The following is a 72089-nucleotide window of genomic DNA, read 5'->3' on the forward strand; positions in this document are numbered from 1 at the left end:
CCCTCCGTTCGTTTCATCTCGCAGGGCCCGTAGACAACGACGACGGCCCAACTGTAAAACGTTGCGGCCGCGCAATAATACGTTAACCGTTAAGCCGACTGTCTTCTCAATTCCCGGGTCTGTGTGGTCCCGCCATTGAGTCTTAACTCTTTGATGCATCGTGCACATATTCATTCGCTCTCGCGTCGCACAATGCCCATAGTGTCCATACACGGCATTGTGTGACCCGTGCGCGCCGAGCGTTAAACTCTCCAACACACGCGCAGCCACGCACACGGAGTGGACGGGCGAGCGAGCGAACGCGCGCGCGAACCAGCGCGTGGCGGTGTACGTGAGGCTTATAATGCGCGCAATAATTCACTAGAGGCAAAATATAAACTGCACAATTGTCTCGGAACGGATCGCGGGCTCGCGCGCGAATAAAGCGTCCGGTGAAATCGAGTCAAGGCGCGATTTTAGAGATTTTTCAAACGCGCGCGCTAGCTTTCTCCTACCGTTCTGATTTTCTCAAAATCGACCGTCGCTCATCCCGTTGCCATTTATCCGTTCAATCGACCGTTCCACGTCGTGCGACGCTCGGATCCCCGTCAAAACTGCGTTCCAGATCTTAACAGCGCTCGACGTGAAATTTCACATAACTCGATATTAAGTCCTTATACTTCTCCGAGCCATTATTCATCCTCGAGTAATTCTTCAGTGTTCTCTCTCTCTCTCTCTTCTTCCTTTTCATTTAATATCAGAGGTCGAGCTGTCGCTCATCTCCGCTCGTTTCTCTAATCCCGTTATACTCGGCCTTCTTCCATTCTCATCCTCCCTCCTGCCCTCCCCCACAACACCCGCAACACCCTCCTCCCGCCTTCTTCCATAAACGATTTCACAAATTCGATTCGCTGTCGCGAATTAAAATTCATCGGTCTGACTGGCACGCGTATCGCGCCTCCTCAAGCGCGGCGTAACACGGTGGCCTTTTATCGGTAATGAGATCCCGCCCACGCCAACATGCATTTATTCCTCCGAGGGCTGCAACGTGAATTAACGAGGCGTCATTGTCGCCGCTTTTTCTTGCCGCCGATGAAAAATGGATGGGGCCAACTTCCGAAACTCGGCTAGCTCCGCCGGATCTTCCGGACGCTAACGACTTTAATTCCGGCCCATTGCCGGCACGCACGCGCGCAATGACACGCATGTAGCGCGGTGCTGTGCCGAGCCGAACGGCGTCCTTTGCGACTCGTCGGGAAATTTCGACGAAATGCACAAGGCAGAATCGGAGGGGAATGCATCGTCTGAATTTATCGCGAAAGATTCGATACGTTTATTTCGTGATTCTCTAATTTATAAGATACTTGTGTCTAATTTTTAAGCGATATACTATGAGCACACAAAGCTCGGGCGGTAATTCACACATCCGAAATTTCGGCGGTCTCAGATAAGATAAAAATTTGACGATGCATTCCCGCTCATTTCCTCTCGTTTCTCTAATCCCATCGCCCGCCCGGTTTCCGTCCATTCCCGTCCACCTTCGTCGGCCATAAACGACATGAAAAAAAATTCGATTCTAGGCATTCCCGGATTAATTTAACCTTAGGTATACACCAGGCCGCATCCTTCTTGGATACCAGATGACGGGACGAGGAGATCTGTTCGCGCGTCGTAAATTTGTCCCAGCAGTTGTGGATTTTAACAGTTTGTTTCAAACCCTCGTGACTCCTTCTTTGCTTTCAGTTTATTGCTCCCTTCAGCAGGTTACGGTTTAAAAGCGGCCATAAATAGCCGTGACGATTTGTTTTCTGTTAGGCAAAGCCCGAAGACAATACGTCAAAGATTGTAGAACGTAGCTCAGAGAGAGAGTGCCTAATTTCAAATGTCAACTCACAATAGCCAGATGCTATAAAACCTTTTGAAGTCTCGCAGACAACAGGTAAGTTTACACACATCAGACAAAATCTCGAAAACTTGCGCGATAGAGAAGCAAATTCTTACAACGTTCTATAGATTAGAAGAATTACGAAAATGCTGTTGCAACTCTGGCTCTTTCTTTCTTATGTATATATTCTTCCATGTATAATACGTGGATTTCCGTTCGTTAAAAATATTTTACTATTGTAATATTTTTCTACTGGAAATTGCAAGATTTACGCAAAAATGATATTTTTAAGCCCTAAGATTCGATCTGACCGAATGAAGTCTTTTTCATTTATTAATTCGTCATTCACATATCGGTCGATTTCCGCTTAATATTCTTTTATTATAATTTTACACTCTCTTTCATTAACATATCGTTCTAATAGTTTTTTTATATATTTAATATTTTCATGTGTTGATTTTAATATTTTACTGACAAATAAAAATTTGTTAAAATTCAGAATCAAATTCAGCAGCTCAAAATCTACAAAAACAAAACGTACCGTTTTTATTTGCCTTTTACACTCCGGGAACGAAAATCGGCCTATTTTACGTATCGTCCCTTCTTACTATGTAGCAAATTTTTAACTTCCCGAAAAGCCTCGCGAGCCGAAGTTGCAGAGGACCGGCAATTCGGCGATCCGATGGGGACAATGTTAATCGATCTACGGGGTTACCTAGGGACGACTGTTGCGCGACGAAATCCTTTTAAAACGAGAACCTAACGAGACAGGAGAAAGAAAGAGAAAGAGGAAGAAAGAGAGAGAGACCCGCGACGTTAAGGGGCGACGTCGATTCTTCCTGACCGGTATGCACACCATCTCTCGGACGAGTGATATTCCAGCGCGCAAGATTTCGGGGCCCGTCAAAGAAGAAGCGGCGGAACGCTCGCAGGAGGAGGGAAAACCGGACGCGGGGCCGCGTCTCGTCGCTTTTCGGACGTGTTTCGGACAACACGCACACGGTTTGGCGCGTTCCCAAAGGCATCGACGGCGGCACTCGGTGCCCCCGGCCTGTCCCTTCGCGATTTCACCCTGATTCTGATGCAAATCGGGGTCAGTTACGGCGATGCGCGCCCTACCCCCCTCCGGCTACCTCCATTGAAATAACATTAATCTACTGCGGCAGCGAGCAGTAGCTTGCCACGTTCGATAATTCGTTCCTCCCGTGGAGGTAGCGGTGGAAAGACAGAGAGAGAGAGAAAGAGAGAGAGAGAACTGTGCAGCAAAGTCTTCGGCGTTCTCTCGCGTCCACGTCAATGGACCGACCCTCCTTAGTAGACCTCATTGTCACTTGTATGAGCGACCCGCCGACGAATAAATTACTCCCGGCCACCTCTCGCCTCGAGTGCAATAACACATAGGTCGATCGAATCGTGCTTGGGCGCCGTAGTTGGTAATTTTCATTCCAATGTCCGAGAAGTATTATAACACTCCGCGCGCATTCGACGGTGGCCACAATGACGCGAAACGTTACGTTATTTCAAACTGAATCGAATATCGCGTTGTTGAGCTACGGTCCGAATGCTGGAAAGGTGCCGGGAGAATGGGCTCCGCTAATACAATCGTAAATCCGTAAATTAAAAGCTATAAATCAGTTGTTGAAATTCACAGCGACAGTTTTGACGCGCTTTCCGGCGCCGGTGGTGAGAGACAGTGGAGGACAATTCGAGACGCGTTCAACGCCGTGAGATTTAAGTGGAATTTATTGCGATCTCGGTATTACCAGCATTATGCGCGAATGAATGCCCGACTATGCTTAGCACGCACGTATTAGGACACGCGTGCGATACCGTGGGTGTCCGAGGGATCGAGCGAGAGGGAAAAGAATTTACGGATTCTAAGAGCGCGCTGAATTGCAAGTTAGTTCGTTGAAACGCGAGAAACTGAGAAATTAATCGGAGACGAAGGCGAACCTGTCGTCTTGGCCGTGACAGTTTCAGATTCACGGTAATTAACAAATCTGTAAGCATGCGAAGGTAAGAGAAGAAAGCTCGTAAATATATCTCCGCTTTCCGAAGCTCGGACAAGGGACGGCCTCGTTTGCGCTTGTTGTAGCATTCGCAAGGCACGACTGCAAGAAGACGCATTGCCAGCACGCGTCGTGCGAATTTTTTCGTTCGGGGAATTCGTTTGCCAAGGTCGAGAGCCCAGGACGCAACTGCTTTCCAAGGATAATGGAGAGAAAACGAGCGACACGAGGACCGTTGAAAATTCGGAAAAGGTGCGAATCGGCTGCGCGAAGGGGTTACGCGAATTTCACACGGATCCGGAAAGGAATGAAAGGGGTGGCAACGGGCGAGAGTCGCGGTTACATTCATCGATTCTCACCTGCCGAACGACAAGTTAACGACGCGATGACCGTTAACCGGCTGCGGGACTCCCGTGAGGGCTGAAAGGGGATCGAGAAACAATGTAGATTCGTTGCCGGGGACGAAGCGAACGTTTTCCCCTTCTGGGGAAAAAATTCACCGTCTACGATCCAGCCACCGAACTTGCTTGAACCGAATTATTATTATTTTATGTTTTATGCGAACTTCCGTTTGGTTTATTCGAACTTGGCGACAGACCGAAGATTGTCATGTCGCATAGTATGCGACGACATGAAAATAGTGAGCAAAAGCGACACTTTTGTCAAATCCTGAGAATAACCAAAGCCACTTAAACAAAAAAAGCAACATCTTCCCAGGCTTATCTTTGAGTAACTTAACATATAGCGAGTTCTTTTTATGATACGACTTGAAAGTTCACAACAAAGACTAATAAGCGATCGGCAGCAGACGAGACGGCAAAAATCTGTGTGAAAGCCTATATTTCACAAATTTATCGGCGGCTCAAGAAAAAAGCGACTATAGTGATCCATTCCGAACAACAGCGAATGTTTTAATGACTCGAGAAAAAGTGGCAAGAGGCGACTTAAATGGCTGGATAGTATCACTGCTATTAGACGAAGAGGCGAGTTTGCACGCCTATTTTATTAAAAATATACAGAATAAAATTCCGTATGCTGAAGAGGGAGAGAAAGGACAGTCGTTGCATCCTGTCAGGTTTTCACTCGGCGCCGAGAAGTTTCGCTTTATAAACCGCGCGCTTTCGCTGAAAACACGCCGCCGTGGGTTTCGTCGCGCGTTGTAACGCGCATTTAACATGGCGAGCCGAAAGGGTAAACGCGCGCACGTCGCCGCCGAAGACGCGGCGCGTGATTCGTAACACGCAATATATCCTACGCTCCTTTGCATAATACGCATCTTATAGGGGCGCGCGGCACGAAACGCGGCCGCACCGCAGCTTGAAATATCACGCTTCGCCTGAGCTCAATGGGTCTCGGCGCGCTCGTATAGTTTACGAGCGCCGACGTGCGCTCTCTTTTTCCATTTCCGGACACCCGATAAAGAGAGAGAGAGAGAGAGAGAGAGAGAGAGACCTTTGTCGGGCTCACCTTTACGCCGAACTATCTCGACTTTAGCGCTGTTAAGGAGTTTAACAGCCTGCGCGACAGGCTCGCTAACTTTCCCGAAGAAAGAAGGGGACACTCCGAGGTTATTAGCCGAGGTTCGCATTGAAAACGCGAAAAGACAGCGGGAGGGTCCACCGTAAACGTGCAAATAATACCGTGATAATTCATTATCGCGATCCATTCGGAGGCTCGATTTGTCACTTATCTCATCCTGTGTCTCCGTGCCGGCTGTAAAACTCGCGGACGGCACTTTCCTCCCGTATCATTTATCCGATCCGGATGAAAACAAAAAAAAAGAAAAACAATCCCGAATATGTTTCTTCTTTCTTATCCCTGATCGTCGTCGCGGCACTCGTGATCTCGCGAAAAATTCGGCGAGCGCCGGAGAGCGAGTTTCTCCGGCCGGGATAATAGTTGTCAGTGGCGAGAGAGCCGCGACCTCGGGAGTCCTCGGGAGCGAGGAAAAAAATAAGTTATCGAGAGAGAGAGAGAGAGAGCGAGAGAGCTCTCGTCGCAATAATGGATCGCGCTGCACCCCGCTCTTCTCGGGGTATTATGTGCGGCCCACCATTGATAAGGCGCACAATCGGGGATTCCATTAGAAGGTATCAGGTCAGGATACAGGGTGAGCGAGCGTTGCCGCGGGGGTGGACAGAGAAGAAGGGGGTATCGGCGAGTTCGGACACGGGCTATCCATTACGAATCCGCCGGTAGAATTCTGTCCTATCAATCTTTGCTCGTTCCCTCCTCCCCCTTTATAACGGCCGCTATCTACCCATCTATCTATCCATCGGCTGGATGTCCGAAAGCGCGAATCAAGCGTTAATGCATGCCAAGTACCGAGGAGAAATTAATAGTCATCCCCCTTCGCGCCGTCTTTCTCGCACGTTTCCCGCGCGCTGCGATGTCCGAGCGGGCGTGCGCGAACGGCTGGAAAAATAAATTCCAGGCCGGACCGACGGCGGCGGCGGTGGTTGGTGGTGGTGGCGGTGATGATGGTGGGACCGCATCGGAAAGGGTTGGTTGTAGTGCGAGCACCGCGACGAAGGAATCGAGTTTGCACCGGGCGCGGTTGTCTGTACGGCAAAGCACAGTTTTAATCCTCAATACAATTAATTCCGCCGCGGTGGAAATCGCGCGTGGATATGCACGTATAAATTTGGACCGGCGCATACGCAAGCGCCTGGTTTCCCCTGTTCTTTTTTGCTCCCTTTGTTCAACTCAATTTATTTTCCCGTTCAATTATTCAGTTCATTTCTTCCATTCACGCCGGCTTCGATTTACTTATTCGATCGCGGGGCTTTGTTACAGCCCGTTCGTTTCGGTCACGAATGAAAACAATTTTCGATATTCCACGGTAGATAATATTATATAAGCCGCGAAGAATCACTAATAACGTGACCGACGTTTCCGACGCTCCGTCGAAATCGCAAATTCGTTCCGGGCATCCCCCGGTAGTGACCAGGTATACACAAATCGATCGCTGCGAGAATTAACACAGTCATCTTCCGAGCACCTACTTTGTGGAACTCCGCTCGGGTTCCCCGCAAAGTCGGAGGGTACCATTGCGGAGGATCATTAGTTAAGTGACCATATCGTAAGATCGGGGACGGGGGAGTACAAATGAGAAATATCTCCATCAATCCATTTTTCGCGAGTAGATTAATTCCTAAAAGCGGATCCAGAAGTAACAGATTGCTCGGCATCGATATTGCCACGTGGCGCTCGCGTATACCGGAGCGTTTCGGCAAATCTCACCATCTGAAGATATACTCATAAATCTCTCCTCATTCCGAAATTTTTCGATCGCACCCTGTTAGCATGAGAAGCATTCCAGCCCGGGTAGCATGATGAATTCTCCAAGTGATTCTTTAGGAAGTCATAGAAGAATACCGTAAGAATGATCCCGGGAGTTACATGTGCCGTGATCGGAACTCCTGATAACTTCTTGGAATATTCATGGAGAACGATTTCGTATCGACAGATATAAATATATCTGTACGTGAAATATCTGTATATTTTATGAATTCAAATAAAATCGTGTTTATAAGCAGAAAGAGAGGAATACGAAATACCTAGTAAACGTTAACTCTGAAACTGACGATGTCCTATTTTCTTCAGACGTCTTTTACAAATTCGTAGTGCCTGGATAAAAGTCCTCTATTGGCATTTTCTAGACGCTCGCTCCGAAATTTTCTTGAATCCTCTCCGGTTTCCACGGCGCGTAAGCGTATCCATAAAAATCTCGCGACTCGTTAGCCGGTGCTTTGGCCGCACCCGGTGCAACTGAAGCGCAACCTTACCAGTGAGAGACCACTGAGACAGACAGAGAGAGAGAGAGAGAGAGAGCACACAACCGCAGCGTGTAGCGCGTAGCATCGACTTTTGTCTCGCAGCGCTAAAGAAGCGAATGGAGCCCGCGATAAAGAAGCGGCTTCGTGAAAAGGGAGCGATATGAGACAACCGGGTGAAGCGAAGCAAGAGAGAGAACGAGAGAAAAGCGTGGACAAGGAGAAAAAGGCGGAAGAAGAGTTGCCGACTGCACGATAACGCAGTCGGCAGAGACGACTTCCTCTATGATGCGGCGCATAATTACGATATGTATGCGCATTACCGACATTACCGCATTAACGACGGCGTATATACGCGGCGCATTATATGGCCGTCCGCGTAACGGCGCCGCTGATGAATATTACAAATAACATTTGGATTTTCTGCATCCCCCTCCCTCCCCACCGTACCTTCCGCCACCGCCCTCGAACTCATTTTCTTCCTTCTGCTGCTGGAACGCGCCTAACCGTCCATACGTACGCATTATACACCGCAGCCATCCGCATCCCAGCACCCATCCATCCACCCACCCGCCCATCCATCCAGCCAACCATCCAGCCATTCGTCCGCGTCCGTGAAGAGGACGCCGCGGAAATTCCGAGTCTCCCGATTTCTATTGCGGCAACGAAGGCGTCCCTGTGTGCGCGAATGCACGAGCGCACCGCCATAACGCCGGCTTTATCCCACAAACTCATAATTAGACCGCCACGGCTGCTCGAATATCTTTCCTATTCCTCGCAAAAGTTTCAAACCCTCGACACCCCTGTTCCCCCACTCTCTCTCTCTCTTTCCTTCTTGTCCTCGTCGTCCTGGTGCGTTTCGCCTCTTTCAGCTTTTCAACCGCCGTATATCGTGGCGTAAACCCTCTTTCCTCCTCCCCTTCGTCCTACTCCTGCTTCTCTCCCCTCCTTCTCTTGCTACCGCGGGGAGCGTCGTTTCCCCTTTTCGGAATTTTTGGAAGGGTGGCCACATTGTCGCGCGAAAATGCCGGAATTAATGGAATCCGCGGGTAAATATTCGTCATGGAAAAATCGCCCCTCTCTTAAGCGACTTTCCGCGCGAGCTGCCGCGGCAATCGTTCGCTCCGACGAGCGATCTCCTCTCAATTATCTATCCGTGCGCGCGCGCGCGCGAAAGGAAATGCAAAGTAAGAAGACATCATATTTCGATTCTCAGGAACATAGCATGCACAGAGAGAGAGAGAGAGAGAGAGAGAGAGAGAATAGCCGGAATGAAACTCGAACAAGTGTTCTGCCGTTGCTTTATTTTTTACGATTCTAAGGCGAACTATTTAGATACCGCTCGTCACGATTGCTTTAGCAACGCGATCCTAGAGCTCCTTCTCCGCCGATCGTGACGCTATATTGCAATATCTGTAAAGGCGATCGGTTTCGCAGGTCGAAGCCCCGCCGATCGACAAAACCGATACCGCTAGACTGACAGTCCTTTCAGAAACGGGAAAAAAAAAAACAAACAAGTAACAAGAATAATACGTCTCTCCCGCCTTGCAGCAGTTGTAAATTAGCCCGTGTGTGATCAGCAACGAAATATTAGTGTAACACTTGCGAGATGGTGCGTTAATATAAGTCAAATTTTATCTCTGCAAAAAGGATAGATCTAATGTCTGCCGACTCGAATTAATCGCTAACTAATTCGGCATGTCGACCTGTTCGTTAGCCGGAGCGATCGGAGCGCCGACTGCACGCTAAGATCGACCTCGTCGATCGGCACGTCGTAGCGCAGACACAACTTTACGGCATTATTCGCGAACGGTTTCGTAACTCGCATCGCGAGGCATCGGAGGATCTCTCTTTCTTTCTCTCTCCCTCTCACTGACGGTGCCGATGACGCGAGTCGAACAGGGCCACACAGCATCCTAAACGCATCGGCTCGACACGTTTACGAACTGTTGCCACGCTAACGAACGACCATAAATAATGCCGTACCACGGCGTTGCCGGCGTACCCACCGGGGAAAGATGCCGGTTGATTTATTGCCGCGAGCGTTCTCCGGTGTGTACCGCCGGGCCTGATTGGTGCTCGCAGGTGTTGCATTCGCGAGGCAACACGCCAGCTCCTTCGGCCACGGCACGCTGTCAAGTCCACATGTTCTCCTGTCATCCGGAATCATCGATCGCCTCTCGTCCCCCTCCATCCTCCCCCTCTCGACACCACCCTCCGCCCCCACGGGCATTTTTCAGACGCCGAGAAATAATCGCCGGCCGACACGTCCGATCAGTTACTCGCTTGATGTTCAGTTGATACTCGGGTGATCGGGGATCTTTGATCACTCGAGTATCAACCGAACATCAAGCAATTACATGTTTACAGTATCGATCGCGTAACTTTTCTCCCAGGGCGGAGATGTGAAAAGTGAAACGTTTTTCACACCCTGGGAGTTAATCGTGAATCTTCTCTAGCGTGAATTCGTGAAAAGTGTAAATTGTCTGATTTGAAAACGTTTCTCTCTCCACTTTTCATGCTTCCGGCCTAGGGGAAAAATTGCGTGGTCGATATCTAGATGGCAAAGACGTTACGATCTTGGACGTTGATCGAATATAGACACAACGCGATAATAATTCCCCGATCCCTCAGCTCGCAAGTGTCTAAAACTCCCGGGTCGATCTCTGATTCGACGAATACCGAAAGTACCGTACGCCTGGAGATGCATCCTGGATGCATAACGACCGGTGAATTATGTTTCTCTGATTCCCCAGCTGAAACAACATTGCACGTGGCATTCGTACGAGCAAAACGGAACTTGGAATCAAATGGCCGGGTCCGATGTCAAATGTACGACTAGAACCAGGCCGCCTAAGATCCCAGCTTTCCCGTTACATCTCCGAACACTCCGGAATCCTCCGGAAAAAGTCCCCAGAGTGCAACGATTGCTGAAGCGTCGAGTTACTGTCGCATCGTGTCCACGTTCGATCAACGTCCAATGTCTAAGGTCTAATGCGCGATCTAAACATGTAAGTGGGTCCCCGAGTGCTGCATCGAGCACGGCGGGGAAGAAGACGAGGCGAGCGCGAGTCGACTTGCGCCACAGGTCGTTAATTAAAAACACGTGTAATAATGTTGCACCGCGACACGTTTCGAGGCGGTGTTGCGTCGTGCGCCGGGTTGGCCGGTCGGTCGCTCGGTTGACGAGCCGGCGGCTGTCAGATACGTCGCGATAGTGTCGAGCCTAGGGGCTCTCGATCGGATCTCGCGGCGGGGAAACGATAGCCGCTAATGTACGTCACGGCGAACAAGAGAAGCCACCCAGGGCGCGCGATACAGCGGGAAGAGACTCGGCTTCGCGCGCGGGCTCCGTTTTCTCACAATGCGCGCCTCTCGCGGCTCATGTCCGTCGCTCGTCCGTCTAGTTAAAGCGCGACCAGACGCGGCGAACGGCGCGACACGCCGCCAGGAATATCTGTCGAGTCTGTCGGATCCATCGGCACGCGTGATATAAATGACCTCGCGAATCGCGCCGCATAATGACGATGATTACTGCCGCAGCGCGTGAGCGCTCCGAGTGCCCGGAAACGCGCGGGCTGATCCCGAATTTTTCCCGCCGAGACGCGTCATTTCTTCGATCCGCGCGTGATCGATTTCGCAGACTCGCTTTCCGCGACGATTTCAGCGAGACGACCGAGCTAAGTGTCAGGATCCATCGCTAGAGATGTTGTGATACTACTGGTATGACACTAATATCGATATTTTTGTTTGAACAACGGGTATTTTGTATCGATATTTCCTCTCGATATTCCTATCAATACTGCTTACGTTTTAAACTTATCTTTTTTCATAACTTCTGTTACGTCAATTTTATGGTTATTTATGAATTGTTGAAGTAAAAGGATAGTATAGTTTTGACATGCGTGCGGAGTTGATTATGAGTGGATTTTACGCGTATATTGTCTTATTTCTACGTATATCGCAATAATTTTTTACACGTGATTTCTCGCTTCTGACGTCATAGAATAAGGACGTCATGATGTGGTTACAGAAGCCGTGACACATCCTTTTTAAGATTTTTAGATCACAAACCGTAAAAAATCTAGTGCAGAAGGTAGACATATTTCTATATCATAGTAAGATTATTATGCGCAAACATGTAAAACCCTTAAAAGTAGTTTTCAAGACAAAAACACTTCCTGGATTTTTAGATTTCCTTTAATTTTAAGATTTTGTTAAGTTACGAAACCGGTATCAGTATCGATGTTCTCGTTCTGACACTGATATCACTAATGATTTCGATTACTTTTGATTAGACGCCCGTTTTAATATTAATATCGACTTAATATTAATGCTTTCGTGATATCGCAGCATCGCTATCCATCATACTCAGGTACCCGTTTCTTAATGCTCTTTCGAGATATTTTGTTGCAATATAACGGTTGCGCACCGCGAGAAATATTCATTATAAATATTCAGGGGAATTTCTCTCAATAATCGGCTATAATTGCCAGACGTGCTAAGCATTCGCCTAGTGCTAAAAGACGCTGTACGCTTTATGACACCTGAAGCTGTCAATCACGCTCCCGCCTCAAAACTACGAAAAGTCGTTTCTAGTATTCCCCCTCGACCACCCCGCCACCTCCCCCCCCCGCCGTCCCCCGAATCAGAACCTGAGCGGAATCTGCTCTTGCGATTGAAATAACATTCAATAAACGTATCGATGCCTCGGGATCGTCTCGTGGAGCTTAACTTCCACGAGCGAGAAAAAAGGGGAAAAAAGATTGGGAAGGGGTTGTAGGGGGGGGGGGGGGAAGGGCGGAATCATAGACGGATTCGCCAATAGGAATTCCATACAATGCTAATTAAGGAAAGGGTTTATTCCCAGCCAAAGGGCACGAAAGGGAATTTGTAACACACGTGGGTCACAATAAGAGCGTTTATGGGGCACAATGTCCTGCCATCCTGTAGAAGGTTCGCTCGCGTTCCTTGCCCTCTTCGCTCTCCGCTTCCCCGCCCCTCGTGACCCCGTAAGTTATCCTGTGAGACATTTCTCCAGGACAATGCTATTTCTCTTTTTATCGACGCGGAGAAGTGTAACGGATCTCGACGAGAGGCGTTTTCTCGCTCCTCCGTCGATTTCCGCCACACGAGAAAGAGGAAGGGGATATTATCAGAAAATATTATTTCTGCATAATCGATCGGGGAGCGTGACACCTGGCGAATAAATTCGGAAACAACGAGTTGTCATTGGCAAAAGCGAACGAGAGGTGTCGAGTTACAATCCTTAAAACTGTCTGGGAAGATCGGAACGAAGATGTTGTATCAGCGTGAGAAAAGGACGTCGATTGTGCCGGTATTCTTTTGAACGAAGTAATCCTTCGAGAATTTCAAATCGACCTGATTTACTTTGGATTTTAGGTCGAATAAAAGAACGACATTGATTTCGTCAAGCGTGTGCGTCCTAAATCCCAATACAAAGTAAAACAAAACTATAGTTCATACATTGTTGAGAATAACGGGAAATTAAAAAATCGCGTCGTCGCTCGATTTCTCTCGATATACTTTACAATGCTCGTCCATTTCCTTCGCGCTTCCGGTGCGTCGTGCACGATCGTATATCTAATATTCCCAAGACAAACATTGGCCCGACAAGCGGCTCTGTCACGACGGAGACCCGCGTCCGCGATTTCGACTTTGAAGAAAACGCCACTTACGGCTCAACAGACTATCCGAGTGACTCTCTCGCGGACAAACGAGGGAGCGAGCGAGAGGGAGGATCATCTGCCGAAGACATCGGCCTGCGTCGTGAAGAAGACGGGGGGAAAAAGCCGCGAGAAATAAGGGTGTCGGAAGTCGCGGTGCGAGCCACCTCCTCTTCGTCTTGCACGAATACGAGTATACAAGTGTCAGGAACACGTGTCACCGGGATGCTCGAGCACCACTTTAAAGATGTCACCGCGTCGAAATTGCTCCTCGATACACTCGCCTTATAAGCTCGACGCGGCTATCAATAGAAGCCCGCTAATCGCCATGGTAATCCACGAGAATTCAATCGTCCCGTCGTGCGTTTTGCCGCTAAATCGAGCGTATTAATAATCGCGCGCCACGCTGATTTCACCGACATTTTCACCCGTGGCCATGGTTACTCTTCCCTTCAATTGTCATCATTTTCACCTCCGTGCAAGTGTCATTTTATGTTAATTATCTTATCGTTTGTGCGATGTTAAACGCCCCGGAGCAAAAATTCTCGTATCATTTATTAGCGCGCGTCAACTGTCAGCGTCATTTATTTACGAGCGACGCGGCAATCATTATGTTAACGTGCGAAGGCAAAATTTCTCGAGGCCGATGCCAAAGCCGACGCTGCTTCGTCACCTCGACGATCGCTGATCAAAGCGACGCGACTCTGCCGTTCTCTACGCTCGTATCGCTTCGTTATCACGCGTTGGGAAAACGCATTTTGTCGCGTCGGCGAGAAAAAAATCACTGTCCGTCGGCAAACAGGAGGAAGCAAGTCCCTCCTAACGTCCGCCGCTTTCTTCCCACCTCGATTAGGACGCGGAAGACAATGCGCGACGAGATCGGCGGATTTAAGTATCGGCGCAAACAACATTTTAATTTAAATCCCCGCGCGCGCCGTCATTGTGAAAATCGACGGTACGGATATGTAAATAGACCATCTCGACCACAGCGGATAATTATCCGTTTTTCCGGGCGAGATCTGTTTGTCGGGCACTCCTGCAACCCCAACTCACCGTCGCATTTTCCCCTCCTGATTCCACCCCCGCCCCCTCCACCTCCCACAATTCCTACCGCCTCCTTTTCCACTTTATCCGGGTGGTGATCACTTTTATTCCGAATCGGTACGGCGAGATTTCGTGATAGCATTGATTAAGATATCCAACGATGTCGACGTCGTCGTCGTCGTCGTCACAGGCATCCTTGATATCTTGATTTATTTTCTCTCGCGACGCCCCGCGTCGATTGTTCAGGATCCTCTTCGCGGCATCGACGCGAATTTGCATTCGGGATTGATGGAAGCCAAGAAGACGACGACGGGGGCCAAGAAGAAGAAGAAGAAGAAGAAGACGACGACGACCCGCCGCCCTCGGAAACGACGCTGACGTAAATCGGCTAAGCTCGACGTTTAATTTACTCTCGACGGGAGTATATCAACGACGATTACCGTGTGGATTGAGGATCCATCTCGACAGAGAGTACGATCCGCCCCCGAACAATTCTCGTCGCCGAATCGGGGCCGATCTCGTTCGCAATCATGATACCTTCCGCGCGATCCGTAAGAGACACGTAAACGTCACTGCGTGAGGTACGCTTAAAAAGATGTCCCGGCAAATACCATTCTCAGCGCCGAGTAATCGTGTTTACCGGATTTACCTCTGTAAAAGCAGCCGGGATTCGAGAAAAATTGCTCCGACGAATTGTTTCCCATCTCGGTGTAATCGGAAAAGCGACGCGTTTCGCTGCGATAAAACGCGAAATATTTCACAGATAATCCTTGGTAGAAATTTCATGCATTTTTTGAGCAGTTGCTGAATATTAACTTTTATCTGATAACCGGGAAGCAAAACTGTTTGGAATCCCAATCAAGATACTTTCCAGCAATTGATGTACACAAAAGATACGCAAAATCTGAATAAAAAATGTTGCGTTAAATTTAATATATTTCATATGTCTCAAAAGGTTCACTCAAATTTTTGCGTTAATTCAATACAAGGGGAATGTGTTGAAAAGTAACACAAATATTATGTCCAAAATTCATACATTAATTGATATTGAAGTATAAAACGTGTTATTTTGACACTTACACACGTTAAATTTCGACACAACAGAAAATATTGAGATAACATAAACGCAATATGTTAAATTAACGCACATGTTAAAAATTTAACACGAAAATTTTAACAAGGTCTAATTTTAACACAAGTACAATATGTTTTTCAATGTGTAAGCAGTAATCGGTGATGCGTATTCAGGAAAACTGCATATATTTCTACCAGGAATGAAGTAAACAAAATTTTCGAAAACTTGTTAACTTGTGAATTTGTGAATTTTTGCTTATTTCCTCTCGATAAATACTTCTGTGGCCGATGCATAGCGCGAGTGTAAGCGAAGAACAACGTCACTCGCGACGTTATTCGCGATATCCCTCGGTGTGACTCGGTTCGGATATAAAAACAAAAAAAAACAAGGAAAAAACTATCCGAGCGAACTTTCACCGTGACTGTCACCGCGATTCACTGGTGAATCGCAAATTGGCAGTTTATCGTGCACGCGTGTGTACGTGTGAAATAGCATCCGCGGCGGGATCGGAAAGCGATTGAACGGATTCGCAGGCGTGCAAATCGTAAATCGATTAGCAAAAGAGTCGAATGTAAAAGCAAATTGGGAGGCTTGTTTACCCCGGTTCGCCAAACCGGGTATTCCGCGGGGTATAACGGTGTAATGGCGTGTAACGAAAACAGCAGCGGTATTACCAGCGGGCACAATGTTTCCGCGCGCGGAGCTACGATCGCACATAGCGCGTCGCACAAAGCAAAGCCGCGCCAGTCGGGAATAGCAAATGTTTCCGAGTAAAAATTGGAAAAATTCGCACGTTAAGTTACAGGTTGTGTAATTTCACCGATTGACCGCGAATGCTCGTCGCGTTTCGGCTTCTCGCTGATTACTGATAATATTGCACCGATAACGATTACGTCGGCGATATTTTTCGATAAATTTCGCCTCCCCTTTATAAAATATAGATTCACAGGATCAGGTAAGCTTTGATGTAGCGTACATGGATGACACGCGCTACAAAATGTTTGGCAGACATTCGTTTGTAGACGCCGCCATCCCCGAAGAGGCGCCAGCGAAGCTGGTTTTCTCTCGAAAGAACCTAAGCTTTATTAAGCTTGGATACTGTATGATTTAGAGCCGTCCTAATTTATCACTGACGCCCATAAGGAGCGTGTTTCCGCATAGAAAATTTCGTGAGAACTAACTGAGACCCACTCCGATTTCCCAAAATAATTATGAATTCTAGTTTGGAAATCTACGCAGGTTCTGGCTAGAAGTATAATGTTTCAAGCCTTATACGGTTCTAAGCGGGAGACATTAAGAGATTCTATTTGGTCATCCCCAACGTTTCCCAAAGATTTCTCCTACTTTCTATTTTACATTGCGATTGAACGAAAAAATAATAAAAATATACAAATCACTTAAAGAAAAGAATTTTTTAACCCTTTTAGCGCCGGGCGAAAAAGAGGTGCTTATGCGAAGATAACCGGCCGAATTTTACGATTTTACTAGGATTTGGAAAAAGGCTCATAAAAACCAAACGAAAAGCAATATTTAAAAATTATTTATTTTAATTCTCTCGTAATGAAATTAGACTATTTATAACGTATTATAAATTTATTTTGAGATAGAGATCTCTCGCAATGCGAATAGTAAAGCGCTACAAGGTGCGGGCCGATGTATCGGCTCTGGCACTTTTCGCCAGTGCAGCGAGGGCCGATATATCGGCCTCCGGCACTAAAAGGGTTAAATATGAAACGGCTTTAATGATGTACGATGTCAATATTCAAGATTTTTCTATTAAAGGACCCATAAGAACCTATGAGAGTTACAATGAGAGGTAGATGAGAGAGACAAAATGTTAAGTTTATTCGTATTGCCGATCAAATTTCTCTAATTACGGAAAATAGTTATCGTTGACTCCCTATCGTTTAATAATGAGTTGAAGAAGTTCATAAGTACAGAGGATCTGAATTCGGCAGTACTTCATAAATGCTTTCTACGAAATAAATAACAATTATTAATATGAAGCAAAATAGACGAAAAAAATATTTATATTTGTTTTGAAACCCTAGATAACCCACAGTTCGGTAGTTAGCACACGTATACTCGCACCGTCAGGTCACCAGCATGCTCCCACAAAAAAAAAATGAATTCTGCCGATGTTTTCAGCTTCCATTATCTCCATTCTCCCTTTTTTCTAAGAGATCTCGAAGGGTCCCTTTCTCACGATTTTCGTTTTCAGAAAAAGCCACTTAACCTTTGGACTTTGAACTTAGAAACAAATAATATTGCTGATGACTTGTAAAAGATTCGATGTCTAATGGATGGACATGAGCGACAAAGCTTTCCACAAAAGAATTTCTTTCTTAAGATTCTTTCCCCCATAAATTCTCCGTTTTAAATCAGAACTACCTGATGGACATAGGTGCATTATTGTGGGAATTTTTCAAAACACAAACTGAACATTACGGACTCAGAGAACCGACTCTGCCTGATGTGATGAGGCACCAGCTACTGACAATAGAAACCCGACAGTGACAAAGAAAATAGAAAAGAATGGAGAATAATATAGCCAATAGTGTGTGGGTTTGTCAATGATGCGCTATTCAATAGAACCTGAATGAATGCAAACCGTCATTTCACACCTCCCAAAAGCCGCGGTTAACACCTCGCTGAACGCTAAACAGATTTACGTGCAGTTTACGGAAACTCGACAGAACCGCGTAAGGATTTGTCGCAGTGAGATTTTTTTTTCGCAAGAAGCAACTGTCGAAATGACATCGTGTATTAATAACGTCGTAAAGTTAGCGCCCGGCAGTTCTTTCGGGGCGTAATTTACGAGATCGTTTAGCGACGCGTTGCCATGCTACCCAAAACGGCAGGCTGATATTCAAATGGCAGCCTGGCACCGTTGCAGATTGGCTGCCGTGACGGAAAGAGCTTCTTTATCGTCCAGGTCGTGACAACGTTATTGGCTCCGACGAACCATTGAGACGACAGGAGTTAACGAATCAATCGCGATTCCTTCGACACCGCTATGAAACACGCCTACCGATAAATAATGCTTTATTACTTAGCGCGGCGCTACCAATAGTTCGCTCCTGCGGGCATATTAAATTAAATCGACGATATCGAAAGCCGTTCCAGCCGCCACGCCTCGATTAACGGCGACATTGCCTGGTAAAGGCCGATTCGCACGACACTGCATCACCGTTCGTCAAACACTTATTTCTTCTCGAACAAATATAACTTTACCGAAAAGGTGAGCACAATCTCTATATATATTTAATCCTTTCCTTCATTATTATATTTTGTTATACTTTAAAAATATCCGCTCAAAACATTTAATTCGACCTCGATTTCATATTGATCTTAATCAATTTTGAAAAACAAAACGTGGAAGGCAATCTTGAATTCCGCCGCGCGGACGTTCCCAAAAGCGTAGTTTTGGTAACGGCAAGCAGCGCGTCGCGAAAAAGCATCTTGCAAAGAAACATCATGTAATCCAGAGCTTAATATACGAGGATCGCGAGCTCGGCCAGCTAATAAATCGACCAGAATTACGCCCAGACCGTGGCTGATTCGGATGTTAATGCCGAGGGTGCGACCTAATATATAGTCGATGGTAATAATAAGCGTCGCCGACGTGGGTTTCGATGTCAATGGCATCAATTTTTCTCGCGGACGAGGAGCATTCGATTGTCAGCGAGTCGCTTTGAATTTCATAAGCGACAGGCTGTTACATTAACGGACGACGGTGACATCTGAATGTACTTTTCGCCTTCGGCAATCATTTATTTAAACGGTTAACGCGCGGCTAGAATCGCGATTGTTAACGACACGAGTCTGTATATGTGTGGGTACGCATATATTTATATACATCACGATTCTATATCGTAATATGTGACTTCTCGAGGCAAACTGAAAGAGTTCAGTTTCTCTCCTAAAAAGCAGCTATTTTTAATTATTAATTCAACTCGTGACTGTATAATGTCACCGATAGAACAGTTTTGTGAACATTTCCAGCAGTAGGTTTAATCCGTCCTTGTTAATCGGATATTTAACAATATCGATGCGACAACAACGAAATTCATAACAATTAAAGAACATTGATAGAAAATTAAAGCTATTTCCGGTGCCAAACATATTTGATAATAATAGCAGCATGTGTGTCAAGCTGTCACTAACACCATAGTAACGCTTATTAGAAAAACGGTTCTCCTGACTATTTTTGCGATTAAAATGAAGAAAAGGGCATATTCGACGCCGGAAATAACTATAATATTCTATTAGTGTGCTAAACGAAATGCGAGTATGTATTTTCACCTGGAGTACGTTCAAAAAATATTCTCTCTTCTCGGGAAAAAGTCAAGTCGGCAGTCGGTGGCACGCGATTAACGCCTCGGCTTTTCCGACGACGACGACGACAACGACGATGCGCGACGGAACAAACGGGGGCCCGTAACAAAGTCGGCGAGAAATTGGCGCGGTACAAGCGATTTGACATCGTCTATTCGGCCGATTGGCGCGACGTATGCCATTTCGACGACGCGCTCACACGGAGCCCGGGTCCACTGTCATGCAAAACCGCGACACGAATCTCGAATCCCGATACGATTGCCATTCGCACCGGCATTCGAACGTGAGGGGTGCGTCGCGAGGGGTACGGATTCGAGAAACCGAATCGAGTCGAATCGATGTTTCCACCCGGCGCAATGCGGCGCGGTTCCATCGCCGATGTAAACGCAACGATGATATTTCCTTTTTTTCCTCTCCCTTTCACCCTCCCGCCGCCACCCTCCTCCACCCCCACCGCGACAAGCCGGTAATGTTTAAGCAGTCCGTTGAATTTCCGCGTCTTTTCCGAATGAAATCGGACACGGTAACGAATAATTAATCAGCTTAAGTTTAACGGGGGAGGTCGTGGACGTGTTTTATTTACTACAATTTTGCTCAACAGTGGTATTTCTAAAGTGTTTGTACCGGCGGTTACGTTTAATCTTATAAATTATTGCGAATAAATCTCGTCGCCTGTTTTTACAAATTTAATTCGCAAGCACCGGCTATAAATTGATTCTTGAAATTTTTAACGATGCACCGGTGGGTTTAATCTTCCTTTGTTAATTGGATATCTAACGATATGAGGCAACAACGATGAGATTCATGATAATTAACGTATCTACGTATAGATACAAGCACACCTTCATCCGGTGTACATTTGAAAATAACATTTAAATAGCCGAGAGAGTTACATTGAAAGAGCCTCTAATATCACATTTGAAGGAAAAAGCGTCTTGTTTTCAACAAATATAAATCTATAATATTTATCTATAATCAATCATATTTTAATATCCTCGGAAAATGATAGGAAAATACCATGGTGATGAATTATGTGACACTCGGTTTATTGTCCCTCCAAGGTTTATTGTCCTCGTCATAGAACAAAGAAGTATTGTGCTGCGTTCTCATATATCGTGCAAACAAATATTACAATTCTCTCCCCCATGAGATTTGAAGAATCAATTGATTCTTTTGACAGCTTCCATTCCGCGTTAAGACATTATATTGAACAGCTGACTTATGTTTACCGTTTATTATTTGTTAATGCAATGTTAGAAGACTAATTATCTATTATCTACCGTAAGATTTAGACTCTGTAATTATAGGAAATATTATTGTTATTATTATTTTTATTAAATGTGCTGATGTGCGGATTAGACGCACTATAACGCTTAACCATTCATTTATACTTCAAAGACGACAGCGTAATTATTTGGACAATTTCAATACTCAAATTTGCTTTCAAAACGATGAAATTTGAATTTTCCATTAGTCTCTTTCGCGCACGTGTGTCACGCACTTGCCGATGTTCTGACTTTCCTCTAGGAGGAAACTCGTACAGAGAACCCTTTGGCATCGAAGAGTTTCAAGCATGCGGAGAGGCGGGTAACACGCAGGCTTATAGATTCACGATAAAAGATCCATATGAATAATTTTTAATCGGCCGTTAACGTTCCCCACTACGTAATTCGATACGCGCGCGCGCTCACAGGTCGATCGTGCGTTCGGGCCGGTTACGACAGGCATACCTGGCCAGGAAGACTTTTTGTTACTCGTAAACTATAACAGCTTCCGGAACTCGCGAACTTCCTCCAAGGAGTCGCGATACCGCGAAAAAGGAAAAAAAAGGGACTCAGAGTACAAAAAATTATGCAAATTCGGAGATTGCAAATTGAATTTTGTGACGATCCGTGCAATTGATGCAATTTGCAATTCGCGTTCTGAATATTTTCTTTTCGTCGAGGTGATATTTACGATTAAAAGTTTTGCAGTACTGATATAAAAAAATTAATTGACGTAAATCTAATATAATATACATATATGTTGGGGACAAGTGAATTATATTTGGGAAGCTGGATAAAACTACCAGGATCAAAAGATCAGCTTTTGCAAAAATAATTAAACAAAAGACAGAAAATCGGGAAAGAATCGCGAGTCGAATTGAAAAAATCAACGCGTGATTGTCAACGAGACGCGTTATATGTTTTATCCGAGAAATTGTATCGCGAGAGCAGGAAATATCAGTGAAAGAGAAGGAGCGGAACAGTGAGCAAGGAGTGACAAAGTAAGTTGATTGATGCGGGCAACAATACTTGAAGACTTGGCGTCCTAAATATTATAAAGAAGTCGCCGCCCCCAAATTTCGCTTTGTGTCTTTGTATTTGTAGTGCGGGATTTTTCCTTTTTACTTTTCACAATAGGATTTATTAAAAGGAAGATGCATTTATTGTTAGTATACAAAGGAAGTCCCCTTTTCCCAAATTCGTTCTGCCTCCTCTCTACGTAGCCGACCAGAAAATGTCGGGATACACCGTTGTTATATTTGTTGCTTTAGTTTAAAACTACACACACGAATGTATTAAATAAGTGCAGTTTCCGTTTCAATATACCATTAATAATATAGTAATATAGTAATTTGTTTTAATAATATACTATAACGCTTAAGTTACGAGAAGAAAATTGATTCGTGTGATAAAACCCTTACAAAGCTGGCCAGCTGAATCGAGCGTGAACAAATTTGCAGTGCATTACAAGGACGTACGTCAACATTACGTACCTAATTGACCTCAAGCCAGAGATTGTCGCGCACGATTCATTTTTTTCGAATCCCGCGCAAGTCCGATATTACTTTTCTCAGGAATGAAAAGGAATGTTGGCAAAGACGTGTTCCGAACAGACGACACTCGCACTTCCCGAATAGTAACCAAACAAGAGGTCACACCTGAGGGCTATCATTTTATTTTTTTTTTTTACAAAAGCGGCATTCAAAGCGCGAACCGAAAGGGAGATTCACGAGCCGTTTTGAACTTTCAGATGACCGACGAGAATTCCTCGCGACGAGAAGGGCGGAAGATCGGCGCCCGGCGGTCTGAGGGCGAGAAGGAATGCGCGTGGGGGTTTAGATTTTTCAGGCTATTAAATCCCCGTATCTCTCTCTCTCGGTAGCGCGCACGGTACCCTCAATGAAACCCGACACCTTCCACTCTCTCGCCCCAGGCGAAGAACATGACGCAGGTAGATCGGAGATGAAGAGAAGAAAGAGAGCACACACAATATGCGTGCACACGCGTACATGTGTGTTGTGTGCGCGCCCGTCACCTACACACGCACCTCAGCAGGTGTTAAGCCAAATCTACACCGGGACCGACACGCGTAGCACGCGAGACTCGCCAACGTGCATCGAACACCGTTCCCTCCGATTTCTGTGTATATGTGAGTGTGTAATTTATTAGTTTTCTATTAAACAGTAAATTCGCTGTAGTTAAAGTCTAAACTTTCCGAATGTCTTTCCAAAACGCGGGGAATTAAGTGTACGTACATATTTGTATAAAGATCCAATTCCTTCTGGATTGTTTAATATCGACATTCGAGAATAACAACCGTACGGCTATACGTTACAAAGTATTAGTACACGGAGAAAAATTTGACCGAATTACTTAACGATAGACTAATCAATCAAATGCGTTTTGCTTGAAAGAAACAGAATTTCTGATTATGAGAACCGAATTTGGCTCACCAGAAATTGTGTTTCCTTCAACCGAAACGCATTCGATTTCGCTCATCGTCAGGTAAGTTCGACCAAATTTTCTTTCGTATAATTCTTTTAATTCCACGCGTTATCAGAGCGTATGATTAGATTCCCAGACTAGAACTGTTAAAATACATCGGTCCACAGATTATCGTTCGCTGCAACACGTTCACGTGCGTATTCGCCAATCGCGGAATAAGGATAGCATCGGCGCAAATCTACCGGGCGATCTAGTCTGACTTAAATCCCCCGGAAATAAACGGATTACACCGATCGAATCGCATCTGTCGAGGAATAAAAGAAAAAGGTAAAAAACCATGGACGCGCTCGGGAAACGCCTCGTTCGGTCGCATTTATATGGCCGCGACAGTGGGCGGCTCTCGCATGCTTGCAACAATGCGATCGGATTATCCACCATCCTGTATATGGATCGCTTACACGATATATACAGGGTGATGCGTAACTACGCGTTCGTAAGTCGTATTGGAAATGAAAAGCGAAGCGCGCTCGGTGTTCACGGCGTCACAATCCGCGCCGTATAAAACGAGTGGTGGAACGTAAAGGTAACAATGCCGCAAAATGGATTACATACAGAGCGCAAAATAGAAATCGAAACAAAATGAATTCACTTGAAACAAATTTCAATATTCGTTTACATTCAGAGAGAGAGAGAGAGAAAAAAAATGTCACAAAGGGAATGTCTATTTTGCGAATAAGTTGGAACGTCTGACGATCATTCTCGATCGAGCCGACCGGTGTGTCTACGCCGAATTCGCCCTTATTTCCGACCCACCCTGTATGCGCCTACGCGAGTACGTGCAACTTTAAATCGTCCACGAGGGCGAGCCCGCTCTACAAAGGGGAAGTTATTCTCTGGTAGATCTCGTATCTGTCTCGATCCTCGCGGAAAAGCGTGCAACGACCCGGCAAAGTCCTCTCTTTTGCTCTTTGTGGCTCTTTGTGGTCGCCGCCCGGATTTTGCTCCTGTGCACTCGTAATCTTATTTACCAGGATCCGCGGAGATCCCGACGTATCATGCTCCATGGGAACGCTAATTTCATCGCGATGGCAATTCAAGGACTTACTTCGACCTCAAGCTGCCGTGTTGCCCGAAAGTTTCTCGCGATACAACTTTTCAGCTTTAGATTTTGATCAAATTATCGATAGTTCTTCCACCACGATTAATAAAAAATCATAAAATGCATCCCTCTTGAAAAAAAAAAAAAGTATATTTATATATGTGAAACATAGAACCGAATAAAAATGTATCTTCTTTCTTCAGTTAATTCACACCGATCTGTTTCTCGGTATAATTTTAACTCAAAAATTAACTTCAATTGAATTCACAAATATGGATGTTAATATTCGGTAATAATTTGAGGGCGAAAAGATCACTCATATTCAATAACTTAACTCTCTTCCTAGGAAAAGCCTAAAAGCTAATCGCTTAGTTTTCACCGACTTTCTCGTCACCGAATAGCACGCTGGTATTCGACAGTTTTCAAGTCGCGAAGCGAGTGTTCTCCACTCGCGAAGAATAAAGTTCCATTCGCCCTCAAGAAAATTAGTGAGAGTGCTAGTATCGACAGCTCTGCGACAGACGTCTTTCTCGTTATAATCGCTCCCTCTCCTTCTCTCTCTTCCTTTTTCTTTTTTTCTCCCTCCCAAGTAAATACTTTGAGAAGAGTCCGCTCTCCCCTCGTTTGCGGCATCGAATTACGATAGCCGGGCGATAACCCTGTTCCTGGGAATAAAAGCCAAGACAACGTATATCCACGCCCAGCCTTTTTCCAAGCAATCCTCCTAATCTGGAAGATGGTTCGATAACGTCAGTCAATTGGCGATCGACTGACTCGGACTGACTCCCCTTCTTTCCTCCGGCCTCCTATTGTGGGAAAATGTACCGGACAATTGTATACCAGACGGCCCGTCCATTGTGCCCCGCTAAATGATAGTCTCTAGGCTTCTCAGATTGCATTCCGCGTAGCTGTCGGTGACTCGACTTCCTTTATTCGATCGTAAGATATTCCGGGATTCTGGAAGAGGAGCTTTTCGCGCATCTGCCAGTGAACACTGTTACATTTTAGCACCTCCGACGTTTTATATGAAAGGAAATTGTATCGTAAGTTTTCCTTCTTTTGTTTTCTTGGTTTTCGAAACACCTGGCAAGCGAGAAATATATCGGGACTGCCATTTCTGATTACGCGTATGTTGAGCAATTATAATTTTTAGTGGGAATTGAAAACTAAGTACGAGGCCAAACAAAAGCTAAATTAGTCAAATTAACGAAATTTCAGTTGTACCACATGAACAGCTAGTTTTTAGCTGCGGAAGCTAATTTTTTTCCGCGCGGGACTCTTCGGTGTGACTCGGTTAACATGTCAACGAGTCTTATAAATATGCATTATAATTAACGTGGATAAGTGAGATCACGATGTACCAATCACAAATCACTAACACCGTCTTTACGAACGTACTGTCGGTCACCGAAGGTGACGAAAGGTAAACGACGCGTGTCAGCGCGGCGAGATGTGACATCGCGAGGAACCGTAGGTGGGAGGGGGCTCGGATAGGGGATCGGAAAACGCAAGGATTCATCCGCGAGTACCGGCTCCTCTTTGCAAGCTGCGATTTATTTGCCCGGGCTAAAAGCTTAGAGAGTTTCCCCGCCGCCTATTGCACGCTGGGAATGCCAACCGGCGGTGTATTCTGTATTCGCGTCCTCACATTCTCATCTATCAATTCCACGAAAGGGTGTTCCTGGAGGGGGGGTCGCACGTGAGAAGACGTCGCGCCGGTGCGTTCGCGAGTTTCGCCGACGTCACCGTGTCGCCAGAGGTGGATTATTCCCCGTGGTCCGCAGAACCACAGTCCGTTTCACGTGTGTCGATGCGTCTCGCGCGAAAGTAAAAAAGGAGAAAAGCAAAATCGCCGGCGGCGGTTTCGTTCGCGTTTTGCGCGTAAAAAGTGATCGGGAATCTTCGCGAGTTCGGCGACAGACAAAAGCGAATCGGCCGAGTGAAAATCCGGGGCGGTTTGCGTTGGATCAAGCGCGCACCGTTGCGCGTTAAAGGGAAAGCATTATCCTCGCAGGTGTATTCTCCGTGCATTCTCAATAGGCAGACACGCGCGAACGTGGCCTGAAAAAGAAATCCCGGATAAGCCGAATTCGAGATTCGCGCGGGATCTCTCCTGCGCTCTCCGTAGCGGTCGGCTACTGGTCATCGGACACGTGCACCGACACACACATACGCATGCATACGTTCACCGAGAAGCGTGTCTCTATACGTTGCGGCCCCGTGAAGGGAAGGGTCCCCGTCCGTCTCAATTCCTCCGCGAAATTAAGCCTATTTCCGCCGGAAGCTCCTTTCACAGAATACCTGATCTTCCATCTATCCGACGCTTATTCGTCCTCACAATTTCCTTTTTTGTGCCGTATCAGCCCTAAATTTGATTACTTTAGACACGGGCCCCGCGCATGCATGTTCGATTACGCGTCGTATTTTTTCTCTTCTTGTTTTCTTTTCTCTTTCTTTGCGAGAAGAAAAGATCTTTCGTGATTGACGGAGCGTATGCCTCCGCAATATTCCCGATACGTTGTTTTAACAACGGACACACATCGTCTCTCCGAGTAATGATCAATTAGAGGGCCGATCAGGCGATGAACACGAGCGCATCACCATTCTCTTACGGCGCATCGATTCGCTTTGAGAGCGAGGTACTTATTCGGCCGCGGGATGATCTCGGCGCGTTCAACGAACAATCGCGCGGAGCAGGATCCTTTTGTAGGTGCAAATTCGCATGTAAGTAAATGGCGGGACGGACCCTGCCCCGTCCATGGGACGCTTTTAAAGGGCTTACCACGAGCATTAGCCGGGCATTAGTACCCCGCTCCCTTCCCTTCTCTCCTCCCCCCCCCCCCCCCCCNCTCTGACCTCTATTCGGTTTTGTTCCATCGCGGTACATACACACCGCCGGTTCTGGGATTTGTCACTGCGCTATTATTAATTATTTGCGGCTCGCTCAGCCAGGACACGAGTCCGGCACACCTGTAGGCCACGAACCGATGAACGATTCGCTGCGTCGCTCCCGGCGCTGCAGCAACAATCGTTCCGGTTTATACCGCAGCACCAAGTTGCCATGCGGCAACTTATATTTGGTGAATCGTTGAGAGATAAATTTTTCTATGTTAATTATGCTGTGTGTGTGTTCAACAAGAGAAATTTAAGTTTTGATTTCGCATAATAACAAGGCTGAATAGCAACAAAAAGAAGGCGTTGAAACGTATAAACTCGCATTTCAAGGAGTGTCATTATACGTGAAAATAAGCGCTGCCGAGATTGATTGATAATATATTACGATATCGACCTACATTCTCGTATTATAAGCCAAATTTTATGTGTGTCAAATAACGTGTCTCGTAATAATTATCAAAGTATGTCATAATTATTTCGTTTTAAAGCCAAAATATAAAATGGCCTGAACGAAAAGTTCGACGTGAATCACCAATGGCCCACGCGACAGGGAATGTGTGCAAAACCATGAAACACCGCAACTAGTGTAAAAATTATGGCTTTCAAGTGTGTAGAGTCCATGGAACACAGGGAAACAGTGGCAGTCCAGAAAGCAGGAAGCGAATCGACAGTCGAGAATTATCGAGAATGTAGGACTGCCATGTAAAAATTCCCGATTGTAACGTGTTATGTATCATTAATTTTGCCTATGAAAAACGAAAAATTAAACTTTCGCGGAAAAAGAGAGAGAGAGAGAGAGAGAGAGAGAGAGAAAGAGAGAGAGAAAGAGAGAATAAAAAAATAACAATTCCTTTTCACAACTCATACATATAGAGAGAAATCAAATTTTGCAAAGCTATGAATGTGAGCCTTCTCTGAAAAATACGTTACTCTAAAAAATACGTTACTTTCACAAAATGTAACGTATCCATCTATCGTATATTCACGAGGGCTGAATAATTCATTTCTTCAGCCAGCTAACCATCTATCTGGTGACCCTGCGACGAGCATTTCGTTATGCGTTATCACCTTTAGTCGAATAAGATGTCGATAGGGATTTGCTCTCGGAGAACCGCAGGCATCACTCTAATCGGAAGAAATTATCGCCTGTCACAGCGTATCCTTCTCGCGCAGCCGAGATTTACACTCGGGGCGTTATTCAGCGAAGGATTCAGCGGCCGAGGGGTGAAGAACCCTCTGCCCCCGAGAGCGTCGGGACCCTTCAAGCGGCCTCGAGGGTGGCGCCGCGGCGCGTTTCGGCCCCTCCCGAAACAAAACATATTGTCCGAATTTAATTGTGAACGGGGTGCATTAGATATTCATATGCTGCGTGTTCGGCGACGCGTGCGACAATGTGTGCGCTCGGGATCTTAGCACGTGCATGTTCTGGTCGCGTCGAGGGAATAAATCTCCACCGGGATAAACAGCTCTCGCGCCCTTGGGTCCTCGAGTTCGGCCGACACTTCCGGTTAATTAGTCCGAAAACAACGAACGTCCGGAAACGACAAACAACGAGTCATGCTTAGCCGGACCAACATCAAAAAGCAGATCGTGACGCAATTTTATATTAATTAAACAAATTATTCCTTTGGAAAACAACGCAAGTCCTCTGGGAATAAAATCGTTTAATTACAACAAATATATTTTTGTGTGTTGTTCCAACGTCTTTGTGGTTCTAAAACGAGATGACACGTAAGTAATGGCATTCTGATATGAATGTTATATGGACCTGTTATCTTCACTTAATGTGTCTACACATTTACATATTTAAGATGTATTCCACATTAGATGTAACGATTTTTATGATATTTATTTAATTGGCAATTTATATCGTCTTCGAAGTAAGTGATCGTGCCATTCTCAACACGATTCCCTCTTTAATAATCAACTCACGCACGGTAATTCAATATTTAAATGACACCACAATAAAGCGTAAATTATTACTGTTATCAATCAGATTCGTGTTATTATTTTATGGACGAAGCAGATAGGAAGAAAGCATGGGGTTGGCAAATCAGCCACATTAGTGGCAAGGCAATATCCAAACCCGATCATCCCCTTCGACGAAGCACCCTTATTGGCACTTGGGAATAAACAAGAGACGATCAATGGGCCATAAAGGATGGAATCGAGTGTGCGTATGGAAAATATAGCTCCATAAATATGCTCGCAATCGACGCCACTTCGCAACAGCGTTATTATCCTTTCGCCATTTCGCAGGATCAATTCGAAATTGCGCTTTTTATACCCTTAAAGAATAACAAATCGTGGACGGTGTTGGCACAATTATAACATAAATCAAGGTTCCTCTCGCGCTATTATGTTTGTGAACAATCACATGTTAATGTAACTTGATACAATCCGGAGGTCTAAAATTTACATCTTCTTTTATTGGATTGTTTCATTTCTAACTCATTTCTATGTTTGAAAGTGTGAAAATGTGTGTAAAAAATAACCCATGAAAAATAATAGCTAGTATAATAATGTTCTTTTTCTCCCATCTTCCCTCTATTAAACAAATATTTTTTTATCACGTTGATCGCGAATTTCCCTAACAACGCAATTAAATAATTTAAAAGATCTCTTACGCAACGTATTGCAATTTAGTTCATTAGATTAAAAACAGAGAAAAGGGCTCGTTGCACTCAATGATCCGCGACATAGTCACCCCCATTACAAAGCGAATGCAACAATTAATTCGTTAAGAAAATGGTTAAAAAGGAAGCACTCGTGACCCACAATCCGGTTTGGCTTCCAACCTTTTCCACTCCAATTATTTTTGAAGGCGCACGAAAGACGCCATTGCCGAGCGGTGCGCGGAGCGCAAAGGGTTAACTCGATGCGAAGAAAGCACCCCTGCCTTAGTGCCCCCGTCGTGAAAATTCCTTCCGCGGAATCCCGCAAAAAAAGAGCAAAACGGCGAGAGCTACCATTTTGTTGCGTTGTAAGACGAACACAATGTCCTACCAGAATAAATGCGAATACAGATCTGACGAAAGAAGGAGGGAAAAAGGAAGGCAGGAGAGGAGAGAGTGAGAGATCGTATGAGATAAAAGAAGGGGAAGTACACGCTAAGGAAGTATGGTAGAGCGGTTGGTATCGAAGAGAAGTCGCTTTCTTATTTCTATTCTTAGCAGCGCTCTCTCGAATTCGAGTCGCGATACTAGCGCCCACCATTTCACTTGTCCCACCTTCTTCACGGTCCTCCCTGCTCCCACTCTTCATGGGCTGGATCCATCTGCGATAAAAGTGGGGGTGGCAGTAGAATAGTTACCTGTGCTTTCGTTTCTCTCTCTCCCTCTCTCCCTCTTTATCCATGTCATCCTTCCTTCTTATATCTACTCTCGACTACTACACTCTCGATTCGGCTCAGAAACAGACTAGCCAATTTGAATGTAAAGAACTTTTGAGTCAGTAATGTATGTGACTATAAAATAAGTCACACCATATATAAAATGCTAATATATATATAAAATATTTGTAAATATTTTGAAATAAATGTGAAAAATCCGTCGATGATAAAAATTACATTGGTATTTAATGGGACTTCCAGGTTTCATGAGCCCCCACGTCATTTTTATAGTTATCTTTGACTTCTTGAGTGACCCCTGCCCGATTTTAATGACGTTAACCGAGAGAACGATTTCCTTCGACACTTCGATCATGATTATACCTCGGCGAGAGAGTACGCGCGCTCTCACGTCGAAAGGGAGCTTCGTACGGCGCGTAATCGCAAGACGCACCCCACCGGAGAAAGCAGAGGCGCGTAGAGTTGAAGAGAGACAGTTCGAAGAACAGGTAATGTGCGTTAGAGAGGCACACGTAACCGGCCTTTGCCGCCTCGTTATCGACAATTTTGCCACTCAAGCCAATCAGAATAGCGAATACGCCACCACGTCGCACATGTCCGCCCCTGGTTGCGAACGATTGGATCATGAAGGCGGTTGCTACGGCCGCGATACGAGGAGGGGAGAGAATTGCTGGTGGCACTACCGCGGACTTGCCCGCTCCACTCCAGCCGACGTCCGTGCATTTCCAGAGCTAACCTTCCCGAGGTAAGACTGAACGCGCGGGTCTCCGTCTACTACGTCGCGGGTCGCAAATAAGAGTCGGCTCGATACGTGTCGTGCGGTTCCCAACATCGTCGAGATGAGCCTGACCGCGGACGACAGCGTGTTACATGGAGCAGACAATACATGAGAGGACTGACGGAAAAACTGAGAACCGGAGTGTCGTGACAGTGAACCGAGAACCCTGACCGCAAATCATGTGCATGGCGAATTGAGCAGTGCAGTGAACCCCGACATTGTCGCGTCTCTCTTGTGATTGTTATTAAACCAACGCATCGTGAGACGAAAGTCTCAACCACGGCAGCAAAATTGAGCTGGAGCTGCACCAACGAGCCGCCGGCTTTATGAGGTGAGTCTTCGGGCGAAAAGGGAAAAGCGGGTAGATTTGTCTAGAGTGGTATCGAGCTATTTGGGAAATCAAATATAATTTTCACGTGTCTTCCCTCTCCCCCTTTACGGCAGAAATTGCTCAATAGCAACATACGTTATACTACAAATCTCAGACTTCGTTTAAATAAGACTGCCCACTTATAATCCTAAAATTAGATCTTCATTGAAAAATGGGAATGTGCGATAAATTATTTAAAAATTTTATCGACACGTTTAGGATTGAGAAATCATGTGAGTGACCAGGGTTTCCTTTGACGTTTAACTTTGATCTGGCAAAGCTCTGACTTGGCTCTTTAATTTCTGACATGACAAGATTCTGACTTGTCACTCTGACTTTGACCTGACAAGATCTAAGAAGACTCTGACAAGATTCGCACTTTATTTCCCAATATTAAGTCACATGTTGACTACTGATATCGGGATAAAATCTATTATCATAATATCAAATTTTATTCTATTCCATTATACATATTCAATTCATATTTCGATTATAAAATATGTCTGCTCATGAGTGATAGAGTAAAATTGGAACAATAAAATGGTTCAGCACTCAAAAAAATTAATTGAAAAGTGCTGCCTGCATAAACTAAAGTATATAATATAATATAATTCATCGAACTTTAAAAGTTATTCACTGCTTTGATCATAAACCGTAATAAATAACTTATTTAACGACAATGACGTTTACTGTCACAATGATTAACGGTGAACGATGCATACTGACTCATTACTTCATGCATGAGGCGTAACTACTTGTGACTATCAATATTGATATGTGATCAACAGAAAACAGGATAAAAAAATAAAACAGGATAAAAAAAACTATATAAAAAATTGCATCGTATCTTCAGTTAAACTATCGAATATTCAATGAAAATTAACGGGATCATCGATGGCCTAATCTACAAGCGAGAAGTTTTAGTGGACATCGAATAGGATACTTTCCGACGGATTATAAAGTTTCTCATAGCGATTCAAACGTGTAACCCAAAACACATAAACCTAACATTCACGAGTCTAGAGATTACAATCGCACCAATATCGCTGAAATATTCTTTAATCGCACGTGGACCGAGCCTTCGTGTAACGAATTTGACATTATTCATCGGAATCTGAAAATGCCGTCGGAATGGGGCGAAATAATGAACTCTTGGTCATTTATAAGCAACACTCGATATACCCACGAGCAAAATTCGCTTTCTCGATCGAAACAGACAATAAATTGCGGCTCACCCCGCATCCTCCGTCTTTACCCGCGGACCGCGCCTAAACATTCAATTAGCACTTCCTAATCCCCCGTCGCTCGTTGTCAACAGCCATTACTTCCAGCATCTTCTCGGTAAGCTACCCCCACGAGAGAAAGATAGGAGAAGAGAGAAAGAGAGAGAGAGAGAGAGAGAGAGAGAGAAGGGGGAGGAGGGAGAGAGAGAAGGAGAGAGAAGGGCATTCTCAGAGAACACCCCAAACACCGCGAAACGATGATGACGGGGTGGTTGTTCCACCCCTTGCAGCTTCGCCTAACCGACGTATCTATTAATCTGCCCTGAATGACACTCGAGGGTGGCACTCGCTCTCTCTCGTTGTCCCCTTTCTTCCTCCACCGTGTGTACGGGGACGGTGATCCTAACCCTACAAAATCTTAACTACTGCCCCTCCCGCTCCTCCTCCTGCTGCTCCCGCCACCCCCTACTCATTGAGTTCCCCCAGACCACTACAGGTTTTTTTTAACGAACGCTCAAGGAGATTCAATGCGGTAATTGTGTTAGTTCGAGAAGCTAGGGTTGTCGAAGCGAGAAGGAGAAAGAGAGAACGCGCGCGGGAGGAGAGAAAAGAAGAGAGGGGGAAGTGAGTCGTTTGGCGCACCCTTTGGCCGCGGGGATGACGTTTAGGGTAGAGGATGAAGGACGAGACAGCGCGCGCGGAACGTGCCGAGATTGGTTAATGGCTTTGATACGAAGAAAAGGATAAGATCAATTTGCTTATGAATCGGGGGGCAAACGAATAAGCAATTATGTAGCGCCGGGAAGAAAGCTCTCTTTCACTCTCACCTCGTTAGACCGCACGCACGAAGTCTTTACAAATGACAGAGATGATACAGTTGCAATCTACCGACCGAAAATTACTAACTCTCGTATTTTAATGCAAAAGAAAGCTAAAAAATATCAGGAAATAATGCTTGTTTGTATACTAATATAAGGATTGTCATACAGAACAAACAATTATGATGTATCGTCACTTGAAATATTAGAGCTTATCTTAAAAAGTAAACTGCCACGAGAATTTACACGTCTTTTCATATAATCTTATCGCAATAACTATTGGTCATTCGTAACGACTATTGTTAATAAGATACAACAATGCATATCATAAAATTGCTAGATACGCATCGGAACTCTAAGCGATTTTTCGAGAACGCTCGTATACGATTCGTTTTAAACAATTTTTTCGTAAAACGAAGACATATAATCCATTAATTGCACAGTATCACACGTGTAATACGTCAAAAATAAGATAGTTGGAGTGGGTCTACTGCAGTCAATAAGTTGAAGAAAGAATGTAGACAGTTAAATGATGACTGAAATATTAGAGCATGAAATAAATGAAGAAGTGAACGAATTTACTGGTGAATTGATAGATTTACGCTTTGAATGGCACTCGCTAATTCTTATTAACATCACAATATTGCGAGTCAAAATACGTCAGCGGGTTGTCTTCGAATATCGTTTACCTGTTATTCCCAATGAAAGCAACCCAAAGTCACTCAACGAAATCTTTTATGTTTTTTGTGTTCGACCATCATCCCAGGTAGAAAAGAAAATGGCGATGACAGGAAAATGTCAAAATAATGAAAAAAAAAATGATCAAAAAGCTAGTTTTACGGTCGTTTTCTCGTCATTTTGACGTCATTTTCTGTTTTACCTGGGATTATATTCCTAATGATTCACGCGTAATCACCATTAAACTAAACAATCTGATAAAGGTTGTTAAACAGCAGTTGTCTTAATTTACAGAGCCGGCGGCAACATGTGCGACGGCTCCTTCACGGAAACCTTACGCACGATGCAAGGCATGACGGGAACATCGCCAACGGCCGGTGCCGGTGTCGGTCCCATGGGGGTCGGCCTCGGTAGCCCTCTCGGTCCAGCAGGCAAGAAAGTGCAAGCGGAACACATTAAACGGCCGATGAATGCCTTCATGGTCTGGTCACGATTGCAGCGACGGAAGATCGCGCAAGAAAATCCTAAGATGCACAACAGCGAGATCTCCAAGAGGCTTGGTAAGTGATTACGATTATCGCAAGACAATAGACGCGCGTGGAGTATGTGTGAAAATGTGTGATACTCTTCCGACATTCTCGAAAATTGGTGAAACGAGATCTCTTAACCAGAAAATTTCGAAAACGTGATGAATCCTACATCCATCGTTCTGTAAAGGACAGACCTCGATTAAGAGTAATTTTAAAAGAATTCAAAGCGGGAAGTATGTCCGATAAGCGACCGAGACCATCGTCCTGTAATGACGTATTTTTCATCCCTTTCTTCACACAGACGACTTCGTGCACACATCCGCGTGATTTAGCGCCGACGGAACACGACACGAAGATATTCCGCCTAGTATTTCCGTTAAATACCCCAGTCGACAAAGGACCTTCCGCAACTCCCTCGAGCTCTTTTATCCGTCATTTTCTTCCTCGCCTCGCTCCGTCTATCCCCCATTTTTCGTTTCCCCGGCGACGACGAATAAGGGAAGCGTCTCCACCTCCTCATCCTCCTCCACCTCTTCGTCCTCCACCTTCTCCTCCTTCTCGGTAAAAATGATGCGCACGCTCAACGTACCACCCCCTTTCCTACCCCCCCCCCCCNCCCCTAAGCTCCTCTCTCTCTCTTTCTCCTCCATAGCCACCCTTATTCTTCCCCACACTTCTTCCTCCACGTTTCCTCTTTTGTCGGCGCGACACTTTTCCGTCGCTCTTTCGCCGTCAAGCATATTTCTAGATCATACACATCCAACCTCGTCGCGACACTCGCAAATTTTGTCCGTTTCCTTCTCTTGCGCGAAACTCCTTCGCGAAGCGAGGAGGAACTGCAAGCGCGTGTCCTCTATCCGGCGATTGGAATGTAGCAGACTAACGCGTGCAATGTCAAATTTCGCTTTCCTCTAACCGGCAGAGTAACTAGAGCACACGTTTGCGATGTAATTAAACACGTAGGAAATTGTTAAAAAAATTGAGAAACTTGTATTAACGTGACGAAGGATATTAGAAGAGAATATTTCTCGCGAAAAGTTATAAAATATCAAATCTGTTTTGAGATAATCTTGAATCTTCGACATTTTTCTGGCCTTTCACTCGTCCATTTTTAAAATTATAAATTTTTAGAACTTCGAGACGTTTTAATTCCACGACTTGTACAATTTCAGGTTCCTCAAAATCTTTGACATTTCAAGTTGAAACCGGCATTTGGAATTTGATGATTATATTGCTGTATCATCCAGCAGTTTTATTATCGGTTACGAAAAGCTGACTGAAACATTTTACTTGTTGGGATAAACACTTCGCGCCTCGCATCAGCGTAAAAAACCGAAATAATTCCGGTCCGAGAGTGCGATAAAACAGCCGCCGGTTTTATTGCATCAATTAGTAGATGGCGACCCGCGCGTTTATCTTCCGACCCAGCAATTCGCCACGTTTCACGACACTCGGAGGATGCTTACAGATGTATCCTGAAGGAAGGTAATCGCGGGATGAGGGGCGAGAGTTCTTTAAAGTGAGTGCTCTGTCGGGAGATGCTTAGAGCTAATCTAGTTATTGGACCTCGCTGTAACGTTCCTGTTGTGCAACTTGCTTGTCCAAGCCTTGCGCCTTACCCTTTCGTCTTCGAGAGTCCACTCGAGCAAATGGCTCGAGCGTTTTGAAAGTGATGGCAATTCCGTGCGAGACATCAGAACAGAATAGAGGCGATACGCAGCCAATGAGATTAAGTAGAAACTCAGTGAAATTATTTCAGAAAACTCTTGAATCAAAAATCTAGTGTTAAGTTTTTAAAAAAATTATTGAGGCGGTACTAATTTAAAAAATTTAGAAACAATCTCATCCGATTCATTCTACTGACAACTGATCGATTATTCCGACACGATGTCGATCCTTCTACCGGATCGATCATGGTGACATTCCACCTCGATCTCAATCCACCTATCTACAACTACCCCTTGCACAGTGTGTAGTGACGTAAAAACGCATGCACGTACGCACGCATGCGGTGCAAACATCCCCGAGAGAGGAATTCACAAAGAGAGCGAAACGAGAGAGGAATAGAGGGTGTATAAACACACAACAGGGTGGTGAGGGTGGGTTTGGAGAAGAAGAGACTCGGGAGAAGCTTTCATCGTAATGAAGTATTTCTGCCGCTTGCCGGAACCTTGGAGAGGAGGCACCAAACGTATTAACGGAACGACTTGTCGGTTTCGCAAACATATACGTGTTAAGGATCCAAAAAAGAATATAAGATGTCTATTTTACAGTCTTAGAAAACAATCTCATTAAATCCCCGTGACAGTCTCTTGAGCTCATAACGCTTTCCTTAATAGCAATTTTGTTCTTTTCCGTAAAGAGTAATGAAGATCGGAAGATCAGAAAGAATAAATAATTATATTATCACGGTAGATCTAAAACGCGCGTTATCGTGGAATTTTCCGTCGAATCTCTCCGGAAAAAAGGTTTCAATAACGTTCAGTTCAAGGAGCTCCGGTCGGCTCGTAGGACTCGTGAAAAGGGGAATAATTCGCAGAGAACACTGACAGCTACGCTTACATATAGAATCGCGAAGACAATGACGTCGGGTGCGACAAAAGCGATGTACAAAACGCGTGCAGGTACACGTACGCGCATCCTTGTCCTCTTCTTTCCTCCCCCCCCCCCGTATGCGCGTGATTAAAAATGATCGTCCCCGAGCGGGCTTAACGCTCCCACCCCCTTAAAAGCTCTCACTACTTTGAACCGCCCACCGGTCGCTCTTTGTGTCACAAAGAACGGAATTCTCTGCTCCACTTCGAGACTTATGAGTGAAACCTATTTTCTCTGTGAATTCTGCGACAAGCTTTGCGCAAAAAGGATTAGGAAAGATTGAGGAAATGCGGCAGTGCATCTCGCTCGAGATTTTCGTGTAGTATTTGCCGACCTAAAATTTCAAGATGCCAGCAGTGCTCGAGTACGTGTCAACGACGTTTCATGAAACGATCTGAATAAAATGAGAGAACGATATTCCACCGTGTGATGTTCAATTTAATGAAGAATTGATATCGGCTGTGAAGTTCTAACGTAAAATAATCGCACATTAAATGTCGGTATTTTGTTGTAAGATACTCGTTAGTAAAATCACAAAAGACACACTAGGATTATGTCTACCATGAAGAGAAGGCGAGACTGCACTGCCGCGAAAAAGGCCTTGAATCAGCTGTAACGAATAATACGCACGCCTTCGAGGCATCTTCTTAATTGGCACGATACGACGCCGGTAACGAGAATAACGGCACCATTGTCTCGCGCCGTAAGAAAAGGTAAACGCTATTAGCGTGGCACGCGAGGAGGACTCGAGATGGTATTTCCTTTTAACTTTGTCGCTTTATTTAACAACGTAATTATACTGCACGCTGCCAGCAAATGAATGTATTAAATCTCGCGCTATTGTTGAACACACGACACGCTTGTCCGATGAAAAATGTCCTTTCAACGTACGCGAGACCTATACGCGTGTACTGTCATTTAATTGTGTCAAACGCACGTGCGCGCGCGATATTTTGATAATTTATAAACGCCTTAATTTAGAAATGTAAATGCACGATATAAAAAACATGTAACCACAACTCCTAGTGTTGCAGAGAGATATTTGGTACTAGTAAGAATTTAAAGATGTAATGGTTCATATTCTACATGTATGTGTGTATATGTGTATTCCTCTTTCTCTCTCTTTTGCTACTTATAATATTTTATATAAAATACATCGTGTAAACGTCCATGATACTTTTCCATACGTTGTTTTTAAGCAAATAAATTTTTTAAGGATAAATACTATAAAGACAAATATTAATCGGCGAGCTAGAGCCTCGTTTACCCGTGCTATAGGTCTTAGGTCGGCGGTGTATCTTTAACACCTGGCGTATTTTCTCACGTAACCCGCGTCGACGCAAGGTCGATTTCGGTACTCCGAGTCGCCAAAGTCCCCTCCCCCCACGCCAGCAGGAAATGCAGGAAACGTTTTCCAATTTCCGCGTTTCATCGTCCAGGATAAGTCCGGTGGGGAAGAGTTGGAGGGGAAGACCGATCGATCGGCGGTGCAGTAGCTGCATCGCCACCCCTTCGTCTCGCCATCTTCTGTTCCCGCGCGTGTGCCTCGAATAGCAATTTTTTTTCTTCCTCCCGAAAGTCGCCACTTTCGCGAACTGTCCGGTCGAATTGCCGAAAACGATCGCCGGTGACCGTCTCCTCGGTCTCTTGCGAGTGAAATAACAAACTACCCCGAACCATAACAACTATAGCCAATCGACGTTATTCTTTATCGGCCTTCTTCATCGGCGCTGGTCGTAGAAATGAGAGCGACGTCACGGCCACACCGCCGTTCTGTTCACCTTCCTTTTCTTTTCCTTCGCTTCTTCCCTTTATCTTCTCTCCACCGCCCCCGTCCATTAATTAACAGGCTTTGTACTTTTAAACGATGTTAAATAAACGGCATTGTCCGCCAGCGAAAGGACTGAAAAGCAGGCGCCATTGTGCTTTAAGCTCGCTCTTCTCGTCCTCGTCGTCGTTCTCTACGTCGTTGTCGTCATCGTCGTCGGTGCCAGAAAGAAGGAAAGAGAGGACGAAGGAGTATTGCCCGCGAATGCCAACCTACTAATGCCATCAGTGCTGGGAAGCCTTTGTTCTAAACAAATACGCCGAACCCCGCCACCCTCGCCACCTCCGTTACCCTTCACCACCCGTCTCTCTCTCTCTCTCTCTCTCTCTCTCTCTCTCTCTCTCCCTTGTTCGATCGTGCCACCTGCCTTTCAGACGGGAAAACGTGTATCGATTGGATAAGCCGTAATATAAATAGAAAGGAGAACTATTCCCTTCGCGCGACCGGAAGTTATCTTCGTTTTATGATTTCGACACCGAATTTACACGTTCCCCAACTCGACGATAGTCCCGAATAAATTATTCACGGCAAAGCAATAATTAACGATCAATTCTAATCATCATTTCTCAAACTTTGATAACAGAATCTCGCAATATTATGTAGTTTTTACTACAAACATCTATATTGTATTTCTAGGAAATTATCTCAAAGATAAATGAGTGAAAAACTACTCAAACACTTTGTTTTCCTTTGGAAAATTTGTAACACTGGACCTATAAGCCGAGGCGGACGAAAAGCCTAAGTAAAATAGTTTCTTTCTTATCTGATTACATAATTTCAAAAGTGAGGTAAAGAAACTCGGAATCAGTGGGAATCCCCGATATACCTGTGGACTTCAACTCAGGGAAATTTTAATTATTTATAGAATATTTAGATACTAATGTATGCGTTCCTAATGTTATCGACAGACTATTGTCTCGGAAGATACGATTCTGGAATTCTCATCCGGCCGTTTGCCGATACTTTTCTTCGGAGTTCATTGTGCGCCACCCGTATTATCTAACGGCCGACATGCTCCGTTGTTGTTGTTGTCGATAGTAAACAGTGACAAGAATAGAAGGAGCACGGGTCTTGAGAAGTACAGTGTGAATCCACGACTACCTACATTCTTATCAGCTTTTCTCTAGAGTGAGTTCTATTCTCTCTTTCTCACCCCCCTCTGCTCGCTCTTTTTTCAGCCTCCTCTTTCTCTCTCCCTTGCCCTCACTTCTGTTTCCAAATTCTAGTTAATTTTATTTAAATTCTATTTTATCAAACCTTTTCTCTTTTCCTTCCTGCTCTTATTCATTACACATTTTTATCCTGCATGAACGGAACTCATATCTTGCCTACGGTTCGGAATATTATTTTACTTTCTCTCCTTTCTCACAGAGATTTTTTCGCTCCCGACGGCGTCCGGCAATCCTGGTCAAGTTGTATAAAAGGAAAGGAAAGAATTGGAAGATATTAAAGCTCCTTCTCATGTGAAACTCGGAGAACACGAAACAGTCACTCCCAGTAACTTCGCGACTGGCTTGTCTCGTGTAATCTTGAGTCATGCATTCAAATTGAAGTATCCTGCTTGTACTTCACAACCAAAATAAATCTTCATTAGCAGAAGTGCTCTCTAATGAGGACTCCCAAAGCAATTAGATCTCGAGATTTTTCAGAATATTTCTGAAAACACATTCCACATTCAATCTCCGTTATATTTTTTTCGGGCTTTTTCGGAATTCCTCCGGCCTCTCATATGACTCATAGTCTCTCGACCGAATTCTCGGATGAAATAAATCTCCAGTCCGTAAACAGCTGCAAGCTTTGCAGCACGTCGCGACGTCGATGTCTCGTCGTGGCGGCCATTGTTGGCGACGTCGCGGTGCAACCCCGAGCGTATTGTTCCGCCGTTGCATCAACCTCGGCGTCAGCGTTGGTGTCGCACCTCGCTACCAGCGGATTCCGTTTCCAGGATGCCAGAGCCGGGGCTTTGCGCTTTGTGTGCGCCTCTGCGACGGTCGACAACAAGTGGTAATTAATTCTGCGCAAAACAATCAGCCCGCCTGCCGGGTGGGGGCGCAAGGGGGCAACGAAGGGGTTAAAAACGTTCCGCGCCCTCCCCTTCATCGAACGGAGTCTTTCCGGAAATATTCTTTCAAGGTTCTGAACGCTCGTCGCAGATACATACGACTATATAGAATCTACAAAATGTATTCCAAATCCGATAGATGATAATTTATTTCTCAATTAATCGAGATGATTTTGACACGTTATATTAGATATTTTAAGAGAAGGAAATACACATTGAAAGAATAGGGAAAAATCAAAGTGATATTTTAAAAAGATATCACTTTGATCTTTCCCAATTCTTTCAATGTGTACTTTCTTCTCGTTTTATTAGGAACATTATAATTTCCCAACAGCTAAAAATAACTCCCAAAACAAAGTACAAATATTAAATTGTTGACGATATGCAAAGTATTGTACAGTATTGACAGTACGAAATATGTCTCGCACTTTTAAATATTTGTCCTTCAAATTGTGTCAGATTGGGCAGTTCTCAAATATTAGTACTATCGAAAATGTGTTAATCACTGTTTAATCACATTAATGGAGATAATTGCTGGAAATGACTGGACGTAGTATTGAACGAATTATTCCAGACAACTATATCTGAATGCACAAATTTAGAATACACAGTATTTACAGAACGATCGATGCTTCTATCCAAATGATTCGCAAATACCTACCGACAGAAAATGCATGCGCTTCTCTTGCGATATTAAGATTCTACAAAAAAACAGAATAGAAAGAGACCTCGACTTCTCTCGGTAGGAAATGAATTGCGAGGACGTCACGGAATGATACAAAAAAAAAAAGAGTTGTCCCATATATCGCCTGCTATACGTCTTACTCGAATGATATGTACCGTTGCGGTGTATGCTTTATATATTGTTAGTCATAATATTGAAATTTATTTTTGCAGGTGCGGAATGGAAACTCCTCTCGGAGGAACAGAAACGTCCCTTTATCGATCAAGCGAAGAGGTTACGTGCTCAACACATGAAGGAACACCCGGATTACAAATACAGACCAAGAAGAAAACCCAAGACCTTGCGCAAGGAAGGCTATCCGTACAGTATTCCATACCCGAGTGTGCCTATGGACGCACTTCGAGCAGGTAATTAGCTTAATTATCACTTGTCAGTGATTATTATTTTCGGTATACGTAACGTTATCTAGTGATAGCGAGAATAACGAAGTTCAAAAACATTCAGTCTTGTACGAGAATCGACCAACATTTTCACGTGTGTGACATTGTAACATTATTATTATCGATTTGTATAAAAAAGTTTTATTTATTGACAAGGAACGAAAAAGTTATTTGCATAAAATAACACTCATGGCGTAACTATGCTATGACTGTACATGATTAAATATCGCGCCGTGAAAATATTCGTCATATGTGACAACGGACAAATGAATATAATAATTCAGTTCAAGTATAATTCAGCGAAATTTATTCTAACGAGATGTCTATATCGGCGTTTCAAGCGAAATTTATTCAAAAGGATATGTCTGTATTCGATGTTTGTGGCTATATTTATGAGCGCTCGGCGACTGTCATCAGTCATCGACGATCGTACCAGAATGGTTAAAAAAATGATTGACTTAGAAACTATCGACTTGATAAACCAATATAATACAGAGATAAAATATGAAAAAAACTAACGTTTATAAATAGTGAACGCATTACCTGCTGTCCACTTAGTTATCGAAAGCCCAAACTTGCAGATTCACGAGTTCTTTTTACAAAAGATCTCTTGTGAATTTAATTCAATTAACAAAAAGTGTACCGATGCTATTCTTCACGTGAGAATGTTTATCATAGTTGTCCGTATAATGTTACGTGTCTCAAAAAAGGAGAGAAGCGATTCATTATTTTTGGACATATGAGAGGTCGGCTTTTCGTCGCCGTTGCCCTCGTTTGCTATTTCCCACACCTACTTTTCTACCGGCGGTTTTGACGGGGATCACCTCGTTGCACCGCAATGCAACGAAGTGGCGCGTGGAGGTGTTGTTGCAAATATTGCACCTCCCGCAATTGCGTAAACACTCGTGCCGAACACTTGCGCCGTTCCGTTGACGTCACGTCTGGTTAGTTTATTGTGACAATTGAGCGGGCATAATGGAATCGAGCGCGCGTGCAAACGCGGCAAGAACACAGAAAATGCACGGCGCGCTACCAATTTGTTTAATTAATACGAGACGCAGACGCGAATGCATTATGCGTGACGAACGCAGCGATTTAGAATTTAACAATAATTGCAATCTTTCTGTGGCGCAGCAATAAAGACCGCGCGTCCGCGCACACGGAAGCGTTATCTGCATTACATAATAATACGCGCGTATTTTTCACGTAAACAAGCTCGCCACCCATTTATTTATTTATTACCCGAATGTGTATGAATAATTACATTGTTAAAAGTAACGAGTGCGTACGCAGCATGTTTTACAAATATCGCCGCCTTGTTTCGAGCGCGGATTGTCCTACCAATTCCGAATTAGAGCGCATCCTGTGTCGTAATTATTTGCAGCAGTTCATCGCGGTGCACAGTATTAATTAATCGTTTAAATGAAATCGCCACAGACACCGTTAATTTATCACTTGTAAATTGAACCGTCGATTTTCTTTCATTACACATTTAATTTTCAATTGCGCGCCCGTACGATTTAGACGACGATGCTCCCGGAATTCAAAGCGAATTTAAGGAAATGCCCATAGAGAGGCGCTAATGATATGCTTTCACTATCGCGCTTTCCTCGCGGTTTATCACATCTTTAGCGTGACAAAGGTGACATTCGAAAGTTCGTTCCACGTTACGCTACGTGGCCGCGTCTGCCTTGTAATTCATCGTCGTGTAATTCGCGTTCGCGTAGGCGAGTTTACGGATATCCGTCAAGAGTGCGCTCCCACTCGAGAAATTATTAATTCCGGCAATGGTGATGTCGCGATTAAAGCTGAAATATATCTCGACGCCCACGCGACCACCCTACGAAAAGTAGCGATCGGTAATCTCCGATTTATCGGACGCGGGGGACTATCCTGCTCCTGTTTGTATCTCTCCTCCGTATTTCCTCTCCTTTCTCAAACGCTTCCTCCCTCCTCTCTGCGCGTTTCTATTCAAGCTTGAATTGAAACTCCCGCGGACTATAGACGGTCAAGTACAAGAAACGAATTCGTGATAACCTAAAATCAAGCTATCAATATCAGAAATAATACAAAAAAGTTTACTTTGCGTGACTTGCGTAATTCGTAAGGAAACATAATATGTATATTTTTTTGCGAAATTTTTTGTGCCCTCAGAACGCGTATGCGCTTCAAGGGAAGGCATTTTTTCTGAGGGAAGAGATTAGGCAACATGATCGCGTCGCAAAGGATAATTATTTCTGGTTTTGTACGCTGAAATAGCATTTGCTACACTCTGTTAGTCCCTCCCGTAAAATTTCACAGAAAGGAGGAAGGTGTTTCCGTTTCCTTTGTTCACCTTTAGGACATCATCGCAAACTATCCCTTGTTCCCTTTTTTCCCACAGATCGCCCAGTTTTTTCATTTCTTTCCTCTCGACCGTTTCTGGCTACCTCTTGACTGAGCTTACACGGTGGCACGCGTATAAGACAAGCGCGTGGGTGGTTGAGATAAATTACCGCCTTAAGCTGGAATCCCGACTCGAATTTCCGTTCGTGCGTGCGACTGGTCGTTCCTTAAGGACGAGAATTAAGGACGAACCTTAACCGGAAATTCGCCCTCTCGGACAACGCGCGAAACTGCTAATTCTCATGTTAATTCAAAATCCCCCCCGATCGCGATTTATTACATTTAATCCCGCTAATGTTGATTCGGTGCACTAAAAGTCTACTTATATCATAATCTCGTGATTCCGGCAAGTAAGTCGAATTAACATAGTTGACAGAATAAGTAAATGCCCGAGTCCGAGTTAAGTCGTGGTAAAATCGAACGCATTCGTTAAAGTTACAATATTCGCTCTCTTTAAGACTTCCGCGTTATTTTTCGTGCAATAATACCGATAATTGAATTCACCGTCCATTCGGGTTACACACGCGCAAACGAAATCGCGAGGGTTACGCGAGGAAAAGGAAACGGGAAGCACGTATCCCCCCGAATCTTATAAATTATCACCGAGTAAACATACCCCAGGGGCGTATGTTCCTTTTTTTAACGAACGATGGATTTACGATCGCGAGTATCCATGGAGTTACGTGCTCTTGGCCTGCGGGCGTGACCACCGAGTCGCGAACTTTCGCATAATGCCGCGGGAGCTTAAGACAATTCGATAAATAATGAGCCAGCGACATGTTTATGCGCTCGCGTGCCTGCATCCAATGAATCCTCGAACAAACACGCTCTGCAAAGTACGGCCCTGCCGCGCCGAAGGGAATTATTCGACGATTTATTCCAACGTTCCCCGGTCTCTCTCTCTCTCTCTCTCTTCCGCTTTACCCTTATATCCCCGAGAGATATCAGATCAATTTGCACGATAAAATGTGCACGAATTAAAATTAGAATTTTTCTAAAAGTATATGAATATCGAATATTTTCTAAAATATATGAATATCGAAAAACAATTAAATCGGAGTTTTTAGTTTTGAGATTTCTCGACGAATTTCAAGTTAATGCTGTATGTAAATTTGAGAAAAATTAGCGTATAACACATATATCGCGGAGAAAAAGCCAAATTCGACTGGAACTTCACGAATGGATATACGAGAATATATATGAGAATATATACTGAAATAATTAATATATTTCTCTCTCCGGAAGACGTGAAAATGAGGATCACACGCTGTATGTACAGCAATATGTATCCGCTGAATGTACAGCGATATGTAGCACGTTGAAGACTACGCTACCATACGAACTGGCGAGTTTCGAAACACGAAAAGCGAGGTTTGCCGAGCAGAGAAAACGACGTCGCACGGCGGAATCTTTTGTGTTTGCGTTTGAATTATAATGCGACAACTTGCGACACACATGTCCACACACATACACATACACACACACATACGGACATATACACACATACGCACACAGTACGGCCACGACGCGCGTAAAATATTTAGACTTAGTAATCACGTTGTGTCTCTCGCGCCTTCGTCCGGCACGGAAATTCAAAATTACGTAATCCGGTACGAGGCGCGACACAATGAAAACAATAGCGACCCAGGAACGGCAAACAAATCTCTGCAAACCGAGGGGACTCGTGCGTACCAGGCTCGATTCATCGAACATCTGTTCTTGAAATTCTACCAGCGAGACAAAACAGATAAGTCAAAATCGACAGATGCCGTAAACAAAACTTTCCACACCTGATTAACGCTTCTATAATCAAAAAGGTGGAACCTCCGTGTTGAAAAAGTGGATAAAAAAATCCGATTAAACATTTAATCGAAACTGCTTCAAAAATAATCGTTTAATCTTCTCCAAGCTAATTAACCGTTATCTCAGTCGTTAAATTTAGCTAAAATCAATATGGGAGGATTAAAAGAAAAAGCGGTATTTACCAAATAATATATTCATATCGCTCGAGATTTGTGATCATTTAAATTATTCTTCAGTTGCTTTTTCTCAAAATGCGTCTGCTTCACAAAGTACAACGAATCGAGAATCCCGACGGGAACTTTACGCGATTATCTCGCGCCCACGCGCTAGAGCTCGGCAATCGTGCCGCATCTCGATCCTCAATATGCCCATCTCGCCTTTGGCGATCTTCAGGCATCATCGGTGATCATAAATCTCGGGGAACTCAACGCCAATCATCCTCCTTCGGGTTAGGTTCGCTGGAATGAGGCGCATGAGCGACGTCTCCTGGTCGCTATCGTCGTCGCTCGACAATGGAGCTTCGTCGAAGGCTTTGTCGATGATCGATAAGCCACCAGGTACACGATGCTCGTCCTCTTTCCTTCCCTCTTTCTAAACGAACGGCAAAACGTGCAAAACGGTAAAAAGAGAAGAGACACACACTCCTGTTAGACCCGGAGATATCAATCTCCATCGAAAATGGCCCATGATCATTACCCGTCATTGTTGAGCTACGAAAAGAAGAGCGCGCGCATTTCTTACTCTAGGACAAGAATAATCGCGCGCTATTCATTAAACGCCCACGTCTATCTTTTATCTGGACTCCTGCTAATCGCGAGTTTCCACGTGCGATTACTAAATGCGTCATCTTAAATCACCCCGTGCACCGTACGCACGCGCGTCTAAATATGCATATCCAATCGTTGAATAAAGAATATAAGGAGCATGAGGCAAAAATACGTAGCGGCGGGATGCAACGGACGTGACGTTACTAAGTACACCCAAAGTAATTATCGATATGTGCGAGTCTTTTTCTCTAATTTAATTACAACTAATCTTTAAACTAATCAGTAATTCTGCTCTGACCTAAATTACCTAAATACATATAATCTAGGATTATCTCACTACATGTCCTAGATTACACATCATCATTGTGCGAAACTAAATCGAATGTTTTAGTTCGCTTGAGTCGCTTTAGGTTACTATTATCAAAAAGTTGTAGTACCTTTCATTAATATGTTTATGTAGTTTATCCTCGTGCCTTTGGGCAAGCTTTTTTATTTCTTGGGCAACTGCTTCAATACCCGAGTCACGATGTATGTCAACATTTCTAACAGCGAAGCTTCAACAATATTCCTAAGCACTTTATTTTGAAATCTTTATATTATTATTATATTAACGTCACCTTAATTATGACATAGTCATAAACTATATCCGATCGATAATCCAGCAAATATCGCGATATGCTCCTTCTTTACATTCTTTATTCAATGATTCCACTGAATATCAAACATTCGACATTCGCAACCCGGTAGCGTCTCCTCCTGAGGAACGCGCCGTCGTAATTTAACACGCGGGTCACGTGGCGAACGGTTAACCCCAAGAATAACCCTCATCCCTCCGACAGGCGGCGGAACGTCGCGCATCGCTTATTAATTGTTAGCGCGTAAATCCTGCGAGGATGGTGAGCGATGACAATTCGTCGTCGCTGTCGTCGTTACGCAAGCGCGATTCGCTAATTAATACGTCGCCACCGTTAAAGGCGACGCGTTCATAAATTGCCGGCGTCTTATTTATGCATACCCGCGTGTGTTGTAACGTTACAGGGATGGCCGGTAGCATGGGACAGGCAGGGATGGGCTCCTATTACAGCCCTGCGGCGGCTTACGGCCCCCTCTCGGCGGCCAGCATGGCTGCGGCTGCGGCAGCGGCTGCACAACAATCGGCTGCCGCCATGTCCGCCGGTCTCGGGGCACCTGCTCAAGTAAGTCGATATTTCTTTCGCGCGAGTGATATGTACGCGACGACAAGTACACCGCGCCTAGAGACAACATTACATCGTTGTCCGGGCGCAGAGTGGACGCAGCCGGTGAACGACCGCTCGATCCACGCCGCCTGGTGAGGTCTGATTTTTGCAATGGTCATCCACCGTTGCTCGAAGAATAATTACACCGTTAAACGTTCAGTAGTTCGTGTCGACGTTATTACGGAAAACGCAGCTACGTTATTTTGCACGATTGCGGTATCGAGTGCGTCGTCGGGAATACTCGCAGTAAGTAACTCAGTCGTACAAGTCAAACGGATGCAGACGAGTGGTGGTCGGGTTATAAGGGCATAGATGATGCTGAAATTCGCTGGAACAAAACGCCCGTTGGGGATGGAAGACGCAAACGACGAGGCAAGAACGGGATTACGCGGGAATGACCGGAATGGCTGTTAACGGAAAAGATAATTCCGCGGACGGATCGAGCCCCGCGGGAACCTATTAATTCGACTCCGCATGGACATCTAATTGGATTGAAATATGAAACCTCCCGAGCGAATCGAATTAATGATTCGTCTTTGTGGAGATATTTCTATTTCTATAGCAACGTTAACTCGCGGCCGGCATTTTACCGCGCCACAAAGTCACAATCACAAATCCATTTATCTCGAAGACAATTGGCGACTGGACGTATCGAGTCCGCGAGACAGATCGTCGGCCGCGTAAATAAAGCAAAAGGAGGAGAAAAAGCGGAGATGGATCGCGTGCGCAAGAGGAAGAGGAAGGATGAGGGAGGAAGCGGAAGGTAGCGGCAGAGAGGGAGGATGAGTGTAGCTACGTTTCATTCGTTGTTGCAACAAAGGGGCCCCCGGGTGGCTTCGCAAACAGAAACCGGAGACCGTGGTCTGTATATGAATTTCCGCAGCTGGCTACGGGAGACAAACAGATAGCTAGTTATTTCTGCATTCAACGGCTGAATAGCCGACGCGTCTGGAACGACGCACCGGCGCGATACAAGCGACCATTATTGGTGAACACCGGCGGCGAGCGGCACGCTTGAAGAATTCCAACGTTATCTTCGCCCAGCCGAGTTCGAATTCTTCCTCTCTCTAGCTCAACGTCACCGGGGACGTAATTAATCCTTACATGGGTAGATGATAAGAGAAAGTTTAGAGAAGAGAAGAAGAGAAAAGAGTCACACTGATATTTTTTGTCAAGATTCTTCTTATATATGTAGCTTTCTTTATGAAGTGACGACAGCTCTCTCAAAGAGGACTAAATTTAACAGCGAAACTCGAGGCGACAAATCAACCGACCTTCTCAATGACGAAACCTAAGATAAAAAAACAAGCGGGTAACCAACTTGGGAATCAAAATCAATCACATCAGTTACATAATTAAGCACACTTCGATTTGATTGACGACATAAAAATTATTATCCAGTTTACGTCACAGCCAACGGCACAGAAAAAGAGAAAGTCGATTGAATTGCAGCAATAGTCAATCGACGTTGCTGAAACTAAATCTCATCACGACCAGTGTTAATTTCAACAAAAAAAAAAAAAATTTAATTGCACACTTACGCGCGTCGCGGAGTTAATATGGATAAAAATTATATTTCGTCAACGCTTTCGCGAACGTGTCGTCCAAGGGATACCGAGTTCTTACGAAATGTTGAAGCGGCTGAAATATCAAGGGCTGTGACACAATGCGACAATGTGAGGGAGTTGACTTTCTCGTTCTCTGTACTCTCCCACTGCTTCGAGGCCATTTGGAAAATAAAGTGCGCTCATTCTCTTTCGTTCTCGACTTCGACGACACATGGCGCGAAAGGAGAATGGCGCTCTTTTGTGAGCAAAAACAGAGGCGAACGGTATACGGTGTCATTGTACGCTTTAACAGCGACATCGCGCTGGATAATTAAGTCTCCTAGAACGAAAGCCGTAGATGAGAACGGAATGGACCAACGCGACAGTGACGATGATAGACACATCCGAAAGAAGCTGACAAACGTTTAGAATCGTGTAAGCAAACCTAAGATTCCGTAATGGTCCGCATAGTTAAGTAATAAACGAAAGACTGTTTTCTTGGAGATTTTTAATTCTACATTATAAAATACTTTCTATTTCGCGCAAGTTTCGAATGTCTGTTTTTTTTTTTCTATAGAAACCAAATATTTAAAATTAACTTCGGCGTAGATAATTACAGCGGTTTAAAATTAAATTAAAAATTCAGCTAGATTAAACATCAAAATAAAGATTAACGGGGATATTTTGGTTTCCAAATTATTTGAAATTTCCGAAACAGAGCGTGACCGACTTAAAACCCTCAACAGCACCGTCAAATTATTTCGACGCATCTACGTCACACCCGATGAATCATACGTCACAATTATTTAATGTTAGCGAAAATATAATAAAAACGCGCCGTGATAATCGAGCTAGTCGCGGTCGACCGAATTTTCATACGAATATCGGAACGCGTCATATGACGAAGAGGAATTTTTAATTTCTGGACGCCGCTGCGATTCGCGGAGAGAAGGGGTCTCTCTCTCTCTCTCTCTCTCGAGGCGAGAGAAGCCGGGCTGTAATCAATTGGTCGTAGCGGACGAGAGAGACTTAGCATCGCTAAGACTGGATGTAAATCATCCGGACAAAACCGCTTAACGATCCGACAAAGGATCCCGCGCGGTCCTTCCTTCGTCCACGAATTATAGAATCGGGAATACGCGCGCTGCTTCTCGCCTCTCCTTCTCCTTCTCTTTCGTTTTTTAAACGGCCGTCTCTCGAGGTCGGCCTCCCTCTTCAATTCGCGGCAGCCCGGTCCGAAGCGCGTTTGGCCCAACGTGACGAAATTTATGACCATTGGCAGCGTTGTCTTCGACATAGAACAAATCTCCCGGCTCGGGTCGCGTCGCGGATTCACCGATTTCGCGATTTGCGCGCCGACCGAATCGAATGGGTTGACTCTCGACTTTTGTCACCTATTTTTTATCCGTTCGCGGTAGTGTCGTATTCTCGGTGTCTGTTTTTCTAAGGCCGGTTGCCAGAATTCGGCACAGATTTGCAAAGACTAATAATAGGGACCCTAATTCCTCTAAGTTTTATTGGGACCTTCAGCTGTCCGAACTTTGCTCTCACGAAAGAATTCTCATTTATAAATTAATTTTCTTAAACGTGAACATTTATGTTCGAATTGATCATATAGTGAAATTGCGGCTAGATTTTGTGTAGAGAGACCTATAACGCGATAACGACATTATATTAGCGGAAATATAGCGTCGATGCACGGCATTCCCCGTTCTTGTTCCAGGTGGTGAGCTCGATGGACGCCATGAAGTATTCGATGGAAGCTGACAAATATCGCGCTGCCTACATGCCGCCCAGCAGTCTCGCGATGAGCATGTACCCGGATCCCAAGTATCTGGACTCAAATCCCAAGACCTATCTGGACCGAAGCTACTTGGATTCAGCGAAGGCGTACTTCGAGCAGTCGAAGCTCTACATGGATCAGAAACCGCCCCTTGTCGACTACAACCGGCCCAGCTACGAGCCCAACAAGCTTTACGAGGAATCCAGCCCGGGTAGCGTTGTCGGCGGAAGTGGACCTGCGAGGTCACCGGCCGCGGAGTCACCGGACACAAGCAAGCAGCACGAGAGAACGGAGCAAGCCTCTTCCAGCGCAAGCTCGACATCCACATCATCGGCCGCGAGTCCCGGAGCAACTCTACCAGCGTATTATCCCGGACCGGTCCAGGCTGGTGGATTGTTGGGCCCGCAAATGGGTCAGTACGGTGGATATCAGACGGCACCGGCCCCGGGAAACGAGTCTTTCCGCCGACCACTGACAGTCATCTTCTGACCCGATAGAACATAGCTCTGATCCATCTTCGAGGAACAGTTGCTGTGAACCTGGTCGAATCGTGACGACGACTATCGCGGATTCGGCAGAACGACACTACGACGCTCTGGCAGAGGATCTGCCCGAATCTCAGCAGTCGGAGTTCCGACGATCAGAAGATATCATCTTTTGTCCAAATGCATTACGGTTTACGGTGCATATAAAGAAGAGAGGGGGGAGGGGGGGGGGGGGCTGCGGATCTCATTGGATTGTCATGACTACGGCGGATAACATGAAATGAAAGTGGAACATTGTGTGTGATAGTGTTCTAGGAAAACATTTTCTTTATTTTACTAGATGGATTCCCTGGATTTTGCCAAATTATCCGACGATAATTAATGGTGGTCGTCTTCTCATCGTATAATGGCTACTGCCAACTGACGTGCACCAATGATGAAATCTTTCCGGAGTATCTTTTGTTAGAAAAATATTCCAAACGGGCTTGAAAAAAAAAGATTGTGATAACTTTTGTTAACTAATTGTGGACGGGTTAAGCGCAATAAATGAAGATTTCACGAAATTGAGTGGAACTTCAAGAAGATGTAAAAGAATGATAGACAACTCCAGTCAATGAGGGAACTATTTTCAAAGACATTATTATTTTAACAGTTTATATCGTGTATCCTTTGAAAGGATCGTTGATCGATCGGGAAGAATTTCATCAAAGGACTAGAAAGAATTTAATATTTTCCTGGCGATGGATATACTCAATAATATCGCTACGAGAGGGCAAGAAGAGCAACCAGACCAACAGACTATTCTGAAAGATAAAGGACGACCAAACGATGATCATAACATCATTGCAGATCACAACGAAGACCGAGAGGACTTTCGCTGTGTCGTCGGCTGACTAGTCTTGACCGAGACGTGTTAAGAATACATTGTACATAGTCCCTGTGTAAATAGTGTAGCAAAAACTTGGCTGTTCCGGGTTTCCGCGCGCGAATCCGCTTTCTTACGTTCTCCATCCCCAGACACAAGAACGCGTAATCCTTGAAGAGAAAGCAGTACAAATGGAATCGTGTGCGTAAGTGGTATCGGAAACCTATCGCGAACATTTGATCATTGGAACGACATAATGTTTTGAACGACTTATCTTTTGTTTCGTTTGCCTTCAACCCTCAATTTGGTTAAAAATATATATTTAATCATATGCTCGCTAAAATGTTGCTGGGTACACTTTTGTATAGGTTAGCCAAAATGATAGATATTAGTTTCGTTAAGTAACTATAATTTCGGATGTATGATCAAAAGACACTGGTGATAAATCGACAAGAGATGGGCGCAAAACTTTCTTATGTTACTAAGTCATTTACATGATGTCATTTATATTGTACTTATTTACTTGTAATTTAGGAATTCAGAATTGTATATATCGATAAATTTCAAATTTGGTTACTCAATTCGAGTATCACCAGCTGTGGGTTGAGAAGTTCCGATAGCCCACGAATATTAATAAATTTTTCTCCGTGCAAACTTGTCACAGAAGATCGTTCAACTTTTCCGCGCGTTTTCCTTCGCGGAGAAATTGAAATGATTGAATCACTGTTTACTTACGATTATCGTACGTCAAGAATAAGAAATCGCATTTCTAATTTTGCTATCGATAAAATAGCAAACGATATTTATTATTAATTTTTTTAATTGTAAAAAAATATTGTGTTGTTTTTGTTTATATCTGGGTCAAAATGCTTACGCGAATAACGAGTAGCAATTTTAAATGTGTATGATTAATTTTACGTCGCATATTTATATAAAAAAAATTATATGAGTTTATCGTTATATGTTATATATTCGAAATTGTTATTCGTTATTTACGAATATATTTTGGCCAATTAACGTTCACCATGTTCTTCATGCATAATAATTGTAGAAATATAAAAGTATACACGACACCTGTTATAATTTCCTGATCGACAAAGGCACGCGATCATTTCCGCCTTTTGTTGATTACCTTCCAACGTTCGAATCTGTTATCATTTGATAGCGTCGATCAAATCGACTTTGCGAGGGGGGAGGGGGGGGGATGAACTCCAGAAAAAACGTTTCACTCGAGACATTCCCGCTATACAACGTGTATAATCTTTGTATTCGTATCGTCACGATGAACCTTAAGCTGTATCGATTATCCGCGTATTACATTACATGCGACACAAGTAAATTATAAGTATTGTACCGTAAGTGAGAAATAAACGTTATAAACAATATCCTTGAAACGCATTGTATGTGTGTGTCGAATTTCCTTCTCTCAGTTTTAACATAATGTCAAAATATATAGCGCGTAACATATAAAATGTCGAATGCAAATGATTACCTATAGACATGTATAAATTTCTTGCGAATAACAATAACAACAAATAACAACAAGATAATCACTAGTGATTGTGCCGCTGTGCACGTCGAAAATACAATACGGTTTCTCAATGTAACTCCCGCAGGACATTCACGGAGAGATCTCTTTTCTACACCAGCGGACAAGCCGCGTACATCCGGATCAAAAAGAGGCGCTCACAATATGCATGTTAGAACGGAGAGATAAAGGGGGGCCAGATTCTGAAAAGATATTTTCAGGAAATTATTACGCCCAAAGAAAAGTTTGTCTTGGCGGGAGTCCGGATTCAGGACGACACTAGTGCGGGCCTCGTTTCCATGTGCACCCATTCGTAGCCTTCAAAAGGGAATCTCGGTATTTACCTGAATGAAAAGCGTAAGGTGTTTTCACGGATTCGGGGAGCGACGTAAAGGTGCGAACGAATAAATGGTTCGAGTTTCCAAACGGCAGTCGCGAGATCGCAGCTGCCGTTCTCTCCAGCTCAACAATGGGCGACGCGACGGCGGTCGAAGCCTTCTTAGTTTTTTCCAAGCATTGGCTGAGCGTCGAGTTTCGATGCACATTGTGCATCGATGCACAACGGTCGCGATTTATTTTAAACGAACGGAGCAAGCAATTCTACAGTCTCGAATAGTGACGCATTGACGCGGTAAAGTTTATTAATCCTTCGCACGGGTCAAGAGAATTTAATAGTGCACGAAAAACGGAGGAGAGGAAACAATATATTAAAGATATTTAAAATATAAAAACTTTTAAAAAGCTGAAATGCTTGAAAAGAATCCAATATAATAACTTTTCAAAGATACTTCAAGCAACGTTCTGCAAAATCGTGTTTGAACATTCTTAATGTATAACTTCGTTAAGTTTGCTAAAAGTAATATTTCTACGCGCTTTCCGGTGAAATATTTCGCGGAAATATCTCGCAACAGTCTATCGCTATTGTGCACGTCCGATAAGTTTGTTCGTACAACATCCGACGTCGCGAACGACTTCTGTGTTTGTGCGTGCATGCAATCGATACGCAAACACGAATCCTGCGAGACCAGAGAACGCGGTGCCGGTTATAGTTGGTGGTTCGCGATCATAATACGTGAGCCCTCGCGAATGTTTGCGCAACAACCGCGGTGGTTTGCTGCCACCGGCGACGATTGACTTGTCTAAATAACGGCACCTGCTCCGTTCTACCGAAAATAATTACTCGACAAACAACACGGAGCGAGCCGTTCCTTACGTCAAGATTAGGTGATAATTCGTTAACCACTCGAGAGACGATTTATCCCCGATTGTACTTAAGCTTAGAAGTACATATTTCCTGACACAATCGTTAAAACGCACACGTGAGGTTTCTCTTTCTCTCTCTCCATCTANCCCCCCCCCTCCCCCCATTCCCTCTCTCTCTCTCTCTCTCTCTCTCTGTCTAACGGACACGGAGATATTCAGTTAGTTTTGCATAGCTATTTACTTTTCCGAGTAAAGCACATGAACAACACTACAGGAAATAATCATTCAACTTGAAACGCTTTACGGTTATTTCCAGCGTAGCTTTTGATGCGAGAATTTAACATATCTATATTTTCCTCAAATTTTATAATTAGCACTATCGTATCTATTTCTACGACATAATACCAAATTACGTCTCAATACAGAGGCCAGCTATACAAACACAAAACGTGGAGCCGGTAAACCCATTTAATTTTTCTCACCATACGTGTTATATAGACACACCAGATGTTCGTATCAATCGATGAGCCACTATTCACTAAACACGAGATGGCAAATAAGGTCTTTGTCGAGAAAAGAACTGAACTTGACCGGTTCTTCCAGCCGAACCTTCAATTCGGGACGTCATTGTGCAGTTTATGAATCGAGCAGTTCTGTTTGCTTCTGTATGCTGTTCTATTTGCCGAAGACAGAGAGAGAGCACCGATAGGGACAAAGCTAACACAGGGAGAAGCGGTGGATACACTGACCTAGCGCGGCTCACATAGTCGCGTATAGTTCTACACTACACCGCCGGTGTGGATAGATTGGCGAATTTAATTCACAGTTTACACTATACAGCGTTCAACGTTCAAAAGCCTCGATTAATATTTCAGCGGATCGCTTCGAAGCGTGAATTAAACTTTCGTATTAGAGATCGCTAAAATGACAAACATTGCGAACTGCGCTACATATCCTGTCAGGGTAAAAATTTGTAATAAAAAATACAGGAATCTCATCAAATCAAGTCTGAAAAGCCGGGATCGAATTAAGCGACGGAACGGTCGGGCGACGAGTGTGAGAACGCCGAGGTGATTTACATTCCGGCCAAATGATCTCGCTTTCGCCACTCGTGACGTGAGCCATTCTTCGTTGTATAATCAGTTTAATGAGAAGACATTCGTGCCACCTTTCCTCAGGCGGCAGCACAAAGAAAAGTGTACCGAGACCCGACACTGATGCTGAGCAAACGCCGACAAATCGTAACGTGTAGCTCGCAATTAAATTAACGATCGTTTTATTAGCCGGGATTGATGACTGGCGCGGGAATTTAACGGAAATAAAAAGAGAATAATCGGATAACCCGATGACGCACCGGCCGACGAAGCACGGATAATAATCGGCGAAACGCGTGCGCAATGCCGAATGAAAATTTGTCCTAGAATATTAATTTTATTAGACATGCGTCGGCAAATGGCCATTGTGAATGCGATTGTGAGGAGAACCTGGCGAAACGTGTAACCTGTAATGAAATTAATGATCGTCCTATTAATGCGTACCGGTGACTCTTGCGGGAATTGAACGACGGCGAAAGATAATCGGATAACGTCACAATGTTAATTAACAAAATGCGGACAATAATTAATGAAATATGCGTTTTCTTGAATGAAGATTTATCCGGCAGAATTTAGTCGGTGGGATGAACGGTAATTAAATTAATGGCCGTTTTATTAACGGGGATTAATGATTTTCGCGGTAAACGGTGATAGAGGCGCGATATAATTCCTCGACCCTGTTATCAATCGCGTTGTCCTGTTTACCGATCTCTCGTGAGTTTGCTTCTTGCCGAAACTAAAAAACGCCGATATCAAGTATCGATGCACGACACCACGTACGATTCCTCGGGCGATTCAAACGTGCTGCGGAGCCTCTTATAAGGAGGAAACATATGCGTATTATCCTCCTTCCTGATACCCAAAATCCCGCGCATTCCAAAGCCAGCAGGTACTAATGAAGTCGTGAGAGGTCGGTCAGGAATAGTAGTGCGGTCGAGCGCGCTTTCAAACAGCAGGAGCGCGAAGAGGGGGGAAGGACCAGGCAGATGATTTAGATTCCACCTAAACGATCTGTCTAAGCCAGCCTGACGGCCTCGTGTTCAGGTCAAGTTCATCGCCGTGCACTTGGTATAATGGATTTAATGAGAAGGTAGCTACCTCCACCCTCTCCGATGTGTCAGAACTTACCCGGTTTTATCGAGTCGAGATAGAGTTAAAGAGAAAGAGAGAAAGAGAGAGAGAGAGAGAGAAGAAGAGGGAGAGCACTGGCACATCCTTCTTCACGCTTCCTGCTCGCAGAACGCACGCTCGACGAAGGGCGCTTAAAATGGTCCTTCTGGGATCAGAAACAATGGACATGCTTCTCGAGAGGATAATGACGGAGAAAATTGTCAGTTTGTCGTGCTAAGGGGGCGTGCATGAGTCCCTAATCACTGTTCTCGCGGCTTGGGTCTTGTTATCATTCGCCAAAGGGTATGTTACCGTGGCCTGGGGCCTTTTTATCCAGTCACTGGCCGTAAACAAACTAACAATACCGTCGAGACGTCTAACTGTTCATTACGTCTTTTGGCAAGATATTCCTCTAGTCATTAAAATGACACGAATCCTTTCGGGGTAGATTATACGTTTTAGAGAGATGACGAAGGCATATTTTAGACGGCCGTAACTTTCAAGCTTCGATCGAAGCTGTACTTTGCAAGTACAGCGGGGTAAAATTTTACGGCTATCAAGCATCGCTTGATAGACAGAATCTCCAGCAGCAACAGCAGCTTATCTGACATGTCCATTTTGCACATAACACGCAGTTACGTCGCAGTCTGTGTATTTTTATTTACCCATCGCACATGTTATTTTAACACGTTGACTGAAAGTTGACTGAGAATGAGAGAACGCGTCAAGTTATATGAATCAACATACAATTTTCGTACAACATTGTATTGACTAATGCGACCCGACGCTTAATCTTCGCATTTGTCATATCGTGAATCGCGACGCTCCACGATACAATCAATAAATTTCGATGAAAAGTCAACGTGTTAAAAGAAACTTGTTTTGTTACTTAATCAAGTTTATCATATTCTCCTAATTCACGTTCCATCATATTTATACACAATATAAAATATCAGTTAATATGTGCGTGAAATCTCCCATTAAAATTAATAAGGATTAACAACAGACTAACGCGTAGACAATTTATATAAATTAGACTTCAATAAGAAATGCACAGTGTTCAATGTATTAACTTGCATTCTTTCTCTATATGCTGTTATATGCCATGAGTAAGCAAGAATGATGAAAATAAATATATCACAAGGAATATTAATGACAGTCAATTCATTATATATAACTATGCTTGCTGACACGCATAGCCGCTAAGGTGTGTGGAAATATTACGGAATCCTCACAAATATTTTGCAATTCGCGTCGGCAAATATGTCGATCTCACAGAGGTTTAAGACGTATTGCACCACATCGTGACACGTGCGTGACAATCCGAATTAGGTATAAAATTTCTCGTGAACCATCCATGAAAAGGAGTGTCAATGGCCGCGATCCTGAGCAACCATCTGACACCGGTAAGTCTGTTTATACGGTGCCGAGCAATTGTTGAACTAATTCTATTCTATAAGCGCCACGCACCCGATTGCGCTTCTTCGCCATGCTAGTAAAATTGATTTCTATCATTTGCGCGATTTATCTTTCGAGCAAGCTTTTTCCTTGTGCAGACGAGAAGTAGTCTAGCGTGTTTTTCCCCAGTAAATAAATTCGCGTCTCATCAATTAACGACTAAATAATCAACGCATAGCCTTCATGAATTGAAATGCAGTACACTTCATTCGGTAATGTATAATTATATTTCCTCGATTAAAATACTGAAAATTAATTTAAATTACGATACTCATATGTATTTAATAAATAGATTTATATTGACAACCAAAATGCGTTGGACAAACATGCGTAAAATTGTCTTTAACGATATGAAGCATTTCTCTGACAACTAAAATTAAAACTGATAACCCGAGAGTATGCGGTATTAATAAATAATAAATTCATATATCATCAAATGAGAATTAATTAATTCGTCAATAACCGATAATGCAAGTATGCCTCCAAATAAAATTATTTTCAATATAATCCGATTAAGTTTTTCCAATATATATAAATTAGCTTCAGTTACCCGCGATGGCGTTTTTCCCCATTAAACAAATTTAATTTAGTTTCCCTGAACACGTTTATATAATGAATAAAATTGATATACTGATACATGAACGCACGTTTTCAGTAAATAAATTCATATTGGTATAACTTGTATATGTGCGTGGACTCGCTCCTCGAATGAATAATATTATCTTCAATAAACTGATCGTGTTCCTCTCCAATAAATAAAATTAATTTTGTCTGGCTGACATTTTTCCAATAAACAAATTTCATTTTAATCTATCGAGGCCCCGGAGGCTCTCTGGTGAATAAAGTAAATACTGATGACTTGAAAGTAAATCTTCAATAAATAAATTTATCCTGATAACCTGATTACACGATATTTGATAATACTTCATGAATAATAAAATGTAAACTGTCAATCCAATGAATCTAATAATAAAATCTAATCATTAAATTAAATTGTTGTATTATCAAGGAAATAGTGTATAGAATGCAAAGTTAAACATTATTGAATGTCCATTTTTAACGACTTGTTATTGTTTCCAAGATTCAATGATCTGGACATACTTCAGTACACTTTAATTCATTTTGAAAAGAAAAAATTGACCTACCAATCGCTTTGTATCAAGTCCAAAAATTGATCTTGTGAATTAAATTAAAAAATAATGAAAATATCTTGATTTAAGCAGAAAAGTAAAGAAGTTAAACTAATTAATCTACTTGTCTGTAGTTATCACTTGTATCAAGTTAATAACATTAACCGTCAGTCAGAACACGATAAATATATGATTCAACGGTGCTAAATAAGCACAACCAGTGAATAATTAGGCAGAAGATTAATATGTAGCTGAGTCCACGCTGTGAAACCGAATCACAAGTTGAACGCCTTCGCAAACATCATGGTTCGACCTGTAACATTTCATTGGAAATCTGTATTTCGTCATTATCAAACTACACAATTACACGAATGATACGGTGCAGATGTACCAAGTAGTTGTAATGTTCAACTCGATAAAAATTAAAGACGCACGTTTGCGACAGAATTCAGCTTGAGATTCGACTTCAAATACATGGCTCGGCTTACCTTACGATCCAGCTTCCAAATAGAACGAACAAATGAATTTACTCACTGGCTATCTCGTCGTCGTCATCCCCGCCTTGTCGTCGTTGCGTTTTCGTCGTCGTCGTCGGCGCTGTCCCTTTCTCTCCTCTCCTCTCTCTCTCTCTCCGCTCTCCCGGAACACTTACACGAATACAAGTCAGTCTGAATAACACGATGAATTATGAACTCGCCGGTGCCAATTAACACGGAATGTCGATCAACCGCCATTTTGCATGCCCGCCACTGGTTTTGCACACGTCACTTGCTTTCTGTCCGCCACTTTGTATTTTCTTACGGCGTTACTTTCACGCGGCTTTCAATGTACTTTATACGGAAACAAATGACGCGACGAGACCGCCCGTTGCCTCGCGCCGAGCGTCGTCTGTAGCTTCCCCGCGCTTTCATGCATCATCGATAAACAAATTAACACGACGAACGATCCGAAGAACGGATCGCCGCGAGATCGTCGTTTCGCGTTCTCTAACGGTCGCCCTCCTACGATCGGGGATACCCGGCGATAGCTTCGCTCTGATGCGCCGAACGAACAACCGCCGTGCCGATAACCCGTATTCGAGCGCATAGCTAATTACTAATCACGTACCTTAATGACCTGACGCACGACCCGATGCTCCCGATAACGCAGCCGATGCGATTCGGACGTGCGAACAATGGGCGCCATAATGCCCTTTTCACTTACGTACGCTTAGGACGCCGTCCCCCTCCCCCTTTCTCTCTCCCCCGCTCGCTCTCGAACACACATTCTAGATTACGCGATGCATACCGGCCGCGTATATCGAAGGACGATATCAAACGTAGTCGTCCACGGTAATTAACGCATTGTCGCGATCAGCCCGGTCGTTGAACCGACGATCCCGAGACACTTGTGCTTACCCGAGCCGCGATTTCAGCGGGAAAGACGCGGGCGAGCCGCGATTTCAGCGGGAAAGACGCGGGCGAGACGCGCGACACCTTGCGATGCATCGGCAAGTGACCGCAGTGACGCGAAGTTATCAGCAGATTCGGTGACGCGCGTTCGGTAGGTTAGCGCGCCATTCAGCCCTCCCTCGTCTTTGTTTCGAGTCGCTCTTCGTTTACACAGCGGCTCCGATCTACGTACGTTCGTCAACAACGCTTCCGCGTCTCGCGCCGCCATGACATCGCGCGCGGAGTCGGTCGCGATGTTCGTCTCGTTGTCGCTCGTCGTGTCGAGCGATTCGCGCGGAGTACTCGCGTTCGGCAAAATATCCGTCGGTCGAGTGAAATTTTCGCCATTTGCGCAAGGTGTTCGTCGTCCCGTTGGCGCCAAGCGGAGCACCGGCTGAGCGACGTAAGCAAGGTTAGATCGCAATTTTGATCGTAACGTTATGTCGCGTTGGCGACATTTTGCGAGCCAACGAACGAATATAGCGACGTGTGATTAATTAGTCGTCGTGACCGCGATTAGCGCGTCATTTGCCGATTATCGCCTAACCTGTGTCGCACGCAGCTTCAAATCTGCGACGCGCTCGTTAACGTGTTCTACTCATTAAGTCGCGCATCACGTCGCGTTATTCGCTCGTTCGATCACGTAGCTGACGTTAACGCTGATAACTCCACGAGTAAGATATTCGAGAACAATATTGGGCGAGATACGGCGAGTTAACTTCTTCGCTGTACTTGTCTTTTATTTTACTTCAAATTGGAGTTGAGATTTATGTGGTACGTAATGCGACTGGATAATAAGGCATAATTATTGTGCATTTTTTACCTTATCTACCCAGTGATAATTTAAAAAATTAATGCACGGTGGGAAATTAACAAAAAAAATCACGACGCCAATAGCTGCTTTATTTTTTAATACAGGTTCATATTTATTAGTAACATATAAATTGAAGCAATTTTTTAAGAGGTAACGAGACGGTACAAGGAAACATAATGATAATAACTTTAATAATAATGACTTTGGATAATTTTAATATATTTATTTCGCAGAAAGTACAAAAGAAAGTACAAATTAAATGAATAATTTTTAAACGTATTACGCTATACAAGCAGGGTGTAACGCTTCTTTCTGAGTTCAACCGAGCGAGAAAGCATCGTAAATATTAACAAACCGAGCGTATGAAGCCTTCTCACGCGACGTCATGAACGTACATGGCGTCTCCACATAAAAACACCGTTGTTTTTCTTTCACGGAACGGTGGCGCAATAGCGCGCTCGTACTGAAATTAAAAATGGAACGATAATGGCATCGGGATCTCATCCGTGATTCATAAATCCATAGATCCATAATCCGCGCGGATCCATAAATTAAGCCGTCCATAAAACATCCATTTAATCCAGCATTAAATCGAGTTTGCTCGTCCGTAATGCTCGCGAGGGCGATCGGGCTAGAAAAGTCGACCCGGTCGAATAGTCAGGTCCACATACGCGTCGCTGGGCCCAAGCCAGTCGGGTCTACATGCGTGCTGTAATAATACGAGGTCGGTGTTGGTGGAGGACCTGCCGCATTGTGCAGCTGCATTCCACGATGCCACGTTTCTTCGACTCTATCCTTCTCCCGCCCCCGTCTGATCCTCGAGCTTTCTCCGATCGCGCGCGCGTTCCCCATATCTTAATTCTCCGCAGCAACATTCGACCTAAGGCGAGGTTTCACGACTATTGTAACGATAAGTCGCCTGTGAATGTTGACTTAGCGACGTCGAACTAATATTTGTCTTAGAGAGTCCGCGAGGCCTTTCCTGACTTGTTCGATATGGAGGCGGGAGGAGGAGGGGAGACGAAATAAAAATGTGAAATTAATGCGTCGATCCGGCGATCTCATGCGATTTGACACGTATCTCTTTTGTGAAATAATTAATTTGAATGTGAAATTTCTTTGATAATTAATAGAAACTTCTTGTGAAGCCTGAGAGATATAACTTTCGACAATATGCCTGAGAGATTAACTTTCGACAATATCATACAAGGTAAATTTTTTTGTGTCGTAGTAGAAAAAACGAGAAATTTTTTGTGAAGACCTGATTGGTTTTCGTATTTTTTATTTGTGCACTCTTGGATGTCGAGAACAGTTTTAGAGAAGAAGGAAATACGTAATCGCGATAGAGTGACTCATCCCTTAGGAGGTAAAGTGAGGGTGAAGGGGCTGAAGAGGAAGGGTCGATGAAAAGCACATGACCCTCCGATGAGATCGCTTAGCTAATTCGGAACTTGGGTAGCGTTCGCGTTGGAATCGATTCCAAACTTTTGTATTCGATACGACAGTCTCTGTAAGAAATCTACATTGATGCATAGTGTTTCTTTTTTTTTGTAACTCTGGTATTTTAATTACGTGAAATTTTTCTATTTTCGAGAGAAATAAATTGTGCATGTTAATTCAGTATTTTCTTTCAAGCGAGCAAGTCACCGTTAACGAAATGCTAATAAGGCAATATGTCATTTTCACGCCACAATTTATTACACAATTTTTGAAGGAAAAATATTTTGCGTAATAAATACAATATTTTTCAAGACCAATTTGATATACGTAACAAAAATTCTTTTATAGAAAAAAATCCATTAAAACTATCAATCTTTCGTCGTTCTATTCTTCGATTTTTTTTTGTTCGAGCTTTATTCGACTTTAATTCGAGCAATTGTATTACTAGCTTAAAATCCTCAGAGGAAGAATCACAACGACGATCGTGTTTCATTCTTAAGAAGGCCCTTAATAACCTTCGCATTTCATCATAAATGACAACCCCTCGAGTTTTGCCATTGTAAAAGAGAACGTGGCGGTTTTAACTAGCAGTCAGACGATTCTCGTTATAAAATAAACAGCATAGCAACGAGCGGCGGCACAGATTACAGTAAAAAGGAGCTTACAGGAAAAATATCAAAAGTATCTATTTTTCCCACTTCATTATTTGTCAAAGAATCGAATCAATTACAAGTCCCAAATACTCAATTAGAATTCTTAATCAATTCGATTAATTTCAATTTGATGTTGTGAATCTTAATAACATTCAATCAATATTATTATTATTATTATTATTGACTATGTTCATATTATTATTTTATTATTATTTTTATTATTATTGACTTTATTAATAATATTTTGTCAAAGATAACTAGCTCGGAAAAGAGAATTGAACTAATTTACACAATTTATTTTCTGAAAATATAAGTATTTCTCTCACACGTAATTATAAAATATTAAAATCACTGGAAAAAAAACATGATATTTCACTTTTTTGTCATCGTTTGAAAAGTTATTCTTATCTTCTTGTCACACACACACACACACACACACTCACACACACACAAGGTGAACAGCTATTTTTCTAAATAGCACACGAGACTGATCTAACTGTTAAGGCATCCGTCGTTGCACTGTTTACCTTATCTGATAGATCAGGCCGTATGGTGGTCCAGGCAACCCCAATCTGTGGCATCCAGATAACGCGGATCTGCGGTCGGCCGTTGCGGATCGTTACTTTATTCAATTCGCACATCCCTTCCCATCCCTGTCTCTCGCTCAAACCGCGCGATTTAAAAGCAGCTTTCTCGCGAGCTCACGACACGCAACAATGACACCCTCCTTTTTGATTGGCCGCGGTCCCTATAGGCAGCTTATTCACCAGGATATCCAGGATAATGGCTGGTTTCTGGCGAATTCCTTCTTTGAGGACGCGTTTTTTGCAAATATGATTTAGATTAATCGACGGTCGCGCGCGCGACGTGCATTTATTTCGCGCCTGTGCGTATCGAGCTGTTCGCGTTTGTGGCGGGCTTCCGACGGGAATCTCGACGGCATAATGATAAATATTTCAGCGCTCGTTAACGAAGAAGATCGTGACGATAATGAGAATTCTCTCCTAGCTGAAAAGTTAAAGTTACAATGGATACAGTTACGGTTTATAATCGAAGAGTGACGCAGGGAATGTAACGTGAAAAGTGGAGCGATTTCATTCGCGACGGTATTGTCCGAGAGAATTCTACGGCACAATTAATCCATCCCCGTAGACTTTCTACGTTAATTATATTCTTCCGCGGCTGTATGTGAATATATATTTATAGAGAGAGAGAGAGAGAGAGAGAGAGAGAGAAACACACATACACACTTGCTGCATTTTATTTAATAAAGGCGTACATGGCGTGACGCGCGTCCGTCTCGGGGATTTGTAGTTTTGATCGTCGCCCAATCGCGATGTTCGCGGCGAACCCAGGAAAACACTCGACGGCCGCGAGACGGGTGCGGAACGCCAGTCCTTGATCCTTCCCCCGGGTCCTCCTCGGAGATCCGCGACGACATTCTCCCCAGTCGGACCCTACGATTCGATAGCCCCCAGGTATCCCCGCGTGTCTCCCTCGCGGCTCGCCCGTAGTTTTGCATTATCCCCATTACTGCTGATTCACACGTCCTCCTTTGTGGCCTTTGTGAACCGCGACAATGCGCGACGGAGCTCTTCCTCCGCCTAGTCGCTTCTTCTGCCTCGTCCTTTTTTGCGTCACGAAAATACGAACGGCCCGTAAGAGCCAGGCGGATGACAAACGACGGCATACCCCATCGGCTCGATATAATATGCGCCGGTCGAACTTGGTCGAGGATCGCTTTGACCTCGTCCTAGTCGATCCCTTTTCTCTCTTTCTCGCCTTCCCCCACGCTAAGTGTCCCGATGGTCAAGCAAGATGCCTTATACGGTAGCATTAGAAGCGTCGAATAAAGGCATACAGCGGACTTATTCGCGAACAATGTTCAAACGAGTCCGCGATCTGTATTAGAATCGCGCAGTTCGCCGGATCTCCAGCGGTGTCCGCGCAATTCCGTATGCGTAAAAGACTGTGAGAATATACGGTTCATCGGACTTTATAATGAGGACCGTGATGCGTATCGTGTCAATAGGCAAAACAACATTACCATTTCTAGTTGCGCATTAACAAAAGGGGCGATTGTAAGAATTGCTGTCCTGAAAATTAGATCTGCGCGGACAAAGTAGGTGGGAAGAAAGAAATCTCCGTTTAATTCTTATTAAATAACCCGCTCTTACTCGGTTATTATTGGCAACGTCTCGCGATAGATGCGGGCGCAATCGCGGCCTCCGGCGCGAATTATCGCGCGGACAAATCAAATTAATCGAACCGAGCTGCTCGCGAAGAGCCCGTAGTGGTCCACTTCCTCCGTTCGAGCTGGAGTCATATCCTAGCAGGGCTCCAGTCGCGTTCCAATTAAGCCACCTTACGTGAAAGTACCTGGTGATCCGTCGCATTGTGGCCTCTTTGAGGTCGGCCCATCCGTTTTCGGATTCCGCAGCGGGGCAGAGAAGCAGAGTAGAAAGAGGGTGGAGGGGGAGGGGTGGTAGTGCGGGGAGAGGCCCAGCAGGAATAAAAGGTGGCCGAATAACACCAGTGGCCTGCGGTAGACACCCACTGAGAGTTATTAAACGACCTACAATGCTTGTTGCCGCGTCACCCATCTCTACCGGCATCCGTGCGCGCCCCGGCACCTTCAGAAGCCGTAATCAAATTCGTGGGGCGATAATTCGACTCGAGGATGTTGCAATGATAGAGCCGCGAGATCTCCTCCGCCTTTCTCCCGCTGAATGCCGACTCTGCACTTTGTTCGCCGGACCGACCGGCCTTTCTTTGCGCCGTCCTCGTCGTCCATAAGACCTGCCGATCATGCGTGCGGTATGGACCAATCAACAAAGCAATTGACGGGTTTCTCTCTCTCTCTCTCTCTTTCTCTCTTTCTTTCTCCGCTCGCTACTTTGCGAAAAGTTGCCGACTGATGTGCCACATGATTATGGAAATTTACGTCGTTCCAAACGTGAGGAAATCTGTCGGTTGTCCGCAGCTGTTAATATATCAACCGTTACTCCATACTGATTAATATAACGAGAAAAAATCACACATAATTGAAATTAAACGCGGGTTAATTTCCCCCGTGTGATCGCGCGAGAATTTGACTTGCGTGTCGCATTAATGAACCATCCGTCTGTCTACTTAAAGTCCCTACGGCAGAATAAAACCGCCAATTGACAGTTAACGGTAGCTCCTGTGTGATAGCGATTCACGGCAAAATCGCGAGAGACGCTGGCCACGTCGGTAGCCGTTTTTGGCGGCCATATGCCGCGCGCTCTTTTCGGTAGCCCCGGCGTTCATTATCGAGAAGAAAGGCGAGAATAAAGGATGACGAGAAAGAAGGGAGATGCCTTGTGCACCTCCGCTGCTTCTTCTGTCTCGAGAGTCGGTATACCGGGTGTGTACGCACGTATCGTTTGTAGTCGTCGGCCACCTGGGAGCGATCGACCGACCGATCGAGAGATCGAACAATCGTAGCGCACAGTCACGATTGCCTCGAAAGAGCGGCGGAGAACGGAAAAAATGAGAAAATTGAACGCGAGAGAGAGAGAGAGAAAGAAAGAAAGAGAGAGAAAGAGAAAGGAAGGGAGGGAGGTGATGGCGTTGTCGTTATTATCGCGGGTAAGGCCCACAAAACGGGCCGCTTCCATTCGCGCCGGAGAAACGGAACTCCGCCGACGGATTGATCGACTGTTGTTTAACGATACCGGATTATGGACCCGTCGGTCTCGCCGAAATTGGCGGCTTGGGACCACCTGTAACGATCGCGGAACGAATTACGCCACCGTAGAGTAGACGTCTGCCGAAATGTTTCCCAGTGTTGCGTTCGTTTGCGCCGATTTTACGCTGAAGTTAACGTTGATACATCCATCTCAATAGAATATATATAAAAACAAGATATTGTATTACCTGAAAATCGCGCCTTGATATTTTTCTGTTCTGTATATTAGAACATTCCTTCGTGCTATTTGTTGTATATAATTCCGGATCTATTTTCAGATTCAGCATAATAAAGAAAATAATCTCTCTACTTCTCTCTCATCCTCTCTCTCTCTCTCTTTCTTTCTTCGATTCGTAAGGAAGCTGACTCATGTCCTTACTGTAATGACCAATTCAATTTTGACTCGAGGATTTTCTACATCTGCCATCGCAAGAAGTTCTATTCCACGCGATCTCGGTAGTTTATTTTATTTAGAAAGAAAATCGTTTATTTTATTGAGAAAAAGAGAGAGGGGGAGGAGGGGTTTAATGATATCCAATGGAAATTTACGGCACAATCGGCGAGGAGATGTATCTAGGTGAAACAAGCGAGTGTATAGACTTCGTAGTCGGAAGCAATCGATATCTCTATGGTGCTGGCGGATGCAAAGGGGGCTTTCCTGATTAATGAACACAGCAGGCAATCCACCCGCATCCTCCGCGGCTTCTTTCTCGTTTCTGTTTTTTAAACAATCAAACAGTGACTCGGCCTTAGCGCTTCGTAATCGAACCGTAAAACATCGTATCGAGAATAGAACGAAACCGCTTCTCGATCTTGCTGGGTGAATGCCACAGCCTCGAAGAGGCCAAAGAGGCTTGTAAGAAGCTAGCGTGCAAACTATTGCGATGTATTTCATGTATTTTTTGCGATAATGTGATCGGACGGATTAATTAGCTGCTGAATGAATAGAATGTCAGTCATACATCTTGAAATCATTTCCGTTGGAGCGATATCACGCAGTAACATTTTTTTTTGTATAACTCGCTGAGATTGAAAAGGATGTTGCATATAATTTGTAGGCAAATTCAACATTACGTCTTTTCGACACGTGGTTTCTTTTAATAAGAATTCCTCGATTTTTATACAAACTGGCTTTGTTTTCGTGCGACGCAAAAATCGATCCTAAACTCGTCTCATTTCTAAGAGAATAAACAGCAAGCCGAGAGTTTCCTATGCATAATTTTTCATATCCCAACATAACTCGAAGTTTTCACTTGTATACGCGGCAGGTTATCGTGGAATAATAATTGTTCTCGTTTCTTCCCTCGGGAGGGTTTCGGTTTATCGATCACTCGATTGTTTATCACAGGATTTGTCGGTGTTCCCTTCGGTGAAAGGGTTGGTACGAGGAAAAAGAATGAAAAAAAGAAATAATATTTCGCCTGGCGCCCCTTCCGGGTCGTTCCTCTTTTCACCTCCCTTCACTCGATCCTCATTCAGTATCCGGAGCAATGAATCAGAAAAAAGAAACTCAATCGATCGCGGCCGGTCGAAGGAACTCCTGATGTGTCATTGATCGAAATGGAATCATCGGCGTGCGTTTTCTTCGGCGACAACAATACGAGCGCCGGTCGACAAAGGGCTACGGAAAACGCAGGTAACGCCCGTCGCTGTTTCCTCTTCGCGTTTCCGCCATCGGAAGCGATCGGCGAACACTTAGGACCAATGTCGGTTACTGTTTACCACGATTATCTAACTAGATTTACCTCGAGGAACGAACGGTGAATTTTGTTAACACGTAACGGGCTTTGTCAACTTTCATTCTAAATTCTTTCAACGAGAATAAGAAGCAAATTTAGTATGATCAGTGACATTTATTTACACTTATTTACTTATATACTTGGTTATCTTTGTCCTGCTCGTAGCAAAGCATTTTCTTACTGACAGGAGAATATTTTAAGATGATAATTTTCATGACTTCAATAATTAATTAATCCAGTATTATTAAATAAAATATTTCTCAAAAATATTTTGATGATCGTCGGCGTCGTACGCAGCGACAAATGCAGAATTACGAATATAACACACTGCGGGACTAGGAACGTCGATATCGCGATGTTGTATAATCGGAAGGATATTATCCCTATGGGCGCACCAGCACGCTCTCTTTGTCCGTCGTCGTCAGCGCTAATCCATAATGCGCGCACAATATGTCCTTTTCTCCATTTTACGGCTATCGCAGTCGAATTCGAGAATAGAATATGTCCCCGTTCCTTTTTTCTCTCCCTCTCTCTGCGTCGAATTAAATCCTACCTGGAAATCGTTGTCGTCCTTCGGCATCGCGATCCTTTCGTTCGGGATCGCACGGGCGAATTAGCTGGTAATTGTTGTCCTCGGGAAAAAAGGGAGAAAACGAATCATTCCCTTCTCTTGCCTTCTTTCCTGCTACCCTCCCAAGTGTGGAAAATTTATTCATGAGGCAAAACTAAAAAGTGCATATTGTGTCATCCAACTGCCATTTGACGTCATTAATGCGACATTTGTTCGACGTTACATCATTCGTTCGACACAATAGAGAACCTTGAAGAGATGTAGACTATGCGGTTTTGTAAATTTTACATTTTTGATAAATTCATATTTTAACGACTAAATCTATATCTAAACTCTCATACATCTTGAATTATTTAAAATATTTAAATATTGATACCTTTCATACACACACACACACACACACACACAATTATATTTTTAGTCGCGTAGTGGAATTTTTTTCTTTAGAATTTACGGACACTGTAGAATCATGCAATTGTTC

General features: G+C 44.2%; 1 protein-coding gene across 1 annotated transcript; it reads left to right on the forward strand.

Annotated features, from left to right (window-relative positions):
- The first annotated feature begins 31595 nt into the window (after positions 1-31595).
- LOC106748135 (transcription factor Sox-3-A) lies at positions 31596-55084 on the forward strand. Its single transcript, XM_014626382.1, has 5 exons — positions 31596-31955; positions 35008-35273; positions 42626-42820; positions 48847-49004; positions 52317-55084. The coding sequence occupies exons 1-5, from the start codon at positions 31951-31953 to the stop codon at positions 52863-52865; spliced, it is 1173 nt and encodes a 390-aa protein (XP_014481868.1). The 5' UTR covers positions 31596-31950; the 3' UTR covers positions 52866-55084.
- Positions 55085-72089: the final 17005 nt, after the last annotated feature.

This window comes from Dinoponera quadriceps, unplaced genomic scaffold, assembly GCF_001313825.1.
Source record: "Dinoponera quadriceps isolate SergipeBrazil2010 unplaced genomic scaffold, ASM131382v1 scaffold2420, whole genome shotgun sequence".
Taxonomy (NCBI): Eukaryota; Metazoa; Arthropoda; class Insecta; order Hymenoptera; family Formicidae; genus Dinoponera; species Dinoponera quadriceps.

Bases quoted from the DNA above. Each gene is read 5' to 3' on its own strand.
- LOC106748135 (XM_014626382.1), top strand. The intron at 35,274-42,625 runs GTAAGTGATTAC...TTATTTTTGCAG, and splicing joins CGAGATCTCCAAGAGGCTTG to GTGCGGAATGGAAACTCCTC. The intron at 42,821-48,846 runs GTAATTAGCTTA...GTAACGTTACAG, and splicing joins TATGGACGCACTTCGAGCAG to GGATGGCCGGTAGCATGGGA.